The following is a 72,089-nucleotide window of genomic DNA, read 5'->3' as shown; positions in this document are numbered from 1 at the left end:
ACCCAGTAATTCCATTCCTTGATATATATCCAAAGAAAATGAAAACACTAGTTCTTTTTCATTTTTAAAGAAAAAAAATTCTTTGTTTATGCCACCTGTATTTATATGAACCAAACAAGGCAAGAGTAATCCGAATACGACAGGCAGAAACTGGGAAACTGTAAGTACTAAGACCATGCATGCAGACCATGTAAGTCCTGAGACCATACATGTAGACCATACTCAATGAATATTTGTCCCCTGGAATGAATGAGTGCTTGATTTGCTCATACTGTGAGAAACATTGCTGTCTTATGTCAAGAATGATTTTTAAATTGAATAAATGTTGTCAATTATTATAGAGCCAGAAGTCTCTTTAATTAGTTCTCTCCAGTGATTTTCTGTAATAAAAATGTTCTACCAAGAGTTAACTGTAAAGACCTCCAACAATAAAGCACCCAGCTGCACTTAGAAGCATATGCAATTTTCAGAGAAGTTGCCTGTCTGTCTCTGTCCTCTCCCTATCCAAGGAATAGCATAGAAGGATAAAGTTAGCTGAAGATCCCTGGGGGTTTATTTCTTCCACTTCCTGTCCAGAGCTTTCCTCTATATCCCTCCTTTTGTCTCTATCAGAGTTTATAGAAAAAAATAATAAAACATGTATCTACTCTGGTCATTAGGGCCCCAGAGTACGGAACTGTTAGTCAGTAAGGGAAATTGCCATCTCCCTGATTAATAACATAACGCAGCTCCTCAGAGGGCTTTACCAGTATCCCATTCAATCCAGTTTGTGTCTGAGTAGCTGCAAATAAATTCAAATTATTGTGTTATGTCTCCTAGAATAATCTTGGGCCTCATTATATACCATTGTGGCAAGGTGGAGGTGGGTGCTTATAAAGGCAAGAAATCTCCCCTGGGATTAAAATCTAGTGTGCTTGTTAAAAATTTATGCTTACGTTGTCATGAATTTTGTTACCTCATTTATTTAGATTTTATGACTGTTATATGCTACCAGTTATTTGGAGAGCTGTGAACAAGTAGCCTTTTCTCTTCAGGATATGTAAACCAGCTCCACCAAACATAAATAGGTAAAGACAGAATGCTAATTGTTTGGATACAAAATCTTCTACAGCAAAAGGTAACAAATCAAAGGCAAGTCAAGCAGAAGTTAAATAAAGCCAGCTCTCTAAAGCTTCTTCTCATTCTTTGGGTCTATGATTCAATTTTCTATTATCTAAAGCATGCTTTCAGTTTTTCAATGTTTTCTGCATTTGATGTTTTCTTTATTTACCAGATAGCACATGCCTGTAAGAATAAGTGAAGCTGGTGAAAAAGAATGCGACAATGAATATATGTATGTTCATGTATAACTGAAAAACTGTGCTCTGCACTGGAAATTGACACAACATTGTAAACTGATTATTAACTCAATAAAATAAAATAAAAAACAAAAAAACAAACAAACCAAAGAATAAGCGAAGCAATGCAAATAAATATAAGATCAAGTTAACTATCTCTCATCTTACTGCCCATACATATCATCCCCTTCTGGGGACCTTCCATCACTCTCTCTTCCCTCACACAGCCATAAGCAATTTTGTTTCTGCCCACGGTTATGTACACACGGGAGTTTGAAGTTTGTGGTTTCAAACAAAAAGGAATCATGCTACACATATTGAGCACTTGCTTTTTATACTATCATTTATTATGGATACACATAGTCAACAGATATAACCTCTGTGCCTATTACATGTCACACACATAGATATAAGCATACAAATAATATTTTCTTCAATTGGGGATTTTTTCACTACAGTTTCTATCTTTATTTTTTTACCTTTTGTTTAACCCCTTACCCTCTTCCATCTCCACTCATTCACCCAAAACTACACATCAGCTCCCTACCCCAATCTCAGCCAGATAACCATATGCTAAAGTATCTAGTATATTTCTTTCTTTCTTTTTCTCTTACTTTTCTTCTTTCTCTTTTAATATATGCATACATATGAACATATGTACTTCATATATAGATATGTATTGATATAGATCCATATACATATAAATACTTTAATGTTTTAACTAAGTTATAGGCTATTGTTCTTTATAGAGCTACAGGTCTGCTGATGGTTTTTGAGATGCCCTTTGGTCCATACAGGGAACTGAAGTAAAATCCCTCTTCTCAAAGGCAAACTTGACTTAATTCCATGAGTATTTAGAATTTTAAGGCTGTTAAAAAGGACTGGAAAGAATTCAATTTCTGGTCATTATTACATTTCCTTTCAATCTACTTAAGTTCTAACTAACTTCTGCCATTACCTTCAGCTATCAGGGCAGAAATTTTGCTGTGTGCTGTCATGTATTTTGTAATTTCTTTCACAGATCTTTTTCAACCTGTCATCACTATCACCACTTTTGTGAAAATACCCTTTCTAAGATTTGATGGTGCTATATTTTCAAACGGTCAGAAAATGTTAACGTCCTATCACAATTACTCTCTGTGGCGTATAGATTCTGCATGAAATTTCAATTATGACATTTTTGTTCCAACTTCCATGCAAAGCCAACCAAGTCAGACTTTTGAGGTAAATAAACAAGTAATGAATTAATACAGAACAGTATTTGAAGTCAATGTGTAGATCTAGGAAATAATGATTTTCAGGTTTACTCCTCTGGTTTTGTTAGGATAGTGTGCCTCATTGACTTGATGGAATATCATTACTGAGATGGCTGACCTAGAAAAATTTAAAAAGCTTCTCCATGAATTGTCCCTGAGCAGAACATATAAGAGATTATTCGGCAGGTTAGTTAAGTAGGTGCCTTGTAATGAACTGTTACTGGGCACTTTACAAAAAGCAAATAAAACACAGCTGCTAATAGTTCCCAACTGTCAGTCCTTAGAGCTTCATCAAGTAGGGAAAAATATATGTTCCTGCTCACAAATCCTGGGGATCTTCTGGCTCATCTTGTTCAAGATTCATCTTGATTTGGACCCATCGATCTTGATTAGAATACAGGAATCACATTTAAAATGGCTATTTCTTTGGTAATCATGTCAGTGGAGTCTGAGGTCCCTTCCCAAACATCGGGGGGCTGAAGAGTCTCTCTAAACAAACACTGAAGCCCGTGTTATTTTATGATTATTGTCTTTTCATGTTCTGCCATCCCCTCTGATTGCAACTTCTGCAAGGGCAGAGAACATGCCCACCTCACTGACCACGTGCCAGCCAGCATCTAGTCTAGTGTCGAAATTTATGTCATTAGAAATACTCGGTGAAAGAATAAATGTTTGAATGAAAGGGCAGTTGTTGATGGTTCCCTCCCAGGAAGTGTCAGCGTCCTTGTCTTCCCTGATACAACTCTCTTCAGTGTCACCGTTTACCTTTGCCTGCTTCTTACCTGCACTGAAATGTCTTTTTCTGCTGCTCACTTCTGAATATTGGAGTACTGTATTTGTGTAGTTAATACAACCTTTATCCAATCACTTCGAAATCTCAAACTCAGTTCCCTCTTGAGTTTCAGATTTTTGTAATGAACTACCACTAAATAACTTTTCTTAAATTTATCTGAACTCAAATGAATTTTCCGATCTCCACCCTGATCATCCCCCGAATGCTCCCGGGTCCCACATCACATCTGCTATTACCTCTGCGATCCATCAATTGCTGAACCTCCAATCTGGAGCTCATGTGTGCCCCTTTTTATCCTTTATTACCCTTCACCCCACACCACATAAGCAAGTTCTTTAAGTTCCATCTCTTAAATGTCTGTTTGATCTAGGCCTTCTATAAAACTTTAGTTACTGCTTTCTTACATGAAGACCTCACATTGGCTGCTTGGTCATACTCCTCGGCTGATTACCTTTTAATTAGTTGCCATAATGATTTTATACAACATAAATTTCTGTGGAAAATATCGCAACTTTTAAAAACAGTGTCTAGTGCACCTATAGCAAGATATATATGACCTTGATGTTCAGGCTTCTCTTAACTACCCAGGGCCTCATTGTAGCCACTTGCTTTGCTCTGCTTGCTTTCTAAGAGTGACATCAACTTACAGCTCTGCTATCTAATACTTTTCTTCTGCCTATGCATATTCTGGTCCTCCTGCATCGTGTATCCCTTGCCTCTCTAATTCATTTCTCCTCTGCCAAGAATTGATTTAAATGTAACTTCAGTGTGAACATATTTGATCCCACCTTTTGCTCTAGCATCTCTCTCTTTTTTTAATACCGACATGAGCCTTCTCCTCTGTGTTTGCACTTGACTGTCACATCACCTGTCATGTTCATTTACATATTTGCTTTCTAACTTAACACATCTTTGTAATTCTAAGACCTAACAGAGGGACTTACGAAGTAATTACTCAACAAATATTTTTAACAAATAAATAAGTAATATATTTTAAAAAAGAGAAATAACTAATAACATTGGCCAGGCCAGAGGAATGAAAAATAAACCCAGAGCTTCCTGCTCATGAAGCACACTGAAATTGTAATTTGCCTGGCATATCGTTGTCAAAAAAAACATTAAAGACAAAAATGCAGTCAATAAAGGACACAGATGTGGGTGTATTGTTTATTTAATAATCTATTCTGAACACTTAGGTTTGGATTGGATTATTAACAATTAAAATTGAGTACAAGGTGTGCAATGAAAAGATTCTGCAGAGCAGAATCTCCATCTCACCAGAGAATGGACTCAGCAGCAGATATTACTCAGTTGATGCCACAGAACAAGTGTCTAGTGTAACATTATTGGTGTCAGCAGTCAGGCCCTATTACAGCCACATCTGTAGCCGCATCCCAAGGTTCTAAAGGCACCAAAGCAACAGGCATAGCCATATCCAGAGCTGCAGTCCTAGCCCAGTCCTCCAAAGTACCTACCTTAGTAGTAGCAGACTGGGCCAGAATTTAAAGTTTTTAGCCTAAGAGAAAAGAGTAAGTTTTAGAGAGTAAGAACATTAAAAACTAGGGACCTTTTATACAATCTAAAGTGTAGGTGTGGCAAACGTGACATCCTCATCTAGACCAACCTGTATTTAGGAATCTCATTAATCTCATTTCTTTAGATAAAAGAGACTCCACATACCCATTAAAATTGAAGACTGTTTTCTTGGTATGTTGGGATCCTCCCGAACAGTTGGTATGCTTTAAATTTAAAAAAAAAAAAATGCTGAATTCATTGAGCTTGCTCATTCTGTTGCTGAATTTAACCTTTGTAACCAAGCTGCATGACATCACGTGGAGGCGGCAAATGCCTTCTTCCTCCAACGATTATTCTAATAATACCCTTCATCCCATATGCAGATTTAAAAGCTAATCAACACAGCTGTGATGTTATCTGTATAAATCTTCGGAGCAAATAGTATATTTTCTGTACGATCCACCACCTACTCCAATCACATTTTACTCTGTGGGTTTTGTATTGCCGTGTTCTCTTAAAGTAATGCCACTTTGTTGCTTGTGTAGTTTCTTTTTTTTTTTTTTCTGCTCCTTAAAAAGTTGTCCAGTTGCTTATCCTGTACCTGCACCAGAGTGTACACATTTCTTCACATACAGGAAGAGCACTGAGAATCTTATTTGACGGCAAGGTCATAGGAACCCAGGATAGACCTTTTGAAGCTCAAATTTGATAGAATACATGAATATTTATCTTTTCTTAAGGGATATTGGCTCTGTTTGTATCATACACATATACATAGTCTTAAGTTTTGAAAGACAGGTTAAATTTGGATGTTATCATTTCTCAGGAGGATTGAAAACAATTGAGAATTTTCTTTCACCACTGTTCTCTAGGGCCAGATGTGATTTGAGCTATTAACTGCAGCTGCCCACTTTTACGAGTATCAGCATATTGGCAGAACCATCTGTAAACCAGGACTAATTTTTCCTTCCTTCAACTGGGAAATCAGCATAAATTCATCAGTGAAGTTTGAGAAAGAGAAGACAGAAGAGTAGAAGCCATGAAATTCAAGCCACTTTCTTCTTTATTTTTAAAAAAATTTTTTTTATTGAGTTAGTCATTTTACAATGTTGTGTCAAATTCCAGTGCAGAGCACAAGTTTTCAGTTATACATGAACATACCTATATTCATTGTCACATTTATTTCCCTGTGAGCTACTTTCCTCTATAATTTATTTGTGCTTTCTGGTCTTCCTCAAACCCAGTCTCATATACACCACTTTTACCAGATGATGGAAGAGCTGCTGTGTACACTCAAATTTGTGGCTCAAAAAGCCAAACAATATCTTGTTCACAATGGGCAGTTCAAGTCACATGGTAGCTTGGTGGCCCATGGACAAGAACTCATTAAAAAAAAAAATCAAATTTGTAGAAATAGAGAATTGATTGGTGGTTGCCAGACATGGCGGGGCTGGGGTACAGGGAATGGGTGAAGGTGGTCAAAAGGTACAAACTTCCAGTTATAAAATAAATAAGTTCTGGGGATGTAATGTACAACATGGTGACCTTAGTTAATTATGCTGTATTGTATATTTGAAAAGTTGTTGATAGGATAGATCTTAAAAGAAAGATTTACTTGCTATCACAAGAAAAAAATGTAATTATGTGAAGTGATGGATGTTACCTAGTGGTAATCATTTAGCAATATATATATACGTATGTATATATATATATACACACGTATGTTAAGTCATTATGTTGTGCACCGTAAACTTACAAAATGTTATATGTCAATTGTATCTAAATAAAACCGGAAAAAAAACAATGTAAAAGAAAAAAGAACTCAGTAATGTGTCAGAAGCTATTTCTTTAAAAAGATAATATAAATCTGCAGAGGATAGCAGAGATTTACTCCAAAATCCTAAAAGCCTGTGTAATGATTCACCTCTACAGACCTGTGAAAACCTCTTAACACCATCCTTATGGACACTTTAAACAGCACTGAATCTGCTGCTCTATACAGTTTAGTAGCAGAGCAGTGTATGCAGCAGCCTGTGACCATTCTGGAGCTTCTTTTGGTCTTAATTTTTTCAAAACTTGTAGCCATTTTATTACTTTCCAAGTGGATAATAGGAAGCACATCCAGGTAAGGAATATGTTACCATGAAATTACAAAGAGGCCACTAAATATTGTGTTTTTTAACTTATTGATAGGAGGGGCCATATATAATGATGCCTCCTTCATCCAGATCACTGGACCTCTAAAAATTTCACCAAGGTGGCAGGTCCTTAAATTTTTGTAGGACTTATTTCCCATCCTCTGTCACTCATAAGTCTTACCAAGATGTTCGGGGTAGTTGCTAGTTCCTGCTCACTGGGTCTAATCACGAACGTATTATAAACTTGATGGACTAATGTGATAAGTGCTGGAATGCAGAGTCAAGGCCTCTGCAGAATAAATTGCACCTGAGTTTTGAAGAGTTAGCATAATTCTGAGGCAGAGCAGTTAAACAGCATTGCTGGTCCTGCCAGCTGAAAGCAAATGGTGTTCTCCACTTACATGGATGGAGCAAAAATCTTCTGCAAGATCAAAATTAATGAGAAGGTATGATGGAAATGCAATATCAAAGTGAAAGCATCTCTTAAAAATATAAAATTTGAAGGTATTCCGGATGATTTTGACCAAGAAAGAGAGGTCCAATCTGAAACATGTTTTTCCTCGTAGCCTAAGATAAGTTTACTCTGCATTAAAGGTATATTAGAATTTCTAAGTCATCCTGGTCCAGCAGGTCAAGTCCAATAAGCTGAGTGGTTCTACAAGCTTCTCAATAGAACCCAGAGGTCTAGCATGTGGTATAGCAAGATGGACTGTAGCAGCCACATCCACACCTGCCACGGGCAGCACCTAGGCCCCCATAACCACCACCCAGGCCACCATAATAGTTGCTGTAGTAGCACACGGTGTTACGAGTGGCAGGTTCACTTGAGGGGATGTGAATTCTTCTTGGTTTAAATGTCAACGTTTTCCCAGGGCCTTTTAAATACTGTCAGTGATGGGTAGGGCAAACTACAGGCATCGTTGACTTCAGAATTTAGAACAATGTCCCCTAGAAAAATTTATTACATCTTTTGTTTCCCTAGGTAAAGACAGTTCCTCTGACATAAGATCATTTTGCCATTATTTCAAGTGTCCCTTAATTAAATCATTAATTAAGAATAGAAAGAATTTTTTATTCTGTTTTGAAAAGCAATTATTCTGCATGTGATTAGTTTCAGGTCGATGATCAGTTTGTCATTCTCCCTCCACTCCCAAGGAACAGTTAGTCTGGAAGCTCAGGGACTACATTTCCCAAGATTCCTTGCAAAATAAGATTCTGCAGGAAATGCCACCAATGAGAGAGACTTGAATGAGATTTAGGAGGCATTAGAAAGCATTAGAGGTCCTCCTGAATTTTTGATTTACTAGACATAGTGAGGACCCTCTTTACCGAACATATTTTGCTTTTATGTCAGAATGACCTTAATAAAATCATATGCTTTTAGAAATTTTTTTCTCCTTATTTTTATTGCCCATGCTTATATATTTATTTACTTGAAATGATGTATCCTGGCTACTTGGTGTGACATAAAGCATATAGTCCTTTCTCCAAGCTTTGATTTGTTGGCTTGTTTGTTTTCTAAAAATAATTTATTTTCTCAAAAGGCAGTCTAAGAATTTAGAGTTTACATATACGAGTTTGTGAGTATGTGTGGAAGGGACAAGATAACTTAAGTGGACAGAAGTCATCATTTCTGTTGGGTGGAGATGATGGGTTTTAGGTTATATATGTATTTAGCGTTTTTAGATGCTGCCAAACAGTTTCCATAGGAGTTGTGCCAAATGCCATCCCCAGAGGCAATATGTGTGAATTCTAGTTGCTTCATATTCTCAAAATTATTTGGTATTTTGAGTTTCTTTAATTTTAGCTATTTTAAGGGGTATGCAGTGTGGTAATAATTTGAATTTTCTTGCTCTAATAAGGTTGGTCATCTTTTGTTATCATCTTACCTAAGATGCTTGTTCAGGTTTTTGCCAATTTTTAATTGTGTTTTGTGTCTGTTTCTAGTGATTTGTAGGTATTTTAATTTATTTTTTGTACAAATCCTCTTTTAGATATATGTACTGTAAATATCTTCTCCCTATCAGTAGTTTTTCACTTTTAAAAATAGAAATCTTTAATTTTGGTGAAGTCTACTTTATTAATATGTTCTCTAGCTAGTGCTTTTATTACCTGTTTAAGAAATTATTGCCTATTTGAAATTAATCAAGGCATTGTTTAAAAATTTTTTTAATATATTTTTATAGAAGTATAGTCAGTTTACAATGTTGTGTCAATTTGTGGTGTACAGCATAATGCTTCAGTCATATAGGAACATGCATATATTCATTTTCATACTCTTTTTCACCATAAGATGCTATAAGATATTGAATATAGTTCCCTGTGCTATATAGTATAAACTTGTTTTTTATCTACTTTCTATATATTAGTTAGTATCTGCAAATCTCAAACTCCTAATTTATCCCTTACCACTCCCTACCCACTCTGGTAACCATAAGTTTATTTTCTATATCTGTGAGTCTGCTTCTGTTTTATAAATAAGTTCATTTGTCTTTTTTTTTAATTTTTCAATTCCAATATAAGTGATATCATATGGTATTTTTCTTTCTTTTTCTGGCTTACTTCACCAAGAATGACATTCTCCAGGTCTATCCATGTTGCTGCAAATAGCATTATTTTACTATTTTTTATGGCTTAATAGTATTCCACTGTGTAAATATACCACAGCTTCTTTATCCAGTCATTTGTCAATGGGCATTTAGGTTGTTTCTATGTCTTGGCTATTGTAAATAGTGCTGCTTTGAACATTGGGGTACATGTATCTTTTTGAAAATGTTCCCTCTGGATATTTGCCCAGCAGTGGGATTGCTAAATCATATGGTAATTCTATTTTCAGTCTTTGGAGAAATCTCCATAGCGTTTTCCATAGTGGCTGCACCAAACTACATTCCCACCAACAGTGTAAGAGGGTTCCCTTTTCTCCTCACCCTCTCCAGCATTTATCATTTGAGGACTTTTTAATGATGGCCATTCTGACTGGTGTGAGGTGACACTTCACTGCAATTTTGATTAATTTCTTGTGAGTCAATCCTTTCATTTTCTGCACTGCAATATTATCTTAGTAGGATAAATCTGGTGACCCTATATGTTTGTCTGTTTATAGAATTTCTTTTCTTCCATTGGTGTGTGATTATTGTTGACTCAATACTGTCTTTTCCATGTATACAATTATGTCTTTTGTTGATAGTGACAGAACTACATTTTCCTATCCAATTTTTGCTACATTTATGTACTTATTTATTTACATGTATTGCAGTGGCTAAGACCTATGGTACAAAGTTGTATTGAAGTGGTACAAACTTTTATTAAACTGTGGTAATAGTTATCCATGTCTTGTTCCTAACCTCAAGTGGAAATTATTCTGTATGTCAGCTTTAAGTATGATAATTAGTGGTAGATTTTATGTAGATGCCATTTACCAAATTTAGGAAATGATTTTCTAGTCTTAGTTTACAGAGAGTTTTAAAAATTCATGAATGCATATTGAATCTATTAAGATGTTCATATGACTTTCTTTCTATTTGTATTAATGTGATGAATTAAACTGAGTTTTCAGATATTAAAATGATCTAGGATTTTGCAGTTTCGGAATATAGCTTATGGGATTTCGTTTTGATTCTACACTGTTTCAGATTTTTATAGCTATGTTCACAAGAAATGGACCTTTTAATATAATGTCTTTGTTAAGATTTTTATTTTATTAGTATTGCTCTTTTCATATTCTATGGAAGAGTATTGTATAATTGGTATTTATTTTATTCTTAAGTGGTTTAAAACATTCACCAAGACAGCCATTTCAGCTGAAATCTTCTTTGCATGACTGTTTTAAAATACAGGTTGATTTTCTTTAATAAGTACTTGAATTGTTACCCAACTTGTTGGACTTCCTATTTCTTCTTGTCTCTGTTACTTGAATAGTATTTCTTCAGATGAAATTCCATTTTCCCATTGTCCCTTGTGTAGGGAGTGAAGATCAGAATCATTGAAAAAAATTAAGTTGCTTTAACTTGTAAGGAAAAGTTGGACCTATAAGCACAAGAATCAGTGCTGCAGGAGGAAAGCCACGATCCAGGATGTTGAGGCTGGTGTGCAGGAGTTGGTAACCACGGCTCTTTCCTTGCACAAGATTGTCAGGCAGAGTCACTGACTCAGCAACCAGAACGCATGGCAGATGTTCTGCTTTTTTCCCTTGAACTACAGAGGAGCAATCAGAAGACCATGATGTGGGAGGAACACATTACAATCACACAGAAGCACAGTGGCATCAGGAAACTGCCAACAGTACGTATATATGAGAACAGTGCTGCTTTTGTAGGCACTACATCATTAAAACCTTAAGGATGGGAATTTAACTACATCAGATGTTGATGATTGGAGTGGCTCAGAGTCACACAGAAGCATTTTACATGAGCAGTTTAGACAGAATTGGTGATCAGCCATTTGTCTTTGTCATTTCTTTGAACACCTTTGGTATAATTTGTGTTGAAGTATTTCAAATAGAAAACTATAAGACCAGTAAAAAGAATTTCTATGTCTTCTTTACTCTGATTCCTCAATTATAAACATTTCACTACGTCTGCATTTCTCTATCATCTCTCTGTTATCTATCTATCTATCTGTCTATCTATCTATCTATCTATCTATCATCATTATCATCATCATCTATTTATCTATCTCTGTCTCTAGCTGACCTATGTATCACAATCCTGTTAAATGCCACTGTCCCAGCTGTGGGTACTATAGAGATATCTCTTTGACATCTCAGTTCTAGGATTGAGTCTCCTCCAAATACAACTCTGCCTCATTCTCTGGGGTCATCTTTGTCTTACAGTTTCCCTGGGATTGAAACAGATGTTTTCTGACAGTAACAGAGGGCATGCATAAGGCAGGGGGCCACTTTTAATCTTCCTCACTTTTCAGTTGAGAACAGAGGTGCTTTGTGCAAAATGGAGAGAAATTTGTACTCCTGGAAAGTCTAGACCATTAGTTAGGAAAGATTCTGCTTTAAGATTTTCTTTAAGGTAAAATGTAACATTTTACTTAAAAAAATTGTTTGGCATGGAGTCAGGTGGGGGGAACAAAATATGTTGGTGAGGAAAAATGAGCACAGTGAGAGTTGGGTAAGCTTAGCTGTGGAGGAGCATGTACAGAGCATGCTTCAAGCAATCTGTTTTTTATGTCTACTTGTGAGTTATTAGTAATTTTAGCAGGTGTTAAAAGGTAATCTCATTCATTAATCTAAGTCTTTTTAACTGAAGGAGGTTTTGCCAAGCAGAGTGTTCTGTATAAATCACACATCTAGACTCTTTAGAGCCATCGGAAGGTTGAATGAGGGACAGAAAATGTATGAGCCTTGCTTTTTGTACTGCTGCGGAACAGAGTTTTCCTCTTATCTGACAAGTAAAACCATTTTATACAGCGTTATTATTTTACTATCCAGGCTGTTAAGATGTGTGGTTGTACATCTGTAAAGATTCCTGTTTTTCCCCATGTGCCCTTAGATTAAACATACACACCCAAACATACATAAGTGGCAGAAAGAAATGAATCTAAATGCACAGCACTTTGCAATGAAAGAGAGTTTACTGAAATATAAATTTTAAAATTTTGTTCACATCAATGTTGCTAAGCTACAATGAAGGAAGAAGGAATACAATATCAAACATAGATATTTTTATCAATTGTGAGGTATTACATGTAACTTTGGTCAATCAACTTGAAGCATGTTGAATTTGTAGTATTCAATCTGAAGTTGAAATAGTCTAGGATAAAAATTTCCACTGTTTAGAAAGAGAAAAAAATTACTTACAAGGAGAATGCAGGAAGGATAATTGGGAGGCACAGGAGTGAGTTTACTGGCTGAGTGACTCTAGAAGAACTAGGAGAACCCATAGGACCAGTATCTGCCACAGCAAGATGGCGGCAGCAGCCACATCGCTACCCACCACAGCCACAGCCACAGCCACAGCCACAGCCACAGCCCAGGCCACTGCAGTAGCTGCTGTAACAGCACACACTATGGGGAATGGAAGGTTCAGCTGGGGGCAGAGGATCGGTTTCCTCTGTGTGAATATTAACAAGGGAACCGCCCTTGGTGGGTGGGATAATCCACAGGCAGGGGGAAGACTCATTTTACATTAATTTGCTTTTAAACTTCCAGAATTTGTAGTTTACTAGGCAGAAAGAAGCCCTCATCACCAAGAATCCTTTGCTGTTATGTCAGAATTCCCGCAACCAAAGTAAAGATGACTGTAACAAGCAAATTTTGCTATATTTGCAATGTCCTCTGTACAGTGTTTTTGTTAAAGTCCATGGCAAGTTTGCATGGGAAGCTCATTTTTTTTTCAAGTCCTTAATAATTATTATTTCTGTTGTTATACTTTTCATCTCACATTGAAATGTGTGGTTAGAATTTATGAATGTCCCTCTGTTGGCTTATGGATTCATGATTTGGAAACATTACTAAAGTTAAAAAAACCTGCCAGTTTACCTTTTGTTTAAGGGACAAGCAACTATTTCCCCTAGAGATGACTTTCCAGCGATTACTTATAAAAGAATGACTTCTTGTATGTTTCTTTGTTGTTTCAATGCCGTCTCTCCTTTCACCTTAGATTTTGTTATTATTCAGTATTCTTGCCTTGGTCTGGGTGATTTTACCATTGAACCATGCAATTTGTCATTTACTCATTTATTAATTTTCCTTCAAGTGTGTTAATTAAATCTCTTGAGTGGGTATACAAATTTGTGAATCTGTATGTCACACTGTTGTCAAAACCCTTTGTCAAAACTGGGATACTGATGAAGACTCAGCTGATACTCAAGCACAGCTATGAAATATTTCTAACTCTCCTCTCTCTGGACCCAGGATTTCCCTTGCCCATTCAGTCGTCCTCTAGAAGTAGCATAACCTTGCATAAGAAAGCATGCAAACCATTGGCCCAATACTAGTCCTGGCTGGCAGTCATTTATGTGAGAAAGTGATGCTTAGTAGAGAGGTACCATCTCATTTCTGTAAGGTATGGCCTGTTTCCTAAGCAAGATATGCTCCATGTTCTTCTTTAAAATTAATATCCTAAATTTAATAGTTGAGATGTTCCTTGTCTACACTGCATAGACCCAGGTATTAAAGAAAACATCATGCTGTGGAAAAAATAGCAACAACACACCAATGTGTTTGAGTGAAACCTGAAGTTCTAAATCTTCTATTGGCAACTCTGCCCTCTTCCTTCCTCTGTATCCTCTTGTGTATTCCACTGATGGGCATCTATACTTTCCAAGCTACTAGCTAGAAAGGTCCTCCAGAGATTCTGCCAGTCGCAGTCTCCTGAGTAAGACTGGGACCTGAAAGACAGACAGAAGCCATATTATTTAATTGGCATCAGTAAGGAGATATTTGACCTTCGGCAGATGTAGGGTTTTGAACTGAGTTCTGCTGAGAAATTCTGACCCACATACTGCAGGAAGCTGCGACATTCAGTGTCAGTATGTTATGGTTCCTGAAACTTCCTTACTCAACAAAAGATAAAAGTGAATTTGAGTGATTGTAGAAACTTTTCTCGACCTTTGTTTCTATGGCCTTTCTCATGGTTTGATATGCATTTCTCTGCATTAAACCTTTTCTGCTTAAAATACCCCAAGTGATTTCTATTTCCTTAAGCAAACCTTTAAAATTGCACCTAACAGTGTGATTGTATGCACAAGGCATCACTCAGGGGGATAACATATAGTATATGTGTGAATTAATGCAACAGGCAAATTTATAGTGTCAAACAATAAATTTCTTTTTCTTGGTTTTAAAAAAAAACCTCTTTCATGACAGTCATGGGGAAATATTCCTGCTAGCTTATAACGCTATATTGAGTGAAAGTATCCTTCAAAATTTAATATAAAATAAAGAATTTTTTTCCTAGAGAAAAGTGGCCACCAGACCTGCAGTAAGAAATACAATAGAGCTTTTTTTTCTGCAGAAGAAGAGTGATCGCAAGTAGAAACAAATGCAGGAACTTTTGAAGATGAAGGAAAAGAGACATGTATTACTTAATATGAATATCTAGAGACATAAGCAGTGTTAGGAAGGGTGGAGGCAAGCTGAGGTGGAGGCAACAAAAGCCTGGAATGGGTTGTGGAATCTGAGCAGGGTAGAAAGGTATTCACATGGCCTAATGAGGCAGAACAGAATGTCCTTATTTGTAGGAAATGCATGCTTAGACTATTTCAGGATAATGGGACATAATGTCTGCAAATTACTTTCAAATGGTTTGGGGAATAAACTAGTATTCTGTGTTTTTCTTGAAGTTTTTCTGTAAATTTGAAGTTATTTTAGAACAAAAAGTGGGGAAAAAAAGTCAGTATGATTGACCAAACTAACAAGATAAAAGAGAAAGTTCACCACTTTTTCAATAAAATTGCGGAGAAGACACTTAATAAAACTCAAAAGCAATTTAAAATAACAATTCTTAGCAAACTAGAAATAGATCAAATCCTTATTCTGATCAACTATGGAGAACAAACTTCATATTTAATGGTGAAATGTTGAAGTGTTCCTCCTGAGATTAAGTAAAATGAGGATAACTGATAACACAGTCTCTTTCCAGTGGTGCCCTGGAGCTACAATCTAATCAAATAGGCCGAAAGAAAGAAAGAAAGAAAGAAGGAAATGAAAGATATTGTTTACACAAACAAAAATAAAATGTTGATTTAAAGATAATAAAAGTCAAAAATAATCTATAAATAAGCTATTAGAATTAATAAGTTATCAAGGTTTCTGTACTCTAGGTTAACATACAAAAAGCAACATTATTTCTGTAAATAGGAAATAAATAATAAATAAATAAAATTAAAATTAATTATTAAATCATTTACAGTAGCATAAAGACTAAATATCTAGGAATAAATATAGTGAAATATAGTTAAGATAAACTAAATATCACAAAATATTAATGAGAGAGATTAAAGAAGATCTAAATACATGGAAGGATATATCAAATTTAAGGACAGAAAACAGAAATTTTATGATATGAATTCTTTCTAAATGCTAGAGCTTTTTAAATTATTGCTTTTTGGGGGTCAAAATTGACTAGATGACTCTATAAGTTATATAGAAATTCAAGGGACAAGAATAGCTAAGAAAATGTTGAAAGGCAAAATTAGAAGACTTACATTACCTGATGCCAAGATTTAGTATTAAAGTTCATTAATCAAAATGGTACACTATTGACATAAGATGGACAAAAAGGTCAATAAAGAAAATCAAGAGTCCAGGCATGTTAACAATATGCAATTACCTGATATATATCAAAGGTACAGTTCAGTGCAGTGAGTGAAAAGATAATTTTTTCAATAAATGGTGCTGGAAAATATCATTTGAAAAACTTTTTCTATGGCTCATACCATATGCAAAAATCAATTTCAGATTGGCTGTACATTTAAATGTGAAATTTTAAAATTAAAATTTATGATATTTGAGTAGCAAAAAGTTGCTTAAATAGTACTGTTTGAGGACACTGAAAGTTTGCAAGGACATTAGAGTGACATTAACCATCTCTGGAAAAAATGGAAGAGAATTCCTTTAATACTTTGATGAAACTGCAATACATGTTTTATAATTTTGAATAAATAGATATTTGTCAATATTCTTGTCATGGATATTCTCAAATAACAAATATACATGTTCAATTTTGAATATGCTGGCTGAAATCATATCATTTGTATACAAAATCATTTGTAAAGGTATGTCTTATATTCAATTTTTTTGAAGAGGTATTTTTTAAAAGTCTTTAATAAGGATGAAACTTACCTCACTTAAATCCATCTGACAGGTCACACATACACCGTTGCATGAGCATAAAGCTAATAGCAAGAAATATAAATGAAAATAAAGCAATGTAGTTAATAAGAGTTTATTTAAAAATGAAGTTAAACTTTTTGTACATGAGAGACATTATTAAATTAAACCTTACACAGAAGTAAAATGATAATTAAAAGGAAATGTTTCCTATTAATTGTAAGATATTCTGTGTGTTTCATCAATAATGAAGACAAAGTTGCATCTGAATTTCTCTGACCTCACATTCAGGAAATTAAGATGCATTGTCCATGTTTGAAAAGAGGGGAGAATTAACTGGAGGCAGGGTTCAGGAAGTCAGGGAGTGAAACCCATGGGTTGAATTGCTCTGGTAGTTTCTTAGTGGAATCCATGGGACCAGTATCTGCCACAGCAAAATAGGTAGCAGCAGCAGTATCCTTACCCACCAAAGCCACAGCCCAGGTCGCCAGAGTCGTTTCTGTAGTAGCACATGGAGTTGGGAGTGCAAAGTTCAATTGAAGAGCAGAGAGTTCAGTTTCTTAGACTATCACCTTCTGTTTGGATGCCCTCTGCATTGGGAAAACCACAGGTAGTTTTGGTCTACGTTTGCATGAGAAGTTTTGAAACTTTTGATCCATCTTTCTTTTATGCAAAGCAAGAACCTTGCTATTATGTCAAGATTGCCAGAAATGTATGATGCACACTTAAAAAGTGATTTCTCTCCTATTTTCAAACCTTTCCTAATTCTGTATTTGGTAACATAACACGTCTGGGTTAAAAGAGATAACGTAAAACATGAAAGTCATGTTCCAGATGTTTGTTTTTCCTAACAAAAATTTTCTTTAAGTTAAACATACATTCTGACAATTCAGATCATACATAATAAGTTTTTGGGTACAAGGAAGAAGAAATTATTTGACATCACAAATCTGATAAATTTGTCTATCCACTTCCTTAGGGATAATGGGTCTCCAAGTTTAGATTTTCTGCCATTCCACTTTTTAGAGTACACTTTATTGAAATCCAAAATACACACAGAAAAGACTGTAAACCATTATGTGTAGAAATAGCTTAATTTTAGCAAAATAACCCTATGAAGTTAATCAGCATTCAGATCAAGAGATAGAATAGCAGAACCCAGGGGGACTCATACTTCTTCCCAGCGCCACTACCGCCCCCATCCCCAGGCATTACTCATTCTGCCTTTGAAACCACGTATCTCTTCTACAAACTTTGCACATAATATAAATGCACTCATACAATATGTACTATTTTTACCTGATTTCATTTGCTCAACATTGTGATTTTGAAACTCATATATTTTGTTCGTATAGTGTGCATTTTTACTGCTGAATAATATTCTCTTGCATGATATACCACAATTTATTTATCCATTTATGGTTGATGTTGGGCTGTTTCTAATTTTAACCATTATTAACACTACTTTCACGAATATTCTTGCATATATCTTTCAGAAAGCTTATGTACGTCCCATTCAGATATTGCCACAATTACGTTGTATAATGAACTGACACAAATCACTTTTTTATGTGGTAATAAAGATTCACTTTACTCTCACGTGTCTTCATGTTGTCTGTGGTTTGGCTGAACTAGTCTGGACTTGGCACAAAGTAGTGGGGTAGATCCGTGTAAGTTTCCTCTAACTTGGACCAGCATCCTGCTGATTCATCCCCTTCTCCGTCTGGAAAACTGATATGAGAGTGGTGCAGTCCAATTGTGGAAGTAGTTTTCAAGCCTTTACTCGTGTCTATTAATCCTATTGTTGAAAGCAAGACAAGACATGGGGAATATACTCTTTGTCCACATACATCCTGTCCACTATGCGGTCATGCAAATTCCATAGCTAAGCCAACAACCATGGAGAAAGGAAGTAAAATCTTCTCATGGAGGTCAAGGAGGAGGGAGTGAATATTTGAATAAAAGCAATTTATTCTGCCACAGATTTATTCTGCAATTTGTTGGGGGCATAAGTGGAACTGGAATTGCAGTTTTATAGACTATAAAATTGTTCAGTTTCTTTAAACTACTAAACAGTTTTCCAAAGTGGTTGTATCTTTGATAACTCTATACACTGTTGCTCTACGTTTTCACCAACATCTCATATCACCTGCCTTTTCCTCTTGGCCATTTTGGTAGATGTGTAGTGATTTCGCTTTCTTGATGCCTAATACAGTTGAACACCTTTTTATATACCACTAGCCATTTTTAGTTATCTTTTGTTTTTGTAAGATACTAATTCAGCTTTTTGTTTGCTATCGAGCTGTATAGGAAAAATAATGGACAAAATCCCCTTCCTTGATATATCACAGTTTAATCTTATATTTAACTAGCTAGTTTTACTCTCCTGGTAACCTGATGAGGTGATAAGTACCAACACCATTACAAACAACATTGCTTATAATAAAAGTGACCCTCACATCTGGTAAAGTGAAGAATTAAGTGAAATGTGATTTGGACATTTCTGCCGATGACCCAAAGAAGTAAAGCCTGTAAGTAGAAGAGGCCAGTGATGTCAGCTTACCGATGCGGCCCATTTGGTACTAACCAGAGAGAGCTAAAAGAGACGGTCACAAAATATGCCAGTGAGAATCAAGTCATTAATTTCACTGGGGAAGCAATAACACAAAATATGAGGCTCCAACTTTAACCTGATAGGATGCAGATGCTAATAAATATATGTGGGCTACAGGCACTTGAATGCGCAGATTTACATGAGTGCAGAAAGGAAGAACAGTTTGTCCACTCTTAGGTCTCGCAGACACATCATCCCTGTAGGAGAAACTTGTGCAAGTATTTCTCTTTCTCTCTCTCTTTGTCCCTCCCTCCTTCCCTTCCTCCTCCCTTCTTTCCAGTCTTCCTTTCTTTCCTCTTTTCTTCCTTTATCCTTCTTTCATACTCACAATTGAACACACATGGCATGCAAACATAAGATAGAAATGTGAATAAATTCTAAACAGCATTGTTTACAATAAAACACAGGATTTATTGAAAATGACATAAAGATGTTATAGTAAATAAATGAAGTATAATGATAATGGGGTATCAAGGATTAGAGTTACTGTAAATTGTGAGATATTATAAGGGATTTGGTCAACTAGATTGAAATAAATTGGACCAAGACCGTATAATTTTGTGGAGGTTTTGTTTTGTTTTGTTTGTTTCAGGTACCCGAGGATGAAGTGTTCACTTCTGAAAGACAGAACAGAAGATCTTTAGTGAAAAAGTCAGAAGACACAGGTGAAGGAGACCAATAGTGTGAGTGGCTATAGGAGTTTTTCAGTAGAGTCCTTATGACCGACATCCATTATAGCAAGATGGGTGGCAGCAGCTGTATCCGGACCGACACAGTCATGGCCAGAGCCAGAACCCAGGGCATCAAAGCCACAGTCCAAGCCACCAGAGTAGCTGCTGTAATAGCGCATTATGGTGAGCAGTGGGTTTAGTTAAGAAGCTAAGAATCAGTTTCCTGCGTTCAAAAATCACCATCTGCCAATAGGCTTTTGTATATTTCCACCCAGTAGAAGGTGGGGCGACCATGGGAAGTTTGGGCCTCACATTTCAGAGTAATTTGCATTTAAAATTTCTTGAATCTATTGTTTGTTGGCAGAAAATTTCTCATAAGAATAATTTATGATTATGTCAGAATTCCAACAGTCAAATCAGGTGCCTTTAATAAGCAATTCTTAGTCCATTTAAAAAGCCCTTACTCATTCTATTTTTGTTTAGAGGCTATGATTAATTTTCATGGAAAGCTCCTATATCACATTTTGGGGAGTATTTATTTTTATCTAACTATGAAATGTGTAATGTAATATTATAAATATCCTTATGTATGAGTATGGATTTTTGGATGAGAAAAGTTAATGAAGCCACAAAATAGATAATTATCTTTACTGATTAAGCAAATTAATGCAAACATTTCTTCTGTAGCTATACATTTCTAATGATTGCTTATGATGGACAGTCTGCCTGTTCATTAGGTCATAGACTTTTTGTTCCATAAATTCATATAAATAGGTATTTTCATTCACATTTAGATTTTTATCATTTTTGTGTCTATGTGAGTGTATCAGTTCAACCATGCAATTTATTATTTACTTGTCTATTCATTTTTCTTATATTAGTTAATTCACTAGAGGTAGAATTTTGATTCTTTATGAGTGAAAATTATATATGTTCTTATAAATTTTTATATTATAATGGAACAAAAACTTCTGTCTAAAATAAGGACTTTTAACAAGAAGCATTGGTCTGAAAAAAAAGGAACACATTATTTGTCTAAAACCTATACTACTAAATTTTCTGAGAGCAACCCTGTACTATTCTCTACATTTTCTTCCTTTTATCACAGAGACTAGAAACTATATTTCTCAGAGCCTCTTACTAGAAGAGTTTCAAGGTAAATTATTCCAATAACAGGCTTTTATTCAAGACTGATCAAGATTGATTAAAGAGAGACAAAACCATATTATTGCATAACAGCAATGGAATAATATATGGCTTTTGGAATATGTGAGGTTTACACGAGGTATTTTCTCAACAACAAGAAAACAAATGACCCAATTAAAAAATGGGCAAAGATCTGAGTGACATCTCACCAGAGAAGATATACAGATGACAAATAAGCATATGAAAAACTGCTCAACATATTATATCCTTGAGGAATTGCAAATTAAAACTACTTCATACCTATTATAGTGGTTAAATTCTGAACACTGACAGCACCAAATGCTGGCAAGAATGTGGAGCAGCAGGAACTCTCATTCATTGCTGGTGGGAATGCAAAATGCTACAGCTATTTTGGAAGAGTTTGGTAGTTTCTTATAAAACTAAACATAATCGTATCACACCACCTAGCATTCATGCTCCTTGGTATTTACTCAAATGACTTGAAAACATATGTCCACCCAAAAACCTGCATATAGATGTTTATAGTGGCTTTATTCATAATGGTAAAACATGCAAGCAGCCAAGATGTCCTTCAATAGATGAATGAATAAACAAACTGTAATACATCCATACAATAAAATATTATTCAGCAATAAAATAAAGTGAGTTATCAAACTATGAGAAGACATGGAAAAACCTTAAATGCTTATTGCTGAAACAATCTGTAAAGCCTATGTACTGAATGATTCCAACTATAAGGCACTCTGAAACAGGTAAAACAATGGAGCCAATAAAACAATAAAAAGATCACTGATTGCCAGTGGTGTGGGGGAGGGAAAGAGGGATAAATAGGTGAAGCACTGGAGATTTTTAGGACAGTGAAATTACCTTGCATGATACAATAATGGTGAATATACATTATTATACACTTGTCAAAACTCAGAATGTACAACACAATGTACACTAGTAAACAATGGTCTTTAGTTAATAACTGTGTATGAATATTGGCTCATCAATTCTGGTAAATGTACCACACTAATGTAAGAAATTAATAATAGCAGAGATTGGAGGGAGGAGGGTGAAGGTATGTATAAGAACTTTCTTATTTTTTGCTAAATTTTTCTGCAAGTCTAAAAATGACCAAAAAAAGAATCTATTCTTTTTAGAAAGAAGAATTTGTTTATTTTTAAAGCCTTTGCTCATTCTAGATTTGGTCAGTTGATAAATATTACTAAATTACTCGAGATGACACAGGGCACACAAGAATTCCTCTAGGTTTATTTTTTTTACATTTGTTTTACTCAACTGTGGATTTCTAGAAATGTTTATTTTACATATGTACTCTAATATTCATATATTAATTATAAATCATAATATTTACATGTTATAATTCTATTTTAAATGATATATAATTATATATATTTTATATTATAATTTATATATATAACCCCTTTATACAATCTAAAGTTTTATGTTGTGTTTAATGGATGAGTGGGTACCTTGAAAGGGAACTTGATGCTGGAAGTCTGGCAAATTCTCCATCTGTTCTCAGATGGAAACATGCCTTGTCTACTAGATGATGCTTCCTACAAAATACTTTTCATGAACTGATTTAACTTATGTTTATGCTCTTAATAAGCAAAAAGAGCCTTTATTTATGTATATTGTATAACATTCAGAGTGTGCGTAAATCAGAAGGGTAGAACTTGATGAATATTCAAAATATACCTGTTTAATCAGTACTTAGATCCCAAAATTGCATAACACTAATATCTCAAATGACTCTCCTTATGCCTGTTTCCATTTGATATCAGCGCCTAAGAGTAACCATTCCTCATCTCTGATATCCAGAAACATAAATTTGTTTTGCCAAGTTTTGAAGCTTATGCAAATGGAATCACACAAACAGGACTTTAAATCTGGCTTCTTTTGATTAACATTTTTTATTCATATATTTTGTTTTCGTGTTAATTCTTACTGCCGTATAAAGTTTCAATGCACAAATGTATCACAATTTGTACTTTTGATGGTTATTTGTGTTATTTTGAATTTTTAACAATATTTTACAAATAGTGCTGCCACAAACAATGTTGTTCATGTCTCTTGGTACACTTATGCATGTATCTAAGACATGCTAATTATTGCTATTTAGTGATGCTTAGAAAACCCTCAGTGTCATGTAACATTAACATTTATGTCTTGTTAATGTGTTTGTAGGTTGGCTGAGATTTGGCTGAAATGATGAGAATTTGGCTTAAGTTGTATGTTGGTTTCAAACTTTCTCTATTCATCCTTCATCCTCCTTGGACTGGCAGCTACTCGGGGCATATTCTCCAGAAGAAAAGTGTAGAGCACAAGGAAAACTCAGACATGCATGCATATACCTATGCTCAAGGCATGTCTCCAACATCCTACTGGCCAATGCAAATAAGATGGTTAAGCCCAAAGGCAAGGGTCAGGGAAATACACCCTGTTCATAGTAAAGCCAGATCAAGTGATATTGGTAGCAAACCTCAGGTGGGAAGGAATGTATAATCTTGCCCTAAAGGTGAGATGGACAGAACATATTCTGCTGAATATTTAACCCAGGGATCCACAAAGTCTTGGTCATCATCTGCTTTGGTACAGTTTTATTGGAAAACATCCACATCCATTCATTTATGTATGGTCTATGACTATTTTCATGCTACGATGACAGAGTTAAGCAGTGGAAACAGAGCATATGGCCTACAAAATCTAAAATATTTCACTGTTTACAGAAACAAGTTTGCCTACCTCTGATTAATTTATCAAAATATGCATATAGATTTGGTATGTGACTAGAATCAGAATTGCTGAGTTATAAAAGAGAGCACCAAATAGTTTTCCAGAATTCTATCCTTTTGCCTGCAGGTTTTACATTATTGAATACACTTTGTATTTTTTATCCTTATCAACTTCATGACTTTTTACACTCTATGGAAGTATGTTACTTTTACTTCTTTCCAAATAAATCTAGGATCTTAGAGCTAGCTATTTTTATATCCAGTCTTTTATGGTATGGTATTTCTCATGTACCTCATTTTCTACATATTTAAATCTCAAAAGAAATTATCATTATTATTTTTGCACAATTAATATTTATTTATATTTTTCAATCATTTAGTTTTTTTGTGTCCAGTTTTTTTCTGTGAATCTTTTCCCTTCTGCCTAAAAAACTACTGATTTTTATAATTAATACTTGATAAAAATAAGTTTTCTGACTGCTTATTTGTCAAGAAGCATTTTTTGACACTTTTTTTCTCTTTTTTTTTTTTTACTGAAGTATAGACAGTTTACAATGTTGTGTTAATTTCTGGTGTACAGCATAATGTTTTAGTCATACATATACATACATATATTCATTTTCATATTCTTTTTTGTCATAGGTTACTTCAAGATATTGAAAAAGTACCCTTTTCTATATGGAAGAAACTTGTTAATCTATTCTATATGTAGTCGTTAGTATCTGCAAATCTTGAAATCCCAATTTATCCCTTCTCACCCCCTTCCCACCCTAGTAACCATAAGTTTGTTTTCTATGTCTGTGAGTCTGTTTCTGTTCTATAAATAAGTTAATTTGTGTCCTTTTTTAAAAAATATATTCTACATGTGAGTGATATATGATATTTTTCTTTCTCTTTCTGGCTTACTTCCTTTAAAAATGACAATTTCCAGGTCCATCCATGTTGCTGCAAATGGCATTATTTTATTTTTTATGGCTGAGTAGTATGCCATTGTATAACTATACAACAACTTCTTTATCCAGTCATCTGTCAGGGACATTTAGGTTGTTTCTATGTCTTGGCTATTTTAAATAGTGCTGCTATGAACACTGGGGTGCATGTATCTTTTCAAAGTAGATTTTCCTCCAGATATATGCCCAGAAGTGGGATTGCTGGATCATATGTTAAGCCTATTTTTAGATTTTTGAGGAATCTCCATCCTGTTTTTCATAATGGCTGCACCAAACTACATTCCCACCAACAGTGTAGGAAGGTTCCATTTTCTCCATACCATCTCCAGCACTGAAAACATTTAAAATTTTCTCATGTAAAGGAAACCTAGACATAATGATAGTAATCAGGAAGATATAGCCAGTAGACTAAAAATTCTTCAATAGAAGCCATGAGACCAGTACCTTCCACAGCACAGTGGGCGACAATGCCTGTAATCATAGTCAATGTAACCACAATCATAGCCACATCCCAGGCCATTGTAGCCATAATCCAGGCCACCATAATAGTATCTGTAGTAACACATGGTGTCAGGAGTGGGAGGTTCAATTGAGCAACAAGAAGTAGGTAACTTTAGTCCGAATGTCACCGTCTGCCAAGTGCCTTTTACACACCCTCAGTGGTGGGTGGATAAAACCACAGCAAAGTAGCATCCTATATCTCACTAATTTGCTTCTGACAACATCATAAATATCTTGTTTTAGTGGCAAAATGAGGCCCCATAATTATGATAATTTTGCCCCTACGTCAAGATTCCATGATCAATTTATGGGCCTTTAAAATGAAACTATTCTATTTTCAATGTTATGTCTCATTCTATATGTATTTAGTTAAATAAATATGACGTGATTAGATAGTATGATGTAAAACAAGAAAACAACTATCCTACTTTTTGTTTTGTTTTCATTCCTTCATTAAGAAGGAGGGTTTTAAAATGAGTCTTGTCCAGAGGAACATGCTTCTTGAATTTTGTTCATAAAAGAAGGATATAATGTATATTCATATACTCTTATAAAACACTTCCTTCTAATTTAATGTGACTAGTTATTGGTTATGTTGTGGGCAATATGGTGGCAAGCTACTATGGTATATAAATGTATTTGGCATTTATTTTTGAACCTCTCTTTTAGTATGTGTTACTTTGGTCTTTCCAGAAAGTGTATTACTACTTTATGGGCAGAAACTGCCTGTGCTTTATGCTTCCTTTTGTTATCACAGATGAAGGTGCTGTAGATAGAGCTATAAAACACACCAAGGTTAAGTTTGGTGCTCCATCTTCAACTCTCATGTCTTTTGAACCAGGACTCATTTTTGCTTTTACAGATGCCCTGGATTTACAGTCGTGAATGTATCCTGAAAATCTGTGTGGACAGAATCAGAGAGGTGAAGAGTTTCCTGCATTCATTCTCCAGTCCTTCAGTTTTCAGCCCATGGGCGAAGTACTGATGCAGATAGAAGGCCCCAGTCATGGAAAGACCAAACTAGCACACAGCGGAGACTATGCTCCAGGGTTTTTCCTTTCTTTTCTTTTTTTCTAAAAGGTTTTAAATGTTTACTGAATTTTATTAAATATAATTTCCATAAAACAAATTGAATCTATTTAAGACTACAGTTAAAAGACTTCTGACAAGTGATATTAATATAAATATTATTATGATATTAATATAAATTTTGTATCTTCAATCAAAATATAGCTTTTGGGAGATTTCATAATGAGAAGAGAAGCTTCCTCCCTGATCTTATAGTTGCTGAACCCAAATTTTCTCTGACCCCAAAACACTGACATTTATATACTTTTGTTATCCTCAAATGTTGAAAGTAGTGTTGGGTGTATAGATATGATTAAGAATCCAGCTTTCCTTTATACTTCTAATTTAGAATTATATGAAACCTCAGAGAGAAATTCATATAGGTTTTCAGCCTCTTTCAACCATTCAATTGTTATTTATTTGTTAACAACTATGTGCCAATCACTTTTAAGACACTGTATTATGTGGCATCTATTATTGGTCCTGTGTCCCCTCCTCTTATCATTGGCTTTCTCATCCATAGCAAGAGATACTAGAAATGGCAAAAGGACATTAGCAAAACGTTCCGTATTATGAAAGAAAGATAAAATAAGTTTCTTTTCCTTTGAAACTGGAAAATAAGTTATCATTTTTCTTCATTGGGTCCAGTGTTTATCTGGCATTATTGAAATATTGCACATTTCTTCACATACGTGAGATAGAATTTCAGGTTTCAAAATGATGCTTAGCACCTATGTTAGTCAACTAAAATATAAATGGTAGTGTTTACTTTTCAAATATAATACCTAAATGGTTTTGAGGCAAAGTATAGTAATTTCTTGAATATGTAATAGAAAGTCAATTTAATCAAAAACATCTTTTGCCTGACTGATACCATATTCCACAAAATTCTGTTATTTCTTTCCCATTTCCCAATGTCATTGGGCTTATTAAGAAAAAATAGAGTAAGTGGGCACATTCATTTTGGGAATTTCAAAGGAAAAATATGAAGCCACAAAAATATGGAACAGTGATATAGTAGGGAGGCAATGATTCAGTGCATTGAAGACTGTCCTTCTGAGGTGGTGATCAGTGTGCAGATCCCTCCTGGAGGATTTGAACTTCAAACATGAGGAGTCAGTCAGCAGCCATCAGACATGGGGTGTTTTGTGAACTATTTTCTGCATGATGTGCAGAGTATAAATAGAAGCACGTGAGATGAGAGGAGCAAATTATTTCCTTTCTGAGGCATGATTTTTAATAATTCTGCCTAAACTTACATATCAAAAAATAGACTAAGGCAAGGCTTGTTAAATGTAGTGATAGAAGAAAGGACTATTTTGCTGGGCAAAAGTGTCATTTAAAAATATAGCATCTGAGTGTAAATCAATAGTATGATCAGATGTAACAGTGGCTGCTGACTCACATGAAACCCCAGGTTTCATGTGGCCGAAGATAAAAAGAACTGGTGTTCAGATCCTTGACTTTCCAGGTACATCAACACCTTAGGAGTCATCCAAAGACAATGCTCTTCTTTTGTCTCTGTCTCTCTTTTCCCCTGTTTCTCATTTCTATCTTTGTCTCTGTTCCACTCTTTCACATGCAGCACATACACACACATTTAAAAAAAGCAAAAATGATGATAGAGAGAAATTAATATAAATACAATGAAGCAGTATTACAGGGACAGACACTTTAATGAACATGAACTTTGTGGTCTTACATGGATGACATAAAATAAATATTGCTGAAGAAAATAATGTTAATACAAAATGGAAGTGAAAGTTTTCTATAAATTATGACATCCTGTTGGTTTTGGTTCATCAAAATGGGGAATGCTGAATATGTATTACTTTTTTCCTAATAGTCAGGAATGAGGTTGGCATGTCTGATGGGAGTATGGAGGTAGGGATAGGGAACACAAGAGGAGGAGTCCAGTGGGTTGAGATGCTCAGGAAGGACCTAAATAGAGCTCATAGGAACAGAATATTATGCTGTAGGGTAAGCAGCCCATAGCCAGAGACCAGGCGCCATGGAGTTTGCCATTACAGCTTATGGCAACAGAAATAGAAGAATCTATTCCTCAGGTTGAATGTCACCAACTGCCTGGTTCAGGGTCTTTTATTTATTTATTTTTAATAGAAGGATAGTTGTTGTACAATGTTATATACTTTATAGGTGTACAATATGGTGATTCACAATTTTTAAAGGTTCTACTCTTTATTTTATAAATTATAAAATATTGGCTATATTCCCAATGTTGTACAATATATCCTAGTAGCTTAATTTATACCTAATGGTTTGTACCTCTTGCTCCTCTACCCCTGTATTTCCCCTCCTACATTTCCTCTCCCCACTGCTAATTACTAGTTTGTTCTCTGTATCTGTGAATTTGTTTCTTTTTTGTTATATTCACTAGTTTGTTGTATTTTTTAGATTACAAATATAAGTGATATCATACAGTATTTGTCTTTCTCTCTCTGACATGCCGTTTAACGTAATGCCATCCAAGTCCATCCATGTTGTTGCAAATGGCAAATTTTCATTGTTTTTTTATGGCTGAGTAGTATTCCACCACACACACACACACACACACACACACACACACACACACACATCTCACATCTCCTTTATCCATTCATCTGTTGATGAACACTTAGATTGCTTTCATATCTTGGTAATTATAAATAATGCTGCTATGAACATTGGGATGCATGTAAAATAAGAAAGGAGAAAGGAGAAATTATAGCTGATACCACAGAAATAAAAAGAATTGTAAGAGACTACTATGAACAAATATATGCCAGTAAAATGGACAATCTAGAAGAAATGGACAACTTCTAAGAAAGGTACACTCTCCCAAGACTGAACCAGGAAGAAATAGAAAATATGAACAGATTAATTACCAGGAATAAAACTGAATCAGTAATTAAATAACTGCCAACAAACAAAAGTCTGAGACCAGATGTGTTCACAAGTAAATTCTACTGAATGTTTAGAGAAAAGTTAACACCCTTTCTTCTCAAACTATTCCAAAAAATTTCAGAGGAAGAAACACTTCCAAATTCATTCTATGAGGCCAGCATCACCCTGACACCCAAACCAAAGATATAAAAAAAGAAAATTACAGGCCAGTATCACTGATGAACATAGTTGCAGCAAACCTCAACAAAATACTAGCAATCCAACTTCAACAATGTATTAAAAGGATCACACGCCACGACCAAGTGAGATTTATCTCAGGGATGCTGGGATTTTTCAGTATCGGCACATCAAACAATGTGATACAACACGCTAACAAACTGAAGAATAAAAACCACATGATTATCTGGATAGATTCTAAAAAGGCTTTTGACAAAATTCAACATCCATTTATGATCAAAACACTCCAGAAAGTGGACATGGAGGGTTTTTTAAAGCCTCTCACTTGTTCATTACACAAGCCATAAGCAGTGCTGCCTTTTAATTTGCACCAATCACTCAAATAAAATATCATCAACTAATACACAGGTGAATTAATGTAGTTTTGTGTGTAATGTAGTAATGTAATTTTCACTTGTGTTAAAAAGTAATTCCAATTTATTTTATTTGAAGGTAGTTTAGTCTGGATCAATCTTATACCATTTTTAGGTTTTTGCAAATAAAAAGAGCACAACACTGTGTAATGAAGTGAAATTCAGTATCAGATGAATAGTTGCAGAGTGTCACTAAATGGTATACAAATACCCTTGAGTTGATGTATTTTTTCGTGTATTAAAATGCAATACTGTTCTATTTTGTTTAAAGTTTATATTGTTTATATCTGTCACATTTGATTCTGCCAGCAGAGTGGCCAACACAGTTCTTAATATGATTAAATATAGCACATTTAACAAATATTTATTGTCCACTACAATCTGGTAATATTTTAAGGCAGTGAATTACTATCTTCTTTCATTCATAAGATTAAATTGTAAAAATTATGGAAGGAGGATTTTTTTTGGAAATTTCTTCTAAATGGACTTCAGGAAAAAATAGAATGTACATATTTTAATGTATACTGAGTTATAATTTATCATAATTTGGAACCAATAAATTATACATTAAATTGTACATGGTGTTATTATGCTTACAGTGGGCTTCTAAAAATAATTTATAAAATATTGTTTTTGGCTTGGTTATGTGTGTTGGTCTTTTGTAAAGCCTTTGGCAATGCTGACATTTCAAATATAAATAGGTATAAGTTTACCTTTTGTTCAAAGTACTAGAATTTCTTACAAATTCAATTTTTAAAAATCTCCCATTTAAAATAAGGCTTTATCAGATGAATATCTTATCAGAGAAAATATTATTTCTCATTATTTATCATTGGGATCAAGGGGATGGTAGAAATTTGAAGTGAGTTGCAAAATGAATTTTTGTGACTTCAAAGGAAAACCTGACATTAAGAATTAAGAATTGAATGATAGAACAGGATTATTAAACACAAATAAGTGCATAAGTCTATAAATAAAAAATATAAAGTGAATCTCAGTGCTAAATATTTTTGTATTGAGATGATATCAATGAACCTCTCTTGGAGGAATGTTCTGCACTAGAATATCAGACAGATACACCCAATGGTGTCCATAAGCCAGCTTGTATTAGCTCAGACAGCCTATTCTGCTTACCTCTGCATTTAGAGGCATCTTGTTGGTAGCTATATATCAGAAACAGTAAGAGTACTTACACTGTGGAAATCTGCCGATGTCACAAATCATGACCTCTTTACCTCTTAAGAATGGTTTCCAACACACCACTGCACCAGACCTAAACTTATAAGCCTATTGATAGTTGTGATGGGGAAAAAAAAACATCGAGTCAAAAGCATTTGAACATGTAGAGCACAAGGCTAAGATTTTAGGCTGGCCATACAGAGGGAGCAGAGACTAAAAATAACAAGGAAACATCAATTTCTCTCTTTTGCTCATATTTTCTTCTTCTTCAACTCTGTTGGAGTTCTCCAGAGAAGAAACGGAACCAATGGATAATTTACTATGGGAATTGGAATGATTATGGAAGCCACAAACTCCCATGATCTGCTGTCTGAAGATGGGGAACCAGGAAAGCTGAGGGTGAAATTCAGTCCAAAGGCCTGAGAATCAGGAGTTCCGATGCCAAAGGGCAGATGAAGATGGATGTTCCCGCTCAAGAAGAGAAAATAGAGTTTGCCCTTCCCCCATCTTTTTGTTCTATTCAGGTCCTCAATGGATTGGATGATGCCCTCCTGCGTTGGTAAGGGCTATCTTCTATACTCAGTCTACTGATTCAAATGCAAATCTCTTTCAGAAACATCCTCGGAGACACACCTAGAAACAATGTTTTACCAGCTTTTTGGACATCCCTGAACTCAGTCAAGTTTACACATAAAATTAATCATCATACCACCCCATTTGCCAACACACCAAAACACATGCACATATGCATATATACACAAATGATGAAGAAAAATCAACTTAAATGCAATAAATTAATATTTTAACAGATAAATGTTTATTAAAATTAATTTAAACTTTTCTCATGTAAGAGTTGTTGATCAAAAATGTAAGAAATTTTTAAGGCAATACAATATCAAAAGAAAAGCTTTCAAAAAAAGTATGAAACATTCCAGATGATTTCGGTTACTCCAGATGAGGCTTAGAGAATCTAACCTTTTTTTTTTTTTTTTTTTTTCAGATTCTTGAGGATGATGTTGACATTTAGAATAGACAATAGAATTATTAATAAGAAGAATCATGGAGACAGATTGTGGAAGTCCAGGTGGACTGATCAGTTGAGTTTCCCTGAATATTTCTCAGTAGAACCCATAGGACCAGTATCTTCTGTAGCAAGATGGGTGGCAGCCATATCCATACCCGCCGTAGCCACAGCCTAGGCCACCATAGCCACAGCCATAACTGTAGCCCAGGCCACCATAACCATAACCCAGACCTCCATAGTAGTTGCCGTAGTAGCACATGGTTTCAGGAGTAGAGGATTTGATTGAGGTGCAGGGAATCTGTTTCCTCAGTTTGAACATCACCATCTGCACATGCCCTTTTATATGCTTCTCAGTGGTGGGTGGGACACATCACAGGACTTGTTGATCACATATTTTCTACTAATTTACACTAGCATACTTCCTGAATCTTTGTTTCATTAGACAATGTGAGACTCTTGTAAGCAAAATGACTTTGTTTTTGAGTGAGCATTCCTATGATCAAATCATGTGCCTTTCATGTGCTTTAGTTATTCTTATTTTAAAACCTTTACTCAGCCTTCATTTATTTAGCTTAAAATATCTGACTAGTTTTTATCTAGTTAACCATTTACTAGCTTCTAGAATGTTGACATTCAAAAGCCTATCATTAATTCCACATATATTATGTGCAGATCTTCTACAGAGTGAAAAATAACTTTCTTAACAATAGGGCTTACTCAGTAGAATAGATAAACTTTTCCATATTTGTTATTTACTTTAATAAGTAAATTTCATGCAGCCATAAAAGCATATAGAATTGTATTTTGAAACTTCATAAACACATCTTCAGGATTTAATAACTGTCAATATTCCACCATCAGTTCCTTCTCTTCCTGTATACTTTTCATAGTTGTTATTTTTGATGAATATTTTAAAACAAATCCAAGACAAATATCACTTTTCTGCAGTGTGTATCTCGGTCACAAAATCAGTTTAAAAACATTTCCATATCTACAATATCATTATCAACAGATGAAATTTTTTAAAAGTTTTCTTAGCATCCTCTAATCTTAATCATGCTCAAATTTCCTTGATTGATTCACAAATATATTTTTAAAGTCATTTTTTTTTTGCACTGGGACTCATTACATTTAGACATAATGTCTCTAAACTCTTTAAAAATATGTAATAGTCTCCAGTGATTTTTTTAAAACATACTTTTGAATAAACAATATTATTATTCTGTAGAATTCTTAAATTTTGGATATGGCTGATGTCTTCCTGGTTTTTCTTTTCATATATTCCTCTGTTCATTATACCATTTGTGTCCTGGCAGGTAGATATAAAGGGTTGATGTAATTCTGGTCATTCTCCTTATTTTTGACAAGAAAAATACTTTATAGGTGCTTTGTGTACTTTCTTTATTATAATATTAGGAGGCATATGGTATTTGATTGTCTTATTGCTTCACATTTAGTAATGCTGGGATTGTTAATTGGGTTCATGTTACAATTTTCCTCATCAGTTTTCATTTACTAATTTCTGCCCCTGATGATGCTACTTAGACCCATTATTACTAGTAGTTCTAAAATATTGATTTTTGAACGTCTGTCATTACATCTCAGACCACCATACCTGTCGCCCAGGCCACCACAGTAGCTGCTGCAGTAGCATGTTGTTAGAAGGGGGGAAGGTTCAATTGAGGACCAGGAAATAAGTTTCTTGAGTCTGAGTGTCACCACCTGCAAAAGATTTATACAAAGTAAATAGCAGATGGGACTAACCACAAACAATATTGACCTCGTATTTCAGATTAATTTACAGTAGAGCTTCTCTTGAATCTTATTTCTTCATTATGTGAAGTGAGTTCCTCAAGCTATGATTACTTAGTTACGATGCCTGGACTCTTAAGATTAGGAAGGTTCTATTCTATTTTGAACAGTCTTTTCCACTCTATGTGAACTACATAAAATATATATTTAATATCTTGGATCAGGCTTCATGTAATTCCACGAATATATAAGACCTCATTGGATTTTTTCCTTGTTTTTATTTGAGGAATATTAACTTTCACTACATAATCAGATATGCAGTGGATGGTTGGAAGAAGAAGGTTACTTGAAGCCACATGTCTATAAATTTTAAGAATTGTTTTCAGCTGGAGCAAAAGATTCTTCACCCCAAAATAATGTTTCTCACTGATTAATGGCATTGACTGTTTGGTTAACTACAAATACACTTCTATCCTATTATAAAGACACCTCCTCTTTCATTATATTTATATTAATTTTCAATGTCTGTGTTTGATCATATTTTGTGAAGTTGACCATTTACCCATGACTCTGACCATTTAACATTTATTTTATATTATTTTCCATTAATGTATCATGGTTCCACATTCAGAGATTTTTTGATCTATTTATTTTAGAAACTGATGGCATTTTATGCATTCATCTGTCATAGTGTGATCAAATCTTACTGACATAGATGTGGAAAATGAGGAAAGCTCAGTTTAATGGTGTTGGTGAAGTTGTTTTCTCTTCTGTCCTCCTTCCTCATCACTTTTAGTTGCTTAGGGTTTCTTTTGCTCTGTTTATTTTGCTGGAGAGCCTCTGAAAAATGCATATACAGATTAACTGAACAGTAGCAAGGGGGCACTTGTATCATAGTACAGATGTTGTTATGCTTGGCAATCAAATGGTTGTTGTTCTTAGTGCATATAGAAAAACATTTCCTGTTTATAGAAGAACATGCTCCAGGTTTTTGTGTTTAAATGAATGTTTAATTTTTATAACTGAGTTGAAGCTTTTTTTTTGTCTACATTGGTTGGATCCAAGTGTGAACCAAAAAGGGGCATGGTGGTGGGGGTATAACTCAGGGGTAGAGTTCATGCTTAACATGCATGAGGTCCTGGGTTCAATTCTCAGTACCTCCATTAAAAACAAACCACCACTACCACCACCACCACCACCAAGACATTGTATGTGTCTACTTGGCTGAAATCTACTGAAGCAATGGTGGGCACACAGTATCACTTAAGAAGGGTATCATGAATATATGAGAGAATTGATGACTTTTTCTAATTATGCATAAAAACCTAGTTTTGTCTTATTTTGTTAGACAATTTTAAGCACACAATCCAGTTCTCCTTTCAGAACCATCAGAGGGTGATCTGATATCATTTTGTCTTCCAGGTATTCATGTCCATAGGAAAGTAAGATAAAGGATGGAGGAGTACAAACCTTCTACTGCTACTAACTTCATTTTCCCCTCTGAGCTTGCTCTTGGATAAGTATGAACAATACCAGTTGGACAAAACAGAATTATTTGGGAATTGAGGCTCTGGAGAGAGACAGGTGTGTATACATCTGAATAGCTATGCTTTTTAATATGCTCTTAATTTTAAAGCTTTTAAAAAGTCATATAAAATATTAACAAATAATTGTCAGCCTTATTCATGAATTAACTTATTTTCTGTTTATTCATTTAAAAAACCCTGGAAACAAAAATAAGAATTTGAATTCTTACTACTGCCAGGCACTTTTGTAGGTACTGGAAGCTACATGTAAATTCTATCACTGGTGCTATGTGTCCTTAGCATTATTTGATTTTTCTCTCATAACATAGGCTATGGTATTTTTAGGAAGCCTTTTGAGAAAATTCCATTAAACCAGAGGGGTATATAGATGAAAATATTTTACATATTGAGAAAATGTGACATGGCTTTTAATACTTTATGATAAACCATAAATGTCCTTATTTAATCTTATAACCCAGCTTTAAAATTAATTAATATAAATTTGCAATTCTCAAAGAATTGCTTAGCCATGCATATTATTTTTAAAGAATAATAATACCTGCAAAATGCAGCATGTTGATATTTCATATTGATTAAGTGGCTGGCCTTTAAAATAATTGGGGGGGGGGAAGTTTATAATTTCAAATGAAGGTCAAAATGACACAAAATGTTAAGTCAAAATGACTCTGCAACAGACTGATGTTGAAATTACATTATTTTGATTTTTTTTTTGATTTTTTTCTGATAGAGTCTGGAGGAAAGTTGTACTCAATACAAAAATAAATTTGATATCTTCAAAAGAGACATTGAAAATATAAAATTCGAAATTACTGTTCCACAAAAGCAGTGGTCTAATTCCTTTCCTTTCCTCTCCTCTCCTCCCTCCCTCTCTCCCTTCCTTCCTTCCTTCCTCTCTCCCTCTCTCCCTTCCTTCCTTCCTCCCTTCTCTTCCTTCCTTCCTTCCTCTTGCTCTTTCTTTCTTCCTTTCTCTTTCTTTCTTTCTTCCTTTCTCTTTCTTTCTTTCTTTCTTTCTTTCTTTCTTTCTTTCTTTCTTTCTTTCTTTCTTTCTTTCTTTCTTTCTCTCTTTCTCTCTTTCTCTCTTTCTCTCTTTCTCTCTTTCTCTCTTTCTCTCTCTCTTTCTTTCTCTCTTTCTTTCTCTCTTTCTTTCTTTTTTAATGGAGATACAGGAGATTGAGCCCAGGACCTCGTGCATGCTAAGCATGTGCTCTACCACTGAGCTATACCCAGCCCGGTTAGTTATATCCACTCCCAATTTCTAATGCCTGACACACAGAAGTGGTAATGGGATGGCACTTTCTAGAGATTCTCAAAGACAAAAATGATGTGCAGACTAACTGTGTGTGCTACCATCACCCAGATATGGGATATGGAGGGTAATTTAAAGAATGTAAAGCAGAATATCCAAGTACAACCACCAAAAAGCGCAATCCTAAATATCCAAATGTGTGATCTAAAGAAATAGCCAAAGTACATAGAATATGATGATGAGAAATAAGAATACTGTTGAAGGGTTTTATTCATTAATGAAACTCAGTGTATGGGCTGCTCTTTTAGTATGATTAGGGGTAGATGAGTGCAGTGAGTACAGATTCATCAAAAGCAAGTTACATTTAGAAATAACTTATTCTTAGGCTTAGAATTTTTTGCACAGGAAGAAAGGCAGTGTTTCTGTCACAACAGTACTCTCACACAGGTGCGTGCAACAGACACAACAAAAGTAATGATAGACATGCAATATTGTCAGTACAGAAGATTTTATTCAAAATTGAAATGAATTTTTTCTCACATGAAGGATGTTGAACTAATACATATGCAGAGTAATAATTGTAATGCAGCCACAGGAGACACATTTTCTGTTATAAAGGAAGACATTCCAGGTGATTTTACTGAACTGAGATGATGGATGTAGAATTTAGACCAGTCTTTCCTTCCCAAGTAGCCCAGAATGAGACAATCACTATTTCATAACAAGGAGGACTCAGAAACTGGAGTCAGGACACATGAGAGTCCTGGAGTGTCTCCAGAAATTTCTCAGTAGAATCCATAGAGCCAATATCTGACACAGCAAGTTGGGTGACAGCAGCCAAACCTGCACCCGCCATAGCCATGGCTGTAGCCACAGCCATAGCCACAGCCCAGGCCTCCATAATAGCTGCCTTAGCAGTACATAGTGTCAGGAGTTGAAGGTTCAATTGAGAGTCAGGAAGCCAGTGTCCTCATTCAAGTCTGAATGTCACCCTTCCCAGGGCCTTTTATACACCTTCAGTGGTGGGTGGGGCAAGCCACAGGGAGGTGCTGAACTCATTAATTCATGCTAATTTACATAAGAAAAATTCTTTAAGTCTTTTTTTTTGTTTTTTTTTTTTAAGGCAAAGAGACTCTCACAGGCTAGATTTTTTTTTTTTTAATCTTTCAGGTCAGGATTCTCACAATAGAACCATATGACTCAAATAATAAATAATTGCTATATTTTCAAATCTGTATCAAACTAGTGAAAATTCCTTGACCAGGTTTTATGCAATTTCTAAAGAATGCTGACTCCTCATGTGGGTTTATAGGTTCATGGGCAGATACTTTAACTAAAGTAAGAATTCTGTCAAAATGCTTATGTATTTTTTATATGATTTCTCTCCCCAAGAAAAAATATTCTTTCAATGCTTCATAATGGATAGACTGACACATTTTATATTCAAATGCCATAAAGGCACCCGTACTTTAATGTGAAATTTTGTTACTTTGTTATTTCTAGGGAAATTGCAGTCTTGTTATAGAATGAAACATTGACTTAACATGTTCATTTTTCTTACTAGGTATTAAAAGGACGTGGAGAAATTGGAACAGTTGTCCACTGTTGGTGGAAATGTAAAATCATGTAGCCACTATGGGAAAAAAGGTATGGCAATTATTCAAAAACTTAAACATAGAACTAACATAAGAACCAATTCCACTTCTGGGCATATATTTAGGTATATAGTCACAAGAATTGAATCAGGATCTGAAAGAGATGCCTGCACTCCCATGTTCAATGCAGCATTGTGATAGCCAAGACATGGAAGCAATCCAAATGTCTACTGCTGGATGAGTGGATTAAAAAAATGTGGCCTAGACATACAATGGAATATATTATTCAGCCCTAAAAAAGAAGTCAATTCTGCCTTTGTGACAACATAGATGAATCTGGAGGACATTTTGCTAAGTGCAATAAGTCAGTCACAGAAGGAAAAATAGTGCATAATTTTTCTTACACAAGGCATTTAAAATAGTCAAACTCAGGAAACAGAGAGTAGAATGGTGTTAGACAAGGGCTGGGGGAAAGGGAAATGAGGAGTCGCTGTTCAAATTGTATAAAGTTTCAGTTGCACAAGGTGAGTAAGTTCCAGAGATCTGCTGTACTGCATTGTGTCTATAGTTAACAATACGGTATTGTGCACTTAACAATTTGTTAGAAGTGGAGCTCTCATGCGAATTGTTCTTACCTCCATAACAGTAAGAAAAAAAACAAAAGGGCAGGAGGAATCTTTTGGGGTGACATATACACTTATTACCTTGATTGTGGTGACAGTGTCACAAGTACAGTCGTATGTCAAAACGCATCAAACTGTATATAGTGCTTTAAATATGTGCAATTTTTTGCTTATCAGTTGCACCTCAATAAAACTATTAAAATTTGATCTTTCTACAGAGAATGGGCAGATTGGATTTTTTGCTTTTCTTTGTCACATGTGTCAAATTTGTTTGTTTCAAAGTAGGGTTCCTCTTTCATCAGTTCCAGCAGAGGTCTGGAGACTTCTCCATCCATTCACCACCACCCACCACAAAGTTCCTCAGTGTTCCATTGATCTTACAGTAGCCCTGGGAATCTGGAGTGAAGTAGCCCCACAAAGCAGCTGGATGTCAGCAAAGGGGACATATAATGGCTTGTAAGAGTTTTGAATTCTGCTCTGCAGCCAAATAGAAAGGGAGTGAGTCATGCAGACAGAGAACACTTCTCACTTAAGAAAAAGCTTAGATTGTTTCTTAGCAGAGTCTATGTACCAAGTTAGACTTGAAAATGAACATTTGCATTCAGTGTATGAAGTGTTCTTACTAACTTTGGCTGGAAACTAGATGGAGGAACTACATGGAGGAAGCTGATTTGGAAAAAGCTGAAGGGGGAAGGCACAATGACTACAAGATGGAAACCTAGCTATATGATGATGTTCAAATAGAATCTTTTGAAAAGTAGCACAGATAAACATGACTGAATTAATACATTTAATCCATTATATAGTAAAAGGTGGTTTTGATCTACCCTACTGGAATACTCAAACACTGGTTCATGTAATTCACAGGTCTTCAGTCTCTAGAGTCATAATACAGTTGAGTGAGGACTGAGAGTGTCTCTTTTCTTCTTATGATAAGACTGCCCTCCACTCTAAGGACATACAAAGAGATCATCAATACTCTGGGTGAAATAGCATTATTTGTACATCAAGACCCTGGAGATACTTTACAGTTCTACTTTGCCATCTTCTGCTAAAGTAAGATATGAAATTCCAGGGAGATATTTTCGGCATCATTCATGGTCATTAGTTTATTCAAAAATACGTATTAGGCACAATCATGTGCCAGCAACTCTTCTAGCTGCAGGGCTTTGATGCTTTATCAATGATATTGTGTGGAATAATATCTTTTCTATTATTCATTAATTGAAGATGAGTCAGCTGTGCGAAGGCCTTTGAGAAGAATTCACCATCCCAGAAGAAAAATTGGAGGAGAAATTTTTGAATCAGTTGTTGAGACAATGAAATAGGACTTCTTAAAGTGTAAACACATTTCCTGCATTTTCCTATTGAAGGTGCCTCAAATAACAATGTATTTTTGAAATATCCAGAGTGCTTCCAACCACGTAGATTGATATCTGGAAATAGTGTCTAGACAATGAGTGGGATGTTCAGAGATACTGTTCATTGATGTTGTATTAATGGAGGTTCCTTTCTCTCATTTGCTTAGGGGAGGAAAGCTGGAATGATTGAGAAAGCCAGTTTTGTTTTATTCAAATTTGAAGTGGAAGAACAAGATGAATATCCCTAATGTGAGTGAAAGGTGATCCGGCTTGCTGAAACATTGTTTATCAAGAAAGGAGCCAGAGGCTTTTTCTGGTAGATCTCATTACTAAAATGATAACAAACTCAACAAGGATGCAGGTATGTGTTGTACTCTTCTGCTGCTGAACTCAGAGGAATAGCAAGAACTATGAGAGGCAGAATAAACCACTTACATACACCCTAAGGCACAAACCTGAATGATACAACCTAACTGCAGAATTGTAGAAAAACAAGCCAAGGACAGATACCTCCAGCACATGTCATAGAAAACAAGGCTAGTATTGTGTGAAATGGTACTTAACTTGTTTATGTATGAATAATAGTGCTGCCTAGAGTGTATATAGGAATCCATTTTTAGATACATGTTGTCATAAAGGAACTGATGGTCATATCCTTACCTTCTTTAGAAAATGATCATCTCAGACTAACAAAAAAGGCAATGTCCAAAGGCAGATTCCCCACAGCGACATACAGATTAATGTAAACAAAGTAAAATAAAAGTGAATATGAAAAAGCAAGTTCATTGAAAAATTAGCTTACTGTTCACTAGAAATTGACACATTGTGACTGACTATACCCCAATTTAAAAAATTAGCTTAAAATTTTCCCACATGAAAGATAATTGATCAACAATAGAAAAGAAGTAAATTGGTAACATGATAGCAAAGATAAAGCTTATCTATAATTTTTGGCACATTCCTGGGTATTTTCATCAGTTGAGAAGTATATCAGACTTGCATGTGATGTTTTGCAAGTTACCCTGGATAAACTTGTCACAGTTCGTGTAGAGACTAGAATTATTCTTGTGATTAATTAACCATGGAAGCAGAGTCAAGAAAACACAGATGAAGGAGTGCATCAGATTGAGTCACTCTGGATGCCCCCCAGTAGAATCCACAGCAAGATGGGCAGTAGCAGCCATGACACCACCATACCCGCAGCCAGAGACAGACAGACATCATCTGCTTGTGGAAGTTCACGCGATTTCTGTAGCGTATTTCAAAGTTGAGTAATACAACTTCGTGAAACACTTGTTTAAGTAAGTAAGGAGAGGGCCTCCAGCAAATATTATTAACTGTTTTTCCTGGAATCCAATAATCCTGTCACATATCCTTAGTTAGATATTCTTCTTGTATTTTGGAGATCTTCTCACTCTGAGTTTTATTATTAAAGTCTATTTTCAGGTTCCTTGAAATGTCAAATTTCAAGTCCTTCGACCCAATTTTTCTTATTTTTTTCTCACAGTAATAATTTCCCTTTCATATTCAGATATGCAATCAAGGAACTGAGAGCATATCTATTTGAGTGAGGAAGGGATAAAAGTGAGGAGTTACCTGAAGTAAATTATCTTTTGAATTATGTAATTCTTTTCTTTCAGGCAAATGACTCTTCAGAACAAATAATATTTTCTACTGATTATTGTCAATGAACTGACTACATTCACTCACATTAAAATGCTAATATAAAAACCTATATCTTTTTTTATTCCTCTTGGGAATTTTATTTATTCATCAACCATGACTTTGAATCATATTATATATTTGAATCATACTCATATATTATCTGAGTATACCATTATATTATGCAATTAAGCATTTATTTAGAAATCCAAGCATTAGTATCAGGTCTCCTTCTACATCTCAACTTTTGAGTTCCCATATCCTCAACTTGGTTTTAAAGTCATCCCTGAGTTTCTCCAGAAACGTTTTCTTGAAATAATGGAGAAAGAAATGTGTGATACAAGTTTCTTATATATGCTGCTGTGTTTAATCTGTTGTGGTAGCACATCATATATAGTATATATCTGGAAAACTCCACTGTATATTCATGAGTTTATTAGGTTAAAAACACAAATAAATATGTTATGAAAATAGTTTGATGCTTATGGACTCCTTGAAAGAGCCTCAGGTTCCCACAGGTGTCAACAGATCACTCTGAGAAGTCCTGGTCTATAGCAGTGTTCTTTAAAATTTTAGGTAAGAAAACCATACCAGTAAGTATTTTGAGCTTGTATCCACAATTTGAATGTAACAATTTATTTACAGTTTTTATATGCATTAATTAATAATAAATAATCATTAAATATAAAACATACAGAATTATTGATTAGTCAGAATTTACATTATAATAGATTATGCTTTAATACATTAGAAAATTTTTGTTTAAAATTTCTGTGATACCCAGATTTGAAGTTTTGGTCCCCAAGTCAGTTTATTTTAATTATTGGAAAAATACATTATTTGCTGCACCCAGCAAATCATTTTTTTTAAATTTTTTAAATAAATTTTAATCCCACTATTTATTTTGCAATTTGTTTTTGAAATTTGGCTAATAAATTTGTATCTTTTTACATTTTGACAGATTGTTTTTACAAATTAAGTGAGAGATTTTTTTAAAATACAAAGGGAGTCAAAACCTCTAAAACTCTTCATTTAGAAAAATTTAAAAACAGATTAAAATATACTATATTCACACTTAAATATTACACAGATGTTAGAGTTTTATAGAGAGTATACATAAAATTTAATAATGTCACAATGGAAACTATCTCAATCTTTTACAAAATGCTCTTTCCCAACACAGCAGCATGCCTGGCAAATTTTAGGAGCTGAGTATTGATGAATGAATGAATGATTGAGTACACGAAATTGACTTCATAATCAAAATGGTCTATGATAAAGAGAGTTACTAAAAACACAGCCAGGTTCCTAGGGCTGGCATAGGGTTCCCTATGTTCACTTTCAGGCTCGACACAAATTCTCTATGAAAGACATCAGGCAACTGGAAGGCTTTCTAGTGATGAAGTTACCAGCAAGCAGTCAGAAAGCAGATGCCTGAAAAACTCACAGAAGCACCACTTAAAATGTGGGTGTGTACCATGGTGTTCTAGGGAAACAAGGACAGTCAGCCTCATGCAGCTACCAGACTTCAGGTATGTTGTTAACCATTTTGCTCGTGAATTAAAGGGAAGCCAGATTTATTGAGGAGGAAGCAATCAACTATGTCACAGGGAAGCTCAGCTTTACAGTATGAGATATATGTAAAGGGACAAAAACTAGAGGGAAAAAGGTGGAGGAAAGCAGTGTCAGTCCCTTGGAATAGTAACTACAGACAAGCTTTTACCTTACAATCATCCATATGCAATGATGGTGAAAGTAAATAAACATGAACACATACCATATTTGCAAAGAGATTAAATTTATTGAAAAATATACTTAGAGATTAAAAGGAAACTTCTGTTGCATTTAAGAAAAAATATTCTTTATGATCTTGCACAATGGAACCAAGGAAAGATGACTTCCCTAGTTCTTTCATCATAGTCTGGATTTAGATTTTTGCTATTTCAAAGAGACAAGATGAATAATACCAACAGCAGAATCCATGTTTCACAAGAGGACGAATCTGGTGGGTTCATGGCTCTAGAATTTTTCAGTAGAACCCATATGACCAATATCTTCCATAGCAAGATGGGCGGCAGCAGCCATATCTATAGCCACCATATCCATGATAGCCACAGCCAAGCCCACCGTAACCACAGCCAAGCCCACCATAGCCACAATTCCCATAGTAGTTGCTGTAATAGGTCATGGTGTCAAGAGTAGACAGTGTAGAAGAGAACGATGGTTTCCTGAGTTTGAATATCACCATCTTCACAACGTCTTTTATACTTCCTCAATGTTAGGTGTGGCAAGTCATATGTAATGTTGCCCTCAAAACAAATTGTTTTGCATTAACCACAAACAACACCAACAGTGAAGTTCTCATAAATCTCTTATTTCATTAGGCATAGTGAAGCTTCCACAGCCAAGATGACTCCACTGTTGTGTCAAGATTTTCACAATCAAATCATATGCTTTGAATGACATATATTGGACTTAGTTTTGAAACTCTTTCTTATTGAAGGCTTAAATTTAAATTCCACCATGAGATTCTATGAAATCAGAAATTATGCAAACTGCAATTAATTAAAATTGTTTTGAGGTTATTAATACCCTCAAATTCATCTGCCCACTGCAGTTGAGGAAGTCACTCTCTTTAGTTTTGGGGAAATAGAAGTGCTAAGAGGAAAAGTTTACTGAAAGTACGAGATGTGTATTATTGCCCAGTATTTCTTTACAGAAAAAAATACACTTTTAAAATACATAATTCAAGTAACATTTTTACAGGATACAACTTTACAAGTATTTCTCATATTTTACCAAATTTTATCTTGACTCATCATTTCCACTAGAAGCCAAAGCATTTATTCTTGTTCCTTCCAGCTAAACTCAACAAAATTCAATGGCATTCTAGTTGTTAGGATTACATTTTCATTTTATTAAAGGTTTTGCCACTCTTTTTTCACATCCTGAAGCAGACTTTAATGTGCAATAGAATGCTGTTAATTGGGAGGGAGCACCTCCATCTGTCCTGTGCTGAAATCTTTGGCTGGTATAGCTCATATTGCCATTTTCCATTGACATAACACAAAACCTATTCTGGTCAGTCGATTACCTACCATTCAGTGCTACATCTTTGTGGGTCAACAGCCAGAAAAGTCTTTCACTGGTCTAGGAAAATCAATGAGTCTGCATTCAGATTCCTTTGAGTGGGCACCAATTGTTGCATCCTCTACTTGCTTGTGTTAAGTTTGTTGGGTAACTCATGGGGCTTGCTCATTCCTAGGAAAACCAGAGTGTGACTTTTTCTACTTTTAGATGCATAGTCTTAGTATAGAGCTTCTCTTCCTTCAGCTTCAATGACACAAGGCCCTTAAATAGAACTTAAAAAATTTTTGAGTTCTCTTGTTCAACTCATCAGCATACCTATGAAAACAATTATAGGATGAAATAAATAATTATAGCCAATGTTATTCTAGTACCTATTATTTGTTACACACTGTTTTAGGTGCTTGACACATATCAGCTAATTTGGCTTTCAAAATTATCTTGCAGGATAGGTATTATTATTCACCATCTCGTTTGAAGGTGGGATAACTGAAGCACACAGTTATAGTGGTCATACAGCTATAAGTGGCAGAGGTGAGATTTGAACTCAAAGAACAGATTCCGGAAGTTTTCCCTTTTTCCTATTATGCTCTACTGACAGCTATGAAGTCATCTTTTTAAGAAAACAAGTTTAGCTGGCTATTTCACTTAATTATTGAATTAAGAATAATCTAAGCTTCATTGCATAAGAAGATAATAGGTCCATAAGTAATATGTTCTCATAGCCCAAGAAATTTAACCAAGAGTTCATGGTCTACTAGTGTCATGAGAGATACCCCTGTTAGTATTATCATTTAAAAAAATGAAATATCTATATTCACCTTTGAGTCAAAACAGAAATATTACAAATATGTTGAAATTTGAAGAAAATTCTTTCATGAAAATGCAGCTTTAGAAATGAAATCTCATAATTTTTATTCTGTGGCTATCGATTCAGAATATTAATTTAAAACTATGGAAATATTTTTTTAACATTTTTGACTGATTTATAATCGTTTTACAATGTTATGTCAAATTCCAGTGTAGAGCACAATTTTTCAGTTATACATGAACATATATATATTCATTGTCACATTTTTTTCTCTGTGAGCTACCATAAGATCTTGTATATATTTCCTTGTGCTATACAGTATAATCTTGTTCATCTATTCCACAATTTTGAAATCCCAGTCTATCCCTTTCCACCCTCTGCCCCCTTGGCAACCACAAGTTTGTATTCTATATCTATGAGTCTATTTCTGTTTTGTATTTATACTTTTTTTTTTTTTTTTTTTTTTAGATTCCACATATGAGCGATCTTATATGGTATTTTTCTTTCTCTTTCTGACTTACTTCACTTAGAATGACATTCTCCAGGAGCATCCATGTTGCTGCAAATGGTGTTATGTTTTCAGTTTTTATGGCTGAGTAGTATTCCATTGTATAATTATACCACTTCTTCTTTATCTAGTCATCCGTTGATGGACATTTAGGATGTCTCCATGTCTTGGCTATTGTAAATAGTGCTGCTATGAACATTGGGGCAGAGGTGTCATTTTGAAGTAGGGTTCCTTCTGGATATATGCCCAGGAGCAGGATTCCTGGGTCATATGGTAAATCTATTCCTAGTCTTTTGAGGAATCTCCATACTGTTTTCCACAGTGGCTGTACCAAACTGCATTCTCACCAGCAGTATAGGAGGGTTCCACTTTCTCCACAGCCTCTCCAGCATTTGTTTTAAAAACAGAATCATAAAAGGAAGTATTAATGTAAGTAAGAAATAGAAGTCAATTTTTCTCAGGCCTGGTGTTCCAGAATTTCAAGTTATTGGGTTTTTGTCAATCATCTCATGAAGCTGAGTGGTACTTTTTGGCTTTTCATAGTAAACCATCTCTCCTGTGAAAATAAGGGGGATCCTTAAAGGAAAAAAAACAAAACAAAACAAAACATGGGTTTGGAACAGCAGAGAAGAGATAGAAAAGCTCAAGGTAAAGGTAGGTTATCATAATTTGCTGAATGTCAGCCAAAATAACATATTATCATTGGTTGTCTTGGGTAGTTTAGAATGTCTACTAAAAATGCTATCTTGCCATAATGGTTGGTTAGAAATGGATAATTTGAAGATCTTATATAAATAGAGTTTTGAATATGAGACAATTGATTCTTACTAATGACTCAAAAATGATTCAGATGTGACTCAACATTAGCAACTGTCCTCAATACCCCTGAGGCCATGATTTAAAACCAGGAGTCAACAATTTACTCAGATTGGTCCTGCGAATTAGCCAATGGTATGACTTCTGTGATGGTTCCCATTCACACTGAGGGTATATAAAAGGCTCTCTGTAGGGAAATTGTCCAGACTGAAGTTGCCTATCCTCCTTCTTTACCCAGAGACAATCCCAAAACCAACACCAACACCATGTGCGGCTACTATGGAAACTACTATGGGGGCCGTGGCTGTAGCTGCTGTGGCTACGGAGGCCTGGGCTGCGGCTATGGGTCCTGCTATGGCTGTGGCTTCCGCAGACTGGGCTGTGGCTATGGCTGTGGCTATGGCTTTGGCTCCCGCTCTCTGTGTGGCTGTGGCTATGGCTGTGGATCTGGCTTTGGCTACGGCTCTGGCTTTGGCTACTACTACTGAGGATGTCATGGAAGACTCTCATCCTCTGCACCTGGACCTCAGGATTCTCCAAGGTAGTAGTTATCTTTTGTGCCTTTTCCTCGGTAGTAGTTATCCTGCATCATGGAGGTCTAGTGTGGCCTGTTGTTGATTTATCATCTAACCTACAAATTTCCTGAATTTACCTCAAGAAGTGCGAAATGGTGAAATTCACCTGTGACCTCAGAGTTCTGCTTTCATCAGGGTGATGGTGTCAAGTAACTGCCTTGACTTTCATGCTGGAGCTTGTTTCTCTGTTGACCTAATAAACTTATTCAATCTAAACAGAAACCCTGGTTTTTATGTCAGTTATTTGATGTTCAGTGTTACCTACAGTTTTTTTGTCTGTTTGTTTCAGTTTTCAAGAAAGCTAACAATTATGTTCTTTGTGAGATATTCTCTCTTACGATTTTTAGGCTGGTTTCTTTACCAATTCAAATATCAATTGTCTTAGGAAAGTATCTTTTTTTTTTTATGTAGACTTCAGTTTGCTCTTCTGCTACTCAGGTAATAAGATATGTTATGCTGGATAACTCTTAACACTAACCCAAGTATTTCTTATATCCATTTTAAAGATATGAGAGATATAACCTAAAGAATAGTTTAACAATGTATTAGATCTCAAGCTAGTAATAGACTATACAATCATTTGGCATGCATAGTGGGCCATAATATTCAGATAAAAACACTATTTCATATACAGGCTGAGAAGCTTCAGCATCCCACAAGTTTTCAGTTCAAGATGTTGTATGGGGCTGTGGTCACATCTGAGGTTTAATTGGGGAAGGATCCACTTCCAAGCACATGCTATTGTTGGCACATCCCAGTTCATTTTAGCTGTAGGAATAAAAGGATTTTTTTCTTGCTGACTATTAGCCAGAGGCCCTTGCAGACTAGAAACCATTGTCAGATGCCAAAGGCTGCCCACAATTCCTTGCCAAGTAAATTCCCAAACATGGATATTTGTTTACTCAAATCAAGGAGGGAGACAGACTCTGGCAAGATGAGTGCAACAATCTTGTGTAAAATAATCACATAAGCACATATAATCACATACACTGCCCTATTTTATTGGTTACAAAGCAAATCACAGCTCTCATACCAGGAGGAGATCACATAAGGGCATTTGCATCAAAGGGCAGGAATCAGGGGGGCATGTTTAACGTCTACATACCTCAGACTCAATGCTGTACTTTTTTAATAGGAATTAGGAAGTTGTTCACCATTTTCAGTGCTCTTTAACAATTTTTACAATATTAGGATTATCTTGTCCTTGAAGATTTGATAGAATTCTGAGAAATCATCTGGGACTGGGCTTTTATGTGAGGTATTTTGTTAATAATTTTCTCTATTACTTTCAAGGAAATTGGTCTGTTTCTGATCTCTAAGACTAATAGTGTCCATCTTGGTAATCTGTATTTCTTTAGGAAATTACCCATTTCATCTAGATTTTCAAATTTATATACACAGAGCTCTGAAAAGTAGTCTCATATGATGATTCAAATTTCTTCTATTTCAATGTCCATTTTTCTCGTTATATATTTTGCATATGGCTTCTTTATTTATTTTTGTCTTCATCAAGTTAGCAAGTAGTTTATAATTTAATAATTTTGTTAATTATTTCAAATAATGGCATTTTGGCTCATTATTTAAGTCACTTTTTCATATTCTCATTAATTTTTGCTTTTTGATGTATTTCTGTCTTTGTGCTTTCTTTGGTTTTCTTAGTTTTCCTTTATGAATTGTTTTGAGCTGAAATATTAATTTACTTTTATTTTTACTTATAAATGTTTTCAGCACTATGAATTTTCTCTAAATAATTTAAATTTTTCTCAAAGACTTTGTTATAGACTATTTTCATTACCACTAATTACTTAAAAATTTATAATTTTATTTTTATGTCCTCTTTTATCCCAACAATTTCTTTAATAAAAGACTTTTTACTTTCTAGGATAAAGGTGTGTTTTTTTTCCACCACTTGATTTTATTTTTAAATAAATTTTCTATTCTTTTTTTTCCTAGTAATTATCAGTTTTGTTGCATGACAATAGCGAGTATTTGTTTTCAGTATTTTTACTTTACAAAACATAGTAATATTTTCTGTATGACATAATATATAATAAATTATAGTGGATGTTCTGTGGGTGCTTGAAAAGAAGTTTTATTTTTTATTATTGGAATATAAAAGTCAATATATAACCATAAAAGCTATCTTATTGATTATATTGTTTAGGTCTTCTCTCTGATTACCTATTTTTTCTACTTGACCTGTCTTATTCTGAGATCAGTACATTAAAGTCTTCCATTATTAGTGTATTCCTATCTACTTCTCCTTGACGTAGATGATAGATAGATAGAGAGATAATGATTCTTCATGAAGACAGTTTCTGTGTTTTTCATGTAAATAAAATACCTAGAACTTCAATGTATCTCTTGTTTACTAGAGCTTTTGGACAAAAATATTGGGAGTCAAGTTCCTAGGCTCTACAATTTTCTTAAGGTACCTATAAGCATGCTGTATAAATATTTAATAAAATTTACCACTGAAGACAATGGAGCCTAAAGTTTATTTTGTGGAAAGTTGTGTTTAATTATGAATTTTTTAAACTTTTTTATTGATTTATAATCATTTTACAATGTTGTGTCAAATTCCAGTGTAGAGCACAATTTTTCAGTTATACATGAACATATAATTATTCATTGTCACATTTTTTCTCTGTGAGCTCCCATAAGATCTTGTGTATATTTCCCTGTGCTATACAGTGTAATCTTGTTTATCTATTCAAGAACAGTCTACTCAAGCAATAGAAATAAAAGCAAGAATAAACAAATGGGACCTAATGATACTTACAAGCTTCTGCACAGCAAAGGAAACCATAAGTTAAACAAAAAGACAACCTACGGAATGGGAGAAAATTTTTGCAAATGAAACCAACAAAGGCTTGATCTCTAGAATATATAAGCAGCTCATGCAACTTAATAAGAAACACCAAACAATCCAATCCAAAAATGGGCAAAAGACCTAAACAAGCAATTCTCCAAGGAAGACATACAAATGATCAATAAGCACATGAAAAAATGCTCATTATCACTAATTATCAGAGAAATGCAAATCAAAACTACAATGAGGTATCACCTCACACCAGCCAGAATGGCCATCATTCAAAAATCCACAAAAGACAAATGCTGGAGAGGCTGTGGAGAAAGGAGAACCCTCCTACACTGCTGGTGGGAATGCAGTTTGATGCAGCCACTGTGGAAAACAGTGTGGAGATTCCTCAAAAGACTAGAAATGGACTTACCGTATGACCCAGGAATCCTGCTCCTGGACATATACCCAGAAGGAACACTACTCCAGGATGGCACTTGCACCCCAATGTTCATAGCAGCACTATTTACAGTAGCCAAGACATGGAGACAGCCTAGATGTCCATCAACTGATGACTGGATAAAGAAGAAGTAGTGTATTTATACAATGGAATACTACTCAGCCATAAAAACCGACAACATAATGCCATTTGCAGCAACATGGATGCTCCTGGAGAATATCATTCTAAGTGAAGTAAGCCAGAAAGAGAAAGAAAAATACCATATGAGGTCGCTTATATGTGGAATCTAAAAAACCAAAAAAACCAAAAAAAAAGCATAAATACAAAACAGAAATAGACTTATAGACATAGAATACAAACTTGTGGTTGCCAAGGGGGCAGAGGGTGGGAAGGGATAGATGGGATTACAAAACTGTAAGAATTTATTTTTTTATTAGATACAGTGTTATTCAAATTTACTGGAGTCAGTTTTGGCAATTGGTGTATTTAAAGGAAAATTTTCATTTCATCCACGTTCTGGAAATTATTGGCTAACATCCTTCATATTATCCACTTATGTTTTGAGCCTGTGGGATTTTAAAAGATGTTGATCCTTTCATTCTTCACACTAGTAATTTATATTCTTTCTCCTGTATTTTTGATTTATATCTAGAACTTGTCGATTTGATTGATCTGTCCAAATTACCAATTTAGGTAATTATCGATTTTCTTTATAGCTTGTCCATTTTCTATTGAATTAATTGCATTCATATCTCCATTTTTCCTTCATTCTTCTTACTTTATATTTAACTTTCTCTTCCTATTTTGCTTTTGAAAGAAGCTTAGAGAATTGATTTTTAAAATGTCCTTCTTTCCTAACAAATATTTAAAGCTGTAAATCTCAGTTTAATCAATTCTTTGGTGGTAAGCCATATATTTGGTTATTTAAAGGGAATTATTTCCAAATCAAGGAATACTGTTCTCATGTACTTTACACTCTTCTGTTCTCTTCAAACACATCTTGGCACTGAGGAGCAAAGGTGGGGAATCTTACTGTAACATCATTCCACCAAAAGACACACAGCAGGTGGGCTGGTGAAATTATTTCTGCACTTTCAGGCAGCAATGGACCAGTGGGACAGCCAGTGGTGCAAGATAAACCAAACAGACCAAAAGACTACTGCAACAACTCTAAAAATTATGAATCACAGCCCACAACATACCTCAACCTAAACAGGGTGACTTCTTGCTTTTAAAAGAGCTTTAAATAGAACCAAGAAGCTTTTGATACACATAATTTCTCCACATTATTATAGCAAGAAACATAAAAATTACAAATTGAATGAGAGAAAATAATCATTTGACCTTAACAATAAGTTAACCAAATGTTCAAATTATCTGATACAGATTTTAAAGTAGCTATCATAAAATGTTTTAGGAATCAGAATCTCTAGAAAAAAAATAGGTTGAAAGCAAAAGGATATTGTGTGTGTGTGTGTGTGTGTGTGTGTGTGTGTGTGTGTGTGTGTATTAACAGAAACATTAAAAAGCTTGAGTGGGTTTAACAATACCAACTAAATGGATTTTGAAATAAGGAATTTTAAAACAGTAAGAGAGAGACATTTTGCAATAATAAATGTGCCAATTTATCAAGAAGATAACAAATTTTAAATTCAAATATATTAAAACAACAGAGCTTCAAAATCCAAAAATCAAAAATTGACAGAATGGAAAGGGACAAAAACTGCAACAATAATAGTTGAAGATTTCAATATCCCACTAGAATAATGGATAGAACAACTATGCAGATGATTATAATATAAATAGTTGAAGAACACTATAAACCAACTAGACCTAACAGACGTCTAGTAAATACCCAATTACAAGAGACCACAAATTTCTCTCAAGTACACATGTGGAATGTTCTCCGAGATAGACCATATGCTAGGTCAAAAAGAATGAATTAATTAACACATTTGGGGCAAGTTGAGATCTTGGTCAATCTCACAATTTGATCTGTATTCAGAAAGTCATTGTGTATGAACTCAGTTTCAGTCTTGGCATCCACAAACTCTAGCATTAGTTACTAAAAAATTAATAGATATTGTTGATTTATATCTCATCATTGTTCAAATTATTACTAATGCTTAATAATAATAAATTGAGTGAATTAGGTAAAGTTACTGTAAACAACTTTACTGAACATTACCCAGACTACTAGGATTGGGGATGCACTTTACAGACTCTCTTCTGGATCAGACTTGCGTTTGCATTATTTCAGTCTACCCAAGCCACTGCCTTGTTATGAGACATAACAGATAGCTTTCCAAAAAGAAAGCAGATTGACCCATTGAAAATTTCACTGAAAAACACCTCAAATTCTGTCTTCCTGACAGAAAGCCCCCTGTGCAGCTACAATGCACCAGATGAGTTCAAGTACATACTGTCAGTAGGAAAGGAATCAGCAGTAATATAAAATTTAGAAGAAAAAAGTTACATCTTCCCAAAGGCATATTCAAATACCAAGTATAGAGAAAGAATGAGATGCTAAAGAGACAGCATGAAGTAGTGAGCAGGGAGGTACCACTTTGCCAATATCAAAGTTTGAATGTTCCAAAGATAAGGCTTTGATGAGATCAAGGCAGATAATAGTAGCCTCTGGATATACTTACAAAAAACACATAGTAGAAAAGCAGTGGTTGAATATGACTTTTCAACCACACAAATAAATTGTCAATAAAGAGAGTGTATATAGAGGCCAACAACTTCTAAACAAACACACACACAGTCGGAATAAATCTACATAAATGATATACATGAAAACATTGTATGTGTGAAAAACAGAGTACCTTTAATGAAAATTTAGACATTTTCCCAAATGGAAATGGTTAAGATTGTATTCAATTATAACAGTAACATAGATCAAATGAATATTTTTCTAAATGGTTGGACACTCAGGCAATTCCATTAAAAAAGGTCTGCTGATGCATGGTAGTCTAAGATTCAGTAGCCATTACTGAACAGACAAGGACATTCTTATTATGGATTAATGCAGGAGGTACATGTGGTGCCTCATCAGAGAATATCCTGAACAGATGAGCATCTAGAACTTCTCAGTAGAAGCCAGAAGACCAGTATCTTCCATAGCAGCATGGGCGGTAGCAGGCATAGTCATAGCCACTGTAGCCACAGCCACCGTAGCCACATCCATAGCCACATCCCAGGCCACCATAGCCATAGCCCAGGCCACCACAGTAGTTGTTGTAGAAGCTCATGATGTGAGAAGGCTCAGTCGAAGGGCAGAGTCAGTTTCTAGGGTTTTATGTTTATAATCTGCCCAGGGCCTTATATACTTATGGAGTAGTATATGGGGCAAACCACAGGCTCTCTTGTATTCATGTTTCAAACTAATTGTTGTTAAAATTATCTCAAGTATTCCTCCTAACCAGTATATCCAAGCCAAAACAACTCTGTTTTGTGTCATGATGCTTATCATGAAATCATATGCCTTTAATAAAAGATCCATTTCCTAATTTGGTGGCTTGTTTATCCCAGATTCCAAATTTAAACTGTGTTACTAGCTACCATGAGATTGTATAACCCATACAGATTCTACCTGTTGAAAATCTTATTTTCATTTAATATCTACCTTCTATGTGTATATATGAAGCCTTAGGAATAAAAGGGTTGCTTTAACAGGAAAGAGAAGAATGGAAATTTTGTGGGACAGAAGACATGGTCAGCAGGATTCACTTGTAAAACATTGAATAATTCAGTCTTATCACTTTTTGAGGAGTAATATATTTACTTCCCTTTGGGTTAGACCTTACATAAACATGTATCTATAATTCTACATATGACACAAAACTAGGGAAAGACCCTGAAGTTTAACCCCATTAGTTAATCCTGGATGTATAGGAAAGGAAGGAGTCATTCTATCAGAAATCTAAGTTTAAAAATGATCCCAGAAACTCTCAGTGTTTTATTGATGTGATGTACCCTCTGATATGTCATGCTCAAAAAGGCACATCTCTTTTGGCTTTCTGCTGAAATGTATAACCTCAGCATGCATATGAGAAAACTTCAAACAAACCCAAATTGAGAATATTCTGCTAAATATCTGATCAATATCTTTAAAATTGTCAAGGCCATGACACTCAAGGAAAGAAGTGTAAAAGAGAAACTGGCACTAATTGGAAGAGAAAAAATAATACGCAACCAAAGGCAATGTGATTGGATCCTGAAACAACAACAACAAAAAGATAAAAAGGAAAAAAAATAAAATAAGAATTCATAGTTAAGAGTGTGGTACAAGGTTGACTTTATTGGTTTGATAAAAGTACTATGAAAGATGTTAAGGTTGGGGATATTGAGTAATGAGTTTATGAGAGTTTTTTTTAATATTTTCATAACTTTATGCAAATCTAAAATCATTTTAAAATATGAGATTCAAAAGGAAAACATAACTACTCTTCCATTTATTGAGCTGAATATCTATGATGTCTTTCATACATCAAACTTTTTAAAGAACCAACTGTACACTGGGCACTATTATAAGCACTGGGAATGGAGCAGTGAATATGACAGATGAAGTCACTATTTTTATGGAGCATATATTCTGGATCACGCTGGGTCAGGCAATTCAAGACAGACAAAGATTTAAAAATGAATATTTTCTGATACTGATGTGGGTATATAAATATTTAATGAAGGTGAATTAGGGGAAATTAAAAGAGTTATTGATGAGGGATTACATAACACTGTGTGGTCAAGAAAAGGCTGTCTGAGAGAACTAAGAGAGAAGGTGAGATATTTTTGTTATTACTTCAAGAGCTCAAGGGCGGAGAGTTTATGGCGGAAACAACAAGGTCATTTTGAGGCGCTGAAATGCGACTAAGTTCTGTGAATCATAATGGAGAGGAAGGGCTGGGCCATGTGGCTATGTTTTCTAAACCTTGGGTTGACAGATGTAACAAATGAAAATGCAAGACATCTAGTTAAATCTAAATGGTCGATAAACAAACTATTTTAGCTTAAATATTCCCCTTGCAAGCTTTTGGAAATTCAATATTCTGAATTTTGAAATTCAACATTCTGAAATTGAAGTTTAATGGCATGCTTGGTGTCTACTCTAGCCATTCTAATGTGGGAAGACTTTGAAGGATTTTCAAAAGGAAGGTCACAACCTGATTTATGCCAAGCATGCTTTGAGATGTAGAAAAAATAATGAAGCAGGCTGAGTAGTATAGAGAGCCTTGAATGCAATTTGTCTTGTTAAATTTCTAATGACTATTAATCCATGGAGATAAGGGTTAATTTGAAGACACACACACACACACATATATGTAATATATAATATATATGAAAAATATAATATATGAAAATATGTAATATACATGAAAAATATATGAAAATGAGATATATAATATATATTAAATATATGTGGAAAAAATAAGATTGAAATTAACACTGATTGAGAAAAAGAATGTATCCAAGTGCGATCCATCTACAGGTTTAGCTAGAGACTATATGTGTAGCAAACACATAGCTGGGCACTCTATCAGTTGAGGGAAAAATCTGAGAAGAGAAAAGAGAAGATACTCAAAAGAAGCAGCTGCTGAGGTTGGAACTGAACCAAAGCTGTGTTTGTAAGGTGATGCTAAAGATTGGAGTCTTTTAGGAATGAAAAGAGTTTGGTGGATCTAAAAGTACTCAGAGGCTGAGTAAATTGAACATTTGACTTCTTAGATAGGGCAAGACTGAAGTCTTGATCTCTGCAAGGGCATCTCAGTTAGAGCAGTGGAGGCCAGAGAACAAAAAATAAGAACAGAGAGGTAAAGGAATATCAAAATGCCTCCATGGGTATAAATACACTTGTGATGTTTTGCTATGAAGTAGAATATGACAATGGGGATTACTTTGAAGGTCATGAAGAGTGAAATTAGGCTTGTTTTACCCTTGATTTTGGAATATACTTGAGAATCAAGTATATTCAGAATAACACACCAGATAGAATAGGGGGAAAAATGATGCAGTGCAAAGCTCTCACTGCTATGATCAGAGAGGGTAACTCAGTTTTCAAAAGAACCAAATTAATTCCTGGATGTAACCTTAAGGAGAAAAAGTATAATGAATGTTGAAATTAGGAAAATTGAGCTGCATAGAAACAATGTATTCTATTTTTTAATCAAATACATAAAAAGCCTAGGTTAGTAATAGTATTAAAAAAACTGATAGAGTTATGGCTTACCAAATTTAGCCATGTTATAACAACTTACATATCCTTGAAGGAGAAGAATTATTATATCAACTAGTTTTTACTAAAAACTTGTGATTGATTGACTTGGCACTGTGGGAGATGAAGCTACTGCTAATTTCTATATGAGAAATTTGAAGATGTCCTCTGCTTATCGCATCTCAATTCAGTAATGAATTAAATGTTACAATAAGATATTTACTTTAAAAAAATGCACCAACCAAGAACACATGGAAATATATTCAAAAACACATGTCGTTGAACAGATGAGTGTGTTGATCTGATCTTTAGCATGAAGACATTTTTATGTATCATTAAGATGTTATTTCCTCTTGATTCATTTGAAATGGTTACCATATTAGATGAATTAGTAATTGAAAATATCAATGTCCATGTTTTGATGATCTACAGAGACAGTTGGTTAAAATGCAGAGGATGTCTAATTTCTTAAACCATCTTCACTGCAATGTAAACCAGCCCCAAATTCCACTCTCTAAATCCAGCCTAAGGTTACCCTGAGAGACATATAAAAATAATATTTTGACTAAGAACTATCATTGTATATCAGAAATCCTTGTTCTATTTGAATAATGCTGCTTTCCACATTCATTTTCTTAAAGATAGAGAAATATTCTTCCTGATTATAACACTACCAACATTTTTCTTTGGCTGCCCAAAATGATGAGTTATCACATTGATTTCAAGGAAGGTAGTTGTAATTCAAGGGTTATGCAAGAAAGTTCAGCATGCCAGGTTATAGAGTGTACTGACTGGATATACTGAGAAAGGAATAGTTCTCTGTCTAATTCATTGTTAACACAAGTACATAATGTTAATGCAGTTGAATAGTTACCTAGAATATTAACTAATAATTATATATACAATTAGGGAAAAAAGAAATACGGAAATTGGATTCCAAAGAATGAATTCTATTTTCATGTCCTTTAGTAGAAGCTGAACATAAATGAAAATTCCACACATTGGTGAAAGTAGGAAAGTAGAAGGCATTTTGTTCAGAACTGATTCTCTTGAAATTTTAATGAGTAAAAATATTATCAAGACTATGGGCATGAAAGATACATAGAAAAGACACTAAATCCCTGGAGAAAGCAATAATTTAGATCAAGAGAGAAGAAAAATTTATCATTCAAAAGGAATTTTTTTAAATGTTATAAAATAGTAACATTCTTGAGGGACAAAAGTCTAAAAAATACCACCTTTCTTGATATAAAAGATGGTACCAGGAGGTTAAAATGAACGTGTAATTTTGGACATGTCTGCGTAGCTGTGAGTGGATGCCTCCTTCATTCAAAACCTCAATTGTATAAGAGGAGTCCAAACTGAGAAACCAAGACAGCAAGCTCCCTGAATTTCTCTCAAGCTTTATCTTATGGCTGAGGAACAACAAACTAATTAGATTAGTCATAAAGTTTGGCAACGTCATGAAGGTGTGGTGGGTCATACCCACACTGAGGACATATAAAAGGCCCTCTGCAGGGAGACATGTCCACCCTGAAGTGACACTTCTACTCTCCATCTCTACCCAAGGACAACCTCAACCCAACACCAACACCATGTGCGGCTACTACGGAAACTACTATGGGGGCCGTGGCTATGGCTGCTGTGGCTACAGAGGCCTGGGCTGCGGCTATGGGTCCTGCTATGGCTGTGGCTTCCGCAGACTGGGCTGTGGTTATGACTGTGGCTATGGGTGTGGCTCTGGCTACGGCTCTGGCTTTGGTTACTACTATTGAGGACGCCATGGAAGACTCTCATCCTCTACACCTGGACCTCAGGATTCCCCATTCTGAACCTCTCATGTTCTGTGCCTCTCCCTTGGGTGATGATTACCCTGCATCATGGAAGTCTAATATGGTCTGTTGTTGACCTACCGTTCAACCTACAAATTCCCTGAATTTACCTCAAGAAGTATGAGATGGTGAAATTCACCTGTGACCTCAGAGTTCTGCTTTTGTCAGGATGATGGTGTCAAGCAACTGCCTTGACTTTCATGTTGGAGCTTGTTTCTCTGTTGACCTAATAAACTTGTTCAATCTAAACAGAAACCCTGGTTTTACGTCAGTTATTTGATGTCCAACATCACTTACAAACAGTGTTTTGGCAGAATTTCGTTCCTTGTGGTTGTATAACTGAGGGCCTCAGTGTTGACTGTTGGTGGGATGCCTCTGCAGGCTGTCTGCTGTAGGCCACCTTCAGCTCCAGGAGGCTGCCTGTAGTTCCTTACCATGTTGGTTCTCAGATACAGTTGTTTGCTTTCTCTAAGCCAGGAAGGGAGAGGAAGCTACTCCAGCAAGATGGGAGCTACAATCCCATGCAATTTTATGTAACAGAATCACATACATACAATCACATATATTTTATTACTTTTGTCATATTTTGTTGTTAGAAGTAAATAACAAATCTTGTCCACACTCAAGATGAGGGCATCACTAGGGTGTTGATATCAAGAGGCAGAAATCATGAAGACACTTTAATAATCTGCCCGACACATGCATTGATAGCAATACAAGTTTCCCTCATTTGCAGTGCTAGGGAACCATCTATAGAACATCAAATTATTCTACATCTGAAGATTTGGTAGAACTTCCCTGAAAAATTATCTGGACCTGGAATATTTTGTGTTGTATTTCTAAGGTTTTTTGTTGCTGTTGCTTGTTGTAAGGAAATCGGTCTGTTTATATTTTCTAAATGTAACGGTGTCAAGTTTGGTAATCTGTATTCCTTTATGAAATTATCCTCTTCATCTAGGTTTCCAAATGTATTACCTTAAAGATCTGCAAATTTGATTCATATGAATTTTAAAACATCTTGTTTCCATATTTATTTTCCTTTTATTATTTCTTACTTAGTTTATGCTTCTTTTTCTTTGATTATGGTCAAATTGATTAAATTAATTAGCAAGTGATTTATAAATGTCAAACTTTGGAAATAGTAGCATTTTGAATCATTTTAAAAGTCTAACTTTTAGTAGCTTCTACTTTATTAATTTATGCTTATGTCTATTTATTACTTCCTTCCTTGCCGTTTCTTTGGTTTGCACTTCACTGTTGTTTATGAATTTTTTTTTAACCTGGGGTACTAACTTATTTGTGTTATTTCTTTCATTTTCACTGACAGAAGTGTTCAGTGCTATGCATTTTTCTCTAATTACTGCTTGAAGTTTTCTTGCAGATTCTAAGTACTATTATCATTACCATTATTTATCTGAAATTCTACAATCTCATCTTGTATTTTCTCTTTCAGCTGAGAATTGTTTAATCAAAGATTTACTCTCCAGGTGAACAGGATTCTCTGTCTTTTGATTTTGTTAGCAATTTCTAGTTTTAAAGCATAACAGAAAATGTGTTCAGCAGTATTTAAACACTACCAATTTAAAAACTCCCAATAATTTTTCTGACCTAATATATGATAAAGTTTTGTGTACTATCTATGAAAGCTTGAGAAGAAGGGTTGTTCTCTACTAATTCTATAGAGGTGAGTATACATCCTTGAAAACTAATTAAACTAATTAATTAAATTTTTAAATTTTCTCTCTTTTTACTTATTTTTTTCTTTTTGATTTGTTTTTTATGAGAGTGAATATTAAAATTGTACATTATTACTAGTGTGTTTCTATGTTTACTTGATATATATATATGCATTCTTCATAAGATTAGTTTCAGTTTTTAGTACATTAATAAAATATGCAGAAGTGTAATATATCTATTGTCAGTATGGCTTTGGAGAAAAATATTGGTGTTAAATTCCTAGCCTACTGCCATTTCCTTCCATTACGCATAAGTATGGTTTATGAAAATTTAATAGAATTTACAACTGAAGACCTCTTAGTCCATATTGTTCCTTTTGCATTTGTAATTTTAATTATAAATTCATTTTCTTTATCAGTTACAGTGCTATTCTGATTTATTTGATTCAGTGTTGGTAATTTGTGTATTTAAAAGAAAATTTCCATTTAATTTATGTTGTGGAATTTATAGGCAAAATATTCTTCATAATATCCACTAATTTTTGGAGCCAATAGGATCTAAAAGATGCTGCTTCTTTTATTTCTCAGATTGATAATTTGTATTGTCTCTTCAAAATTCTTTATCCATTTTTCTAGATTTTATCAGTTTGATCTGTTCAAAGAGCCTTCTTTGAGTATTATTGATATTCCTATAGTTTATTCTTTTTCTATTGAATTGATTCCACTCATGTCTTTATTTTTCCTTCATTCTTTTTATTTTATATTTAAATTTCTTTTCCTTTATAGATTTTTAACAAAGCTTAGAGCACTGATTTTTAAAATGTCCTTTTTCTCCTAACATAACTAAAGGTATAAATTTACGTCTAATTCTTTATTGATAAGTCGACATTTGTTAAATTGCATTTCTTTAGTAGTTACTAAAATATTTTTCAATGCCTCATGTGATTTCTTCTTTACTTCATATGTTATTTAGAGGCAGTTATGTCCAAATTCAGGAAGTCTCTGCCTTATGTAAGTAAGACTCTCCTATCCCATCCAAGAGCCATCTTGGCAGTGAGAGAGACAGGTGGGAAATCTTACTGTCCCACTACTCCATCAAAAGACATAGAGGACATGGGCTGGTGAAATTCTTTCTGTTCTTTCAGGCAGCAATGGCAGGGACCAGTGGGACAACCAGTGGTCAGGATAAACCAAACAGACCAAAAGAACACTGCAACAACTCTGAAAATTATGAATCATAGCTCACAAGAACCATGTGTTAAATCTAAACATGGTGACTTCCTGCTTTAAAAATAAAAAAAGATTTAAGTAGAACCAAGATGCCTTTAATACACAACATTTCTCTTATACTATCATGCCAAGAAATAAGAAAATTAAAACCCAATGAGAAATATAATCAACTGCAATTAACACAAAGTTTATCGAATATTCAAATTATTGACACAGATTTTAGAGTAGCCATCAGAAAAATATTTCAATAATCTAATTCGCTTGAAAAAATTTATTTATTTGCAAACAGTAACCATTAGAAAGCTAGAGTGGATATAAGAATACCAGATTAAATAGACATTGTAATACAAAAAAATTTAATAAAGAAAGAAGAATATATTGTAATGATAAATGTGGCAATCTATCAGGAAGAAACAATAATTTTAAATTCAAATGTACTTAACAACAGAGCTCCACTATACACAAATCAAAAAATTGACAGAATGAAAAGGGAAAGATTGCAATAATAAAAGTTGTAGGTTTCAATATTCCACTTTGAATAATGAATAGAACAACTATACAGAAAATTGTAATATAAATAGTTGAAGAACTCTATAAACCACCTAGGCCTAGCACAGTCTAGTGTATAGCCAGCAACAAGAGAACACAAATTTCTCTCAAGTACACGTGTAGAATGTTCTCCAAGATAGACCATACGTTAGGTCAGAAATAATGAATTAATTTTAAAAAACTGAAATCATACATAGTCCCATGTATAGTCTGTCTTCAACTGATGAGGGAAGACATCTACATAATTATCCCCCATAGATCCTTCCAGAAAACATGCATTTTGGCCTGTCTCATAATCTGACCCCTGTTCAGAAAGTAATTGTGTATGGACTTACTTTCAGTCTTAGGTACTCTAAATTCTAACATTAATTACTAAAAATTCACAGATACTATTGATTTCTATTTTATCATCGTTGAGATTATTACTAATACTTAATGATAATAAATAGAGTGAAATAAGTAAAGTTACTATGAACAGCTTTTTGAACATTACTCAGACTACCAGAATCAGAGATACAATTTGCAGCCTATATTCTACGTCAGATTTATGTTTGCATGATTTTAGTCTACCAGAGCCACTGCCTTGTTATGAAGCATAACAGATCTCTTTCCAAAAGACAAGCAGAGACTGACCCTTGAAAATTTCATTGAAAATGGCCTTGATTCTGTAGCTTCCTGTGACAATGTGAGAATGACAAAAAGCCCCCTGTGCAGCTACAATGCATGAGATGGATTCAAGTGCATATTGTCAGTGAGGAAGGGAACAGGCAGTAATATAAAATTGAGAAGGAAAAATTATATCCTCCCAGAGGCATATTCAAATATCAAGTAACAGGAAAGGATGAGATAATAAAAAATAGCATTACATGGTGAGAAGAAAGGTGACATCTTGCTGATGTCCTTAATCAAAGTTTGGAGGTTTCAAAGATAAGCCTTCTTGAGATTGAGGCAGACAATAGTAGACCTTGTATATCCTCACAGAAAACACAAACAGAAAATCACCTGTTGAATATAACCTTTCATCCACACATATAAATTGTCAGCTTAGAGAGTGAAAGACCAGCCATCTCACACACAACTCACACACACTCATACAATCACAAGAAATCTACATAAATAAATATTCATGAAAATATTATAGATGTGAAAAATGAAGTATCTTTAGTGAAAAATCAATTTAGACAGTTTCCCAAATGGAAATGGTTAAGATTGTATTCAATTAGTAACATAGATCTAATGAATATTTTTCTAAGTGGTTGGACACTCAGGCAATTCTGTCAAAAAAGGTCTGCTGTTGCATGGTACTCTAAGCTTCAGTAGTCATTACTGAACAGACAAGGACATCCTTATTACAATTAGTGAACGAGGTACACATGGTGCCTCATCAGAGAACATCCTGAACAGATAAGCATCTAGAATTTCTCAGTAGAAGCCAGAAGACCAGTATCTTCCATAGCAGCATGGGCGGTAGGTAGCAGGCATAGCCATAGCCACCGTAGCCACATCCATAGCCACATCCCAGGCCACCATAGCCATAGCCCAGGCCACCACAGTAGTTGTTGTAGAAGCTCATGATGTGAGAAGAAGTCTCAGTCAAAGGGCAGAGTCAGTTTCTAGAGTCTTAAATTTATAATCTGCACAGGGCCCTATATACCAACAGAGTGTTATGTGGGGCAAACCTAAATTACTGTTGGACTCATATTTTAAACTCATTAGCATGAAGACCATCTCAGGAATTCTTCAAAACCAATATATCCAAGCCAAGACAACTCTGTTGTGTGTCACGATGCCTATCATGAGATCATGTGCCTTTAATGAGAGAGTCTTCTCCTAATTTGGTGGCTTGTTTATTCTAGATTCCAAATTTAAACTATATTCTAGCTGCCATGTGACCATATAACTCATGTAGAGTTTTCTTGTTGAAAATCTTAGTTTCATTCAATAATCTCCTCCTTCTATCTGCATATATGCAGCCTTGGGAATAAAAGTGTGGCTTCAAAGTAGAAAAGGACAGTGGAAATTTATGGAGAAGACATGGTAGAAGATATGTGGAAGACAGAGATGACATGGCAGGGTTCAGTTGTAAATACTTGAGTGATTAGTTTATTTTATTAATTTTGTAGAGCAGTATTATTCACTTCCATTTATACTGTGTATATATATATGTGTGTGTATATATATATATATATATATATATATATATATATATATATATATATATATGATGTTGTAAATGAACAAAAACCATGATACAGTCCCTGTAGTTTAAATCCATGAACTATGATTATAACAGAAGTAGAAGGATTTATCCTATTAGTAAGTTGAACTTAATCTATTTCAGAGACTGTCAAAGATTTACTGACATTGTCTACCCACTGTTACAACACTGTAAATAGATACGTCTCTTTTGGCACTTTGCACAAAATGCATAACCTCAACATTGTTATGAGAAAACAGACATGACAAAATAGAGGAACATACTACAAAACTTTCAACTCTTTGAAATTGTTAATGCCATAAAAGTTAAAGACTGACAAACTGTCACTAATTGATGGAGGCTAAAGGTATGACAACCAAAAGCCATGTGGGATCTTGCATTGGACACTGGAATAGAAAAACGGAAATTCGTGGAAAAATACGGAATTCAAATAATGTGTATAGATTACTTAAGAATATTGTACCAGGCTAATTTCTTAATTTATTCTTGGTCTTGGAAGATGCTAACATAGAAATAATTGATTAAATGGTATAAGAGTATATGCTATATATTCTTGGAACTTTTGACAATTCTAACATCACTTCAGAATAAGAAAGTTAGAATTATTTTTATATAATCCTTGATTGCATTTATTTGGTCAGTTATTAAATTCTTTCATACATCAAACTTTCAGAATCAATTGTATGTTCGGCAATGTTATCTGCATGGAGGATGGAGCCGTGAACAGGACAGAAAAGGTTTCTATTGTCATGAAGCTTATCATCTGAAATGTGCAAGTGCAGAAAATGCAGGCAAAGATCTGAAAGCAAATTCTCAAAGTGAATGATATAATTAATTTCTGATAGAGTTGAGTCTATTTAAATGTTAAATTAAGGCAAAATAAGGCAATTTTAAGAAGTATTGGTGAGAGTTTACTTCAGAAGGGATGGTCAGGGAAATTCTCTGAGAGATCCAAGGAAACAGAGAATTCTAGCCGTTGTGCTGTTACTTGCAAGGGTCAGTAACTCAAATGTAGCAGCTTTAAGTTGGAAACAAACTTGGCACATCTGAAGAGCAGAGAGGCCATTGACTTTTGTGTACCATAAGGAGACGAATAGTGTTACAAGACGTACTCATAGAGGTGATCAAGGCTATAACGGGGTAAACCATAAAGGCTGTGCTTCCTATGGTGTGCGTTGCCAGACACAGCGAATACAAATACTGAACACTCAGATACACTTGATTTTCAGAGAAACATTTTTTGTACAGGTGTAGCCTATGAAATGTTTGGAAAATTGGATATTCTGAGTTTCAGAGTTTTGAAATTGAAATTTAACTGGTGTCTTGTGTAGTCTAGGACCCTTAATGTGGAAAGTAACGGACAATCACTAGGAGGGTCCATCTCTGATTTATATCTTGCATGCTTTACGATGTAGGAAAAAAGATGGGGGAAATGTTTGGGGATGTGAAGAGTCACGAACTCAGTTTCAGTTTGTAAAATTTTTGATGAAAACTAACAATCTAAGAAGACATCAGCAGATCATTTGGGTAAATATCAGACTTTGTTTTGCACAAAATAATGTTTTATGGCTACTTGAATCAAATACTAACCCCTGAAAAGAAACCCGTCAGTTATAGTCTTTTATATACTGAGTGAGGCAAATTAGTCACACCAATTTCAGGTGATATTTTAAGAACTTAAATAATCTTGAGGAAGCTGGATCATCATGTTATTGAGTGATTTTTCTTTTTTTACTGGAAACTTATTCTAAGTTATCACTTGATTGACTTGATTTTGTGATAGTTGAGGCTACCTTTATTTTCTGTATGGGAAATTTGAAAATGATAGAGTGATGATTTGTAGTTCTAATAATGAAATTTTAATGAAAATGATTTAAAGGTTTTTTGTAATTCTAATATTTGAATTCAGCAAATGGTGAATAAAAGTCACAAGACTGTATCTATTGTACAAACAAACAAACAAAAAAACCCCTACTGAATATACACATGGAAAAAGCATTCAAAAACACATACTGAATGAACAGATGAATGTGTTTGGTCAGATCCTCAGTATGAAAACATTCTGCTTTACTAAGAAGGATGTTTTGAGTTATTAGATATACTTCTCAGGAGAGATGAACTGGAAAATTTTAAAAGTCTTGTAGCTTCATTCTTTTGATCTCCAGAGGAGAATTGGCTAAAATATAGGGGGTGTCCTACATCTGCTATTCTCTGTCCCTTTCTAAGGTTACGAGAAGATGTAAAGATAACATTTTGACTCAGAAATATCAATAGTATAACAGAAACCTACTGATAGATTACACATGTATTTGTGGATAATGCCACCTCACCACATGCATTCTCTTAAAGACACAAAGTACATTTTAACTAATATGAACTAGTCTCACTTTTCTAGTGCCTCACAATGGGAGGGGTTATAACACAAATTTGAAAAAAGACAGGAATAATGCTAGGACTATGCAAGAGAACTCACTGTAGGACTATGGAACAGCACTCAGTGTGACTGGTACAATGTGAGTCATGACTGAACATACTGATTAAAACACAGACCTCTGTTTAGTACGTTGATAAATGTAGATATGTGATGTTACCCTATTGGCCATTTAGAATATAGTTCTAATATTAATGTGAAAACTAACTAATTTGCATGAAGGTATACTCAATTTAGAAAAACAAGTGGAAAGTGGAGAAACTGGATTTCAAAGACTCACTTCTGTTTTGCCGTCCACCAGCAGAAATTGAACAATAAGTGTTTGGACTCATCAGCATAAGTAAAAAAGTACAATACATCTTGCTCACACTGGTTTTTTGGGGGAAATTTTAATTAGTTGGATTATTATCAACATCATGATGATGAGACATACACTATGGTGTCAATATCAAAACGTAATTGAATCCTTGAAGGAGGTACTCAGTTTGGATCAAAAAGAAAATTCCACAACTCAGAAGGACTATTAGTCTGATGAAGAAAAATTTAATGAAACTTGGGCCAAGAGCAAATAAGAGTATGGTTAAAAAATGTCATCTCTGTGATATAAAGAATGGTTCCAGGAAGTTAAAATGAACGTGTAATTTTGGGCCTGAATGCATAGATGTGAGTGGGTAGCTCCTTTATTCAAACCTCAGTGGCATAAGAGGAGACCAAACTGAGAAACCAAGACAGCAAGCTCCCTGAATTTCTCTGAAGCTTTATCTTATGGTTTAGGAACAACAAACTAATTAGATTAGTCATAAAGTTTGGCAACGTCATGAAGGTGTGGTGGGTCACACCCACACTGAGGACATATAAAAGGCCCTCTGCAGGGAGACATGTCCACCCTGAAGTGACACTTCTACTCTCCTTCTCTACCCAAGGACAACCTCAACCCAACACCAACACCATGTGTGGCTACTACGGAAACTACTATGGGGGCCGTGGCTATGGCTGCTGTGGCTACAGAGGCCTGGGCTGCGGCTATGGGTCCTGCTATGGCTGTGGCTTCCGCAGACTGGGCTGTGGCTATGGCTTTGGCTCCCACTCTCTCTGTGGCTGTGGCTATGGGTGTGGCTCTGCCTATGGCTCTGGCTTTGGCTACTACTATTGAGGACGCCAAGGAAGACTCTCATCCTCTACACCTGGACCTCAGTATTCCCCAGTTCTGAACCAATAAATTCGGAGCCTTTTGAGGACTTGCCTTCTGATGTCCTCTGCATCTGATACACCAACTCTTTCTTTTCTGTATTTAACTCCTAAAACATGGGAGAATTGAAATTTTCATGAGAACTCCCACATGATCTCTTATTAAAACAATACTGTCACAGATTCTGCCTTTAGATTTTCATGCACGACTCATTTCTCTATCTTCTCAATAAACCTTTTCAATTTGGAAGAATAAGCCTATTTTTTTCATTTAATGTGCAGTATTTATATTTTTGGTTTCTTTTTTTTCCTGTTTTTAATTCAAGGAAGCAATTGTCTTATCTATGGGATATCTTCTTTTTATTTTTCTATTTCAGTTGCTCTGTCAAATCCTGAGTTCTGACATTAAGATAGCAACAATCTTTATAGATGTCTGTTTTACAATCTGCATTTTTTAAAAGGTTTGAGTATTGAAGCATAATTCCTGCTTCTAATTTTTGGGTTTGGCATACCTAAGCAAGAAATGTTTCTCATGCTCGTCCAGCTCAAGAAGTTGAGAATGTCAAATCTACCCTGGCCGGTCCCCTCCTAACCTTAATATGCCTTGCTATGTTTTAAAATTTTGTTTTTTAAAGGTGACATTATTTTTGAAACTCATTACATGTTTATGGTTAGAGCTGTTTCATAGCATTCTATATTCATGTTTGTCCTGAGTTAATTCTTTCCTGTTATTTGTGTGGTTTCACAGTTTCAGCTACAATTATTCACCTTTCCATATTTTTTTTGTTACTTACATGTTGGTAACCTGTCAATTATCTTTTCTTGAAAGAAGATTTCCAGATCTTGGACATGAGTGAGCTTAAGTGCTGTATTTAGTTTAACGTAATGGATATGCCCCCATTCATGTTGACAGGTTCACAGCTTGAAATTACTTACCTCACAAGAAGGAGTTAAGATCCCTAGAAGGATCAAATCTCCAAAGAGAACATTTTTTTTTTCTAAAAGTGTGCCTGTATGATGACTTGTCTTTCCTATACATTTATTCTTGAAGTTTAAAATGTTTGTCTAATATTAGGTAGAAATTAGATGATTTATGCTTTCACATGTCAAGGAATAGTGTATTTTACAGCTATTTTGGCTTGCTTAGTAAGCCATGATTGCTGGACCCCAGCAGTACCTTAGGTATAGAGGCATAAGCCAAGACTGTTGATCACGATTTCCCAAATCTGCCCCCAACACATATCTTAATATCACCTAAAACTGGTTAATATTCTTAGCAGCTCTATCATATTGAATTTGATGTTAAATGCCACCATTATCATCCTCAAATAAACAACCATTTGTATTCACATGGGTTTGTCCAAACTTCTTTATGGTCTTCAAATTATTAATATCTCCAGTTAAAACTGAAATACACAGGTCTCTTTTACACTTTATTCCTTATTTGTGTCTCCCTTTTATGCAAAACCTCTACCTCGACATCACTGTATTTACTCTGTCCAACAATATACACAGAATACCTCCTGAATTACCACAATAAAAGAGGAAACTTTTTTTAGTCCTGCCTTTTATTGGTTTGTGACATTTGGCAAACTATGTAACCTCTTGGGAATTGGTATTCTTATTTAAAAATTAAGTATAATGATTGAACCAACTTTCTAATGTTGCTTTGAAAGCGAAGTGTGTTAAAATATGTAAAGCACTTGGAACACTGTTTGGTATTTAATAATAGCTTTTGCTATTACATGCCTGGTTTATTTTCTGATTTTTTAAATATAAAATAATATTTTTCTGTCAAATTTGTATGATGCTTATGTAACTCATATGAAAAAGCAGTGTATAAAATTTATAAGCTAAATATTAATAATATTTAAATAGCATTTATTAGCTACTTACCAATCCCTTGCTGAGTCCTTTACATACATTATCTCACATAAGCCTGAGAATAACCCTATGCTGTATTAAAATTATTCTTATTATATAGTTTAATATGGCAAGGAGATGTCTAATAACCACTTGTTTGGTGTCTCTGTGTTGGTTTCTTGCCTAGATAATTAGATGGATTTTTCCCCTACTAAATGCAAAGGAATTTCCCAGGATAAGTTTAATTACCAGTATCATTTATTATTGGCTAATATTAAATGAATATACAATCTGAAGATGGTCAAGTTTATTATTAACCCTTCCCCCTGAACGACAAGTCTTCTGTGACATTCTTCCTTCCTCCTTTGTTCTTTACCTGCCACATCATCTATGAAATTCCAACTCTCCTAAATTAGGTACCCAGAATCTTTTGTGCACATCTGTTACTGTGCCATAATTTTTGCGTTCTTATGCTTTTGCTCCAAATTCCAGGACAACTTCTCAATCCCTTTCCCCCATCTCACCTCATGTTAATTTCTTTGCCTTCAATAAATTGAATACATTTTAACCACAAATACATATTTATTCTTTTTACATTTTGCTGTTCGCTTGTGTGCTTGCTGTAGGTTTATCCATTCCACAGCTCTGAAACACTAGGAATTTTAAACATAAAAAAACATGTTAAAAGTTTCTTCCTTCTTTTGTAAAAGCACTATTCCTATAGATGGGTACATGTTGAATCCTTAGGTTATTTTGACTTTGATATCTAGTCCTTTTTATATATTTTTCCTTAAGTAAAATGATCTACATACTGAGTACTTAGGCAACAGATTTGTTCCATCAGAATTTATATGTCATCATATGCAGATATTCCATACACAGATGATTATAGAGAAATATATTTAGATTTATAATTTTATTTTGTTTGCTTAGCAATATTAATTAATTATCAGGTCTCCTTATAGTATGGGCAAGTGGAAGAGTCATTCCCACCATTAAATAAAATACTGTATTGTTCGTGTTTATGGTGGCTGTCCGGCTGATCTGTGTTAGCCTGTTAGTGATGGTCTACTTCAGATTCCTTCTATCTGCTTCCTAGGTGAGTTTTTCTTTCTTATAAATAGAATCCTAAACTATTTACTTTTTCTTTCATCCAGTCTTGTCAAAATACCATGAAGTGATACTCTCAAGATTCTTGCAAAGGGATGGCATATTTGCATATGTACAGTACTCTGTATCAGTTTCTTGTAGAATTATATATTTTTTAAAATTATTATTACCTTCCTTTCTTTTCTGAAGACATTTGGAAACTGTGAATTAGAATTATCTGAGATTACATTTTGGGTCCTAAAGTCAATATAAATCCTATATTCCTTTTTAAATATATACTTTATTTAAATATTTAAATATGCACTTTATAGCAATGTTGAATCAGTCAAGATTCCTCATAGTCAAAAGCAGAATGCATATCAGGTATTAAATAAATAAAGGAATTAGCCCTCCCAGATTTTCTGGGAAGGCTATGTAGTCAGGAATAATGAAACTGTAATTTAAAAAATTCCACTATGGTTGTTCTGGAAATGTACCACTGTTCCTCTTCCTGTGTGCAGATATAGGCTGTAGGGATGAGGTTTAGAAATAATTATCAGAAATTCCATGATTCCCCTTCTGAAATGTTATGTACTTGACAACATATTCAATATATGAAGATTATTCCCATCACCTACTTGCTCATAGTCCTCTCTCCTGAATTTGGAATTCACTGAGTAAGAGTGCTACAATGTCACAGAAAATAACTATTATCTATCTA

The 72,089-nt window shown here is 34.6% G+C and overlaps 5 protein-coding genes and 1 non-coding gene across 6 annotated transcripts; 2 read left to right on the top strand and 4 right to left on the bottom strand.

Moving 5' to 3' along the window:
- Window positions 1-32,078: 32,078 nt before the first annotated feature.
- On the bottom strand, window positions 32,079-32,691 carry LOC116667534 (keratin-associated protein 20-1-like). Its single transcript, XM_032492709.1, has one exon. The coding sequence runs from the start codon at window positions 32,558-32,560 to the stop codon at window positions 32,330-32,332; it is 231 nt and encodes a 76-aa protein (XP_032348600.1). The 5' UTR covers window positions 32,561-32,691; the 3' UTR covers window positions 32,079-32,329.
- Window positions 32,692-35,078: 2,387 nt separating this feature from the next.
- On the top strand, window positions 35,079-35,150 carry TRNAV-AAC. The gene has a single exon. It is a non-coding gene; the product is annotated as a tRNA-Val (tRNA).
- An 8,804-nt stretch (window positions 35,151-43,954) lies between these two features.
- On the bottom strand, window positions 43,955-44,209 carry LOC116667191 (keratin-associated protein 20-1-like). The gene has a single exon (XM_032491826.1). The coding sequence runs from the start codon at window positions 44,207-44,209 to the stop codon at window positions 44,051-44,053; it is 159 nt and encodes a 52-aa protein (XP_032347717.1). The 3' UTR covers window positions 43,955-44,050.
- Window positions 44,210-54,058: 9,849 nt separating this feature from the next.
- On the bottom strand, window positions 54,059-54,332 carry LOC116662721 (keratin-associated protein 20-2-like). The gene has a single exon (XM_032476821.1). It carries the CDS (start codon window positions 54,330-54,332, stop codon window positions 54,171-54,173), a length of 162 nt encoding a protein of 53 aa, XP_032332712.1. The 3' UTR covers window positions 54,059-54,170.
- A 4,176-nt stretch (window positions 54,333-58,508) lies between these two features.
- Window positions 58,509-68,666, top strand: LOC116662716 (keratin-associated protein 6-5-like). The gene is made up of 2 exons (XM_032476801.1): window positions 58,509-59,005; window positions 68,296-68,666. Exons 1-2 carry the CDS (start codon window positions 58,756-58,758, stop codon window positions 68,379-68,381), a joined length of 336 nt encoding a protein of 111 aa, XP_032332692.1. The 5' UTR covers window positions 58,509-58,755; the 3' UTR covers window positions 68,382-68,666.
- Window positions 63,718-64,205, bottom strand: LOC116662718 (keratin-associated protein 22-1-like). Its single transcript, XM_032476809.1, has one exon. It carries the CDS (start codon window positions 64,150-64,152, stop codon window positions 63,964-63,966), a length of 189 nt encoding a protein of 62 aa, XP_032332700.1. The 5' UTR covers window positions 64,153-64,205; the 3' UTR covers window positions 63,718-63,963.
- Window positions 68,667-72,089: the final 3,423 nt, after the last annotated feature.

The sequence above is a fragment of the Camelus ferus genome, chromosome 1 (assembly GCF_009834535.1).
Source record: "Camelus ferus isolate YT-003-E chromosome 1, BCGSAC_Cfer_1.0, whole genome shotgun sequence".
NCBI lineage: Eukaryota > Metazoa > Chordata > Mammalia > Artiodactyla > Camelidae > Camelus > Camelus ferus.
This window is presented reverse-complemented; position numbering and strand designations above follow the sequence as displayed.

Excerpts from the sequence above, each read along its gene's own strand:
- LOC116662718 (XM_032476809.1), bottom strand. The coding sequence starts at position 64,152 with ATGAGCTTCTACAACAACTACTGTGGTGGCCTGGGCTATGGCTATGGT.
- LOC116662721 (XM_032476821.1), bottom strand. The coding sequence starts at position 54,332 with ATGAGCTTCTACAACAACTACTGTGGTGGCCTGGGCTATGGCTATGGT.
- LOC116662716 (XM_032476801.1), top strand. The coding sequence starts at position 58,756 with ATGAAGGTGTGGTGGGTCATACCCACACTGAGGACATATAAAAGGCCC. Across the intron at positions 59,006-68,295 it reads CTTCCGCAGACTGGGCTGTG|GCTATGGCTTTGGCTCCCAC; the intron begins GTTATGACTGTG and ends GACTGGGCTGTG.
- LOC116667534 (XM_032492709.1), bottom strand. The coding sequence starts at position 32,560 with ATGGTGATGTTCAAACTGAGGAAACAGATTCCCTGCACCTCAATCAAA.
- LOC116667191 (XM_032491826.1), bottom strand. The coding sequence starts at position 44,209 with ATGACCTATTACAGCAACTACTATGGGAATTGTGGCTATGGTGGGCTT.